At 40.6% G+C, this 72089-nt stretch overlaps 2 protein-coding genes across 2 annotated transcripts in view; one reads left to right on the forward strand and one right to left on the reverse strand.

Annotated features, from left to right (window-relative positions):
- csrnp3 (cysteine-serine-rich nuclear protein 3) overlaps positions 1-6553 on the reverse strand; it is a gene marked incomplete at its 3' end in the record, with an annotated part of 19407 nt that extends 12854 nt beyond the window's left edge. The window contains exon 1 of the mRNA XM_083682560.1: positions 6441-6553. The remainder of the gene's footprint in view (positions 1-6440) is intronic.
- A 22347-nt stretch (positions 6554-28900) lies between these two features.
- On the forward strand, positions 28901-43586 carry xirp2b (xin actin binding repeat containing 2b; the record flags this gene model as incomplete). Its single annotated transcript, XM_083682472.1, has 9 exons — positions 28901-28960; positions 29904-30032; positions 30880-30990; positions 31290-31347; positions 31508-31596; positions 32197-33687; positions 34087-41848; positions 42489-42619; positions 42866-43586. 8 exons carry the CDS (start codon positions 28901-28903, stop codon positions 42578-42580), a joined length of 9792 nt encoding a protein of 3263 aa, XP_083538598.1. The 3' UTR covers positions 42581-42619; positions 42866-43586.
- Between the last annotated feature and the right edge of the window lie 28503 nt (positions 43587-72089).

Raw genomic sequence — 72089 nt, forward strand, 5'->3', positions numbered from 1 at the left:
CATCCCAGCCTCCCTAGAGGAAATGTGGTCACAGAAGCCCCCACCCCCCCAAAACAAATCAATGTACAGGATGGTTTGAATTAAAGTGGTATGGATTAAAACTTTGCCACATCTGAATATCAAACAATTATTATGATTATTGAACAATAAAAATGTGCAGCTCAATGACGTATGGTGCCTTGAATGTATTCAGACCCTAATATTATAATATCACAAGAAATAGGTACAGACATTCTTTGGCATGTGCACAGTAGAAACTACAGTGCTGTAGTTCCATACAACATTCAGTTCCACACTAATATGGAATTCAAAGATGGCCTCTCTTCTCTTATCACTATAACCCTGCTGTGGGGGAGAAGAGACAGCCACATTCAAACCTCTATTTTCTTCAATTAGCCAACACACGACTATATGCTAGATATCTATGCAATATCAGGTCAGAGTCATGAAGGCTAATACTAATGCTTGGGCATCTTAGTGAGCATTCAAAAGTCACAAGCACAGGGAAAACATCCCGCAATTAAACACAAAGGAATCCATTTAAGGAAATGTAGTACATCTACAGACTTATGCAAATGAGGTTTCACATGCGCTCTGTACATTTGTTAACTTGCTGTTGCCTGAGGCTGCAGACAGCTCCGCAACACATGAAAGGAGAAAGGGAGGGAGGGAGGGAGGGAGGGAGGGAGGCAGCAGCCAGACCAGCCCACTGCTCAGCACTCAGCACACGAAGCTGCAGCCCCCTGCCTACTGCAGCCTGATGCCTGCTACAGCTAGCCTAGCCTAGCCTAGGGCTGGGCACCACTGATCTCCTCCTACTCACAGAACAATAGAGGACATGTTGCCTCTGTTATCAATACAGGCCCAGGGAGAATATCAGAGAGATGGTAATAACAAGGTAATATCATGGATCAGGATGTTAAGGTATCAAACTGTGCTGGTCCCCTGGTTTCATTCTAAAGTGGACATAATGACTGCTAATAACATGAGATGCAAAGTGGGTGTTGTGATTTATTGTACATTTATTTCACATTAACATGTGAAATAAAGGATCAAAACATGATACGTGCATACTATATGTTTTTTTGTGGGGTTTTTTGTGTTTTTTTAAAACCTGTTGGCACATTTCCTAAATAAGCAAGCAAGTCATCTAATTCTACACTTATCCTCTTTCCTAACATGTATTCACAACATCACTGCTGTCTGATACATTTATGTAAAACTGAAATTGTTTTGGTGTTGATTTGGTCAATAAATCTCTGATATCAATCTCAAAAAGATATATTAATCCCTGTTATCCCTGCTATAATTATTCAACAGCATACTATACAACAGATACAAACACAGATCATAACTTTCCAGCTCCACATTCAAACTTTGCCATGTTTTGGTGTAATTCAAGTCACGCACTGCAGAGGCATAATCAGGTATGTTCACCCCTTGTGTCAATCACAATGCTCCGCTGAATTATTCATGCCAGTATATTTTATTTAAGACTGAATTTTCCCATGCCACCTGAAAGTTCACAGAAGCCCGTACTCAGGCAGGAACAGAGCTGCCAAACCACCTCACAGACACAGAGATGCTTTCATCTCACACAGGCTGAGGGAGCTGGAGTGGGGGGGGGTTCACGTTCAGCAGACAGTCTTATTATTTATATATAGCTCGTATCTATTGAGATCTTGAAGCATTATCATATGTAAAACATTAGCTCTGATAACTGGGAAAATTCATGCAGCAGGTCAGGCGGTACATTTGTGTGTGTGGTCATAGTCATGATGCAAATAGAATGAATATGTAATCAGCCTATAATGAATTCAATTCTAAAAACGCATTCATTGATATACAAAACATCACAGTCAGGAACAGACCCCGGGTCCCCATGCCATGAGATCTAGATGAAGATTTAGATATTAGGTCATAGAAAGTGCAGAGATCCCAATAATTCTAACATACTGTAATAGTTTCTCCTATAATACTAAAACTAAATATATTTGCTTATGTTACATACAAACATATGTTGTTTATCTGAGGAATATTTTATTGACAATATTACAACTGTCTACGATCTGATGTTGCAAATGTTCTTTTGACTGAATGGAAATGGAAAACCTTTACCACAAAGGTAGTCATTTCACCAGAGCGTTCCTCACATTAAAACTGGTTGCCATAGTGATGATGGCAGGCATAGCGAGCACTGTATAAATGCATGATGGGAATCATTTGTTGAGAATTCATTCTAAGCTAAATTACATCCCGGCCTCTTAGGAATGAAAGCAAATGTGGTGCCCCTCATTTCCCTTGAAATCAAAACAAATAGTCGAGAAAAATACGATGGTCACGTCAAAATTAATGCCTACAGCCTGCTGTAAGTTAAAGGTGTGCTGCCTCTTATGAATGAGAATATCAACAAGGGTATATAGCATAGTTGAGATGCAGCATATATGTCATCGACTGCACAGTAATTATTATTGCAAGCTTGCTTTTATATGGCTTTGATATGGTAAAGGTCTCGTGTACAGTATACTGTTTCACAGGATTCCAGAGTATAGAATTTATGTGGGTTCCAGTTTCAGTTCATGTCAGCCATTTAAATGATATTTGATAAGAAACCTAATAATATGTTTGCTTTGCAAATGCAATTAAGAAGAAAAGCATTATACTTTGATGAAGTAAGACAGACAAAAAATATGGTTTCACTGCAAGAAATTAATTATTTGTTTTAATCAAGGGAGTGAATGGACAAGAGATAATTGTTTTACGCTGTAACTGCACTGTTTGACTGTTCATCCACCTAAGTAAAATAAATCAATATAACACATTTGAATCTAAAGCATGCCTGCTCTCTCAGTGACTGGATTCTGCCCTGCTGTTGGCCCAGTTTCATACGATTAATTACGACACATTTAGTGCTGATGCCTGATACCACTAAAAACTACAGTGCATATGGATTATAAATAGTCTGCTTTATATGAATCCAAACCACAGTTAAACGGAGCCAAACCAACTGTTTCATTTCTTTATGAAACTGTTAATCCAACATATTTTACTGGAAACGCAATGACAAATGCTTAATTACAAGTTGTTAATTAAAGTTGATTACATTCTGTCCATTTGTTTTTCAGTGATTTAAAATACAAAATTAAGACTACAGACAATCTCATCACAATCTCGCTAATCAAGCTTTAAGCTTTCTTTTACTATAATATGATGGAGTGTAGAACATTTCAAATAGGTGTCATGGCAACATCTCATGAGAACCAGATCCCAATCCCTGAAAAACTACCGGTACAGTCAAACAACAAGTCTGTATAGTCAGATCAAAAAGCCACATCACAAACATCTACTCAAGGTTCCTACTATAAGAGCAACAAAATGCTTCTGTTGAGCAAATGGTTGGCAGCTGATATCAGTGCTTTATTTTCTGCTTAATGCTAGAATACAATGCCTATTGACATGGTTTAAAGTAAAACATATTTGGCAATAAACTAAAAGTTAGTAAATGGAGAAGATCAGTACTGTATTATTCAATGCTTTAATACAAGGTCTTTGGATTGACATGGTTTACAACAAAATCTTTAGAAAATCAAGGTCAATATGTTTGTCTTTAAGATATTTAAAGAATATAATTGCAAACTGAAACGCTCAATTGTACAGAGAGTTCTTTGTTCACTAAATAAGAAACAGACACTACATATTTTGGTCCTCCTCAGGGCAAGTGCATTATGAGGCAGAACATTCCAACTGATCAAAAAGATATGTATCGTAATGTTAGTAGAGCATTACAGTAGCTATTGTACTCCTCCCCAAACCAATGTTACAGCCTGACCTTTTGGGACTGTTATACAAGTGAGTGTGAATGGAGCTACAGGTCCAGATTCAAGGCAAACATGAATCCCTGTCATTCCCACATAAAAGGAAGCCAAATTGATTTGGCTGTGAATGTGAACCTCTGTTTGAAGACTACTCACCCGCGCCAGAGTCATGCAGAGAGACTCTACTCTGTGCTGTTATCTTTAAAAGCTGTGCCACCTTTCCTGTGAATCTTTAATGGACCACATTCACTGCTACAGAGCTTGAGCCATCTGTGCTATAGTATGCAATACCAACGCATGGCAGATTCACTTATTCAAATGAAGCAGCTTAATGATCCAGCCCACACCCAAGTAAATACATTTAGTGAATGTTTCAATGTCCTTTAACTGTGTCACACATACTAATTAAATCATTTTCCCATGAGGACAGAGTGCTGATGGATTGCATAGCCAAACAGATGGATTGAGGAGGAATAAATACACAGCCACAATAAGAGGGGGAGCCCCTCTTGCCTAACAGATCTCAATCGCTTGGCTGTGTGTGTGTGTGTGTGTGTGTGTGTGTGTGTGTGTGTGTGTGTGTGTGTGTGTGTGTGTGTGTGAGTGTGCGTGTCTGTGTGTGTGTGTGTGTGTGTGTGTGTGTGTGTGTGTGTTTGTCTGTCTGTGTCTATGTGTGTTTGAGTGTGTGTGTGTGTGTGTGTGTGTGTGTGTGTGTGTGTGTGTGTGTGTGTGTGTGTGTGCTGCACAGAGAGCTGTCTCAGTGCCTCCTTCCTGTTTGACAAAAGAGACTGGTTCAGGAACAACAAAGAAGGCAGAGCTGGATAACGAGACACGTTGCCATATTCCAACCCACTGTCATCGCTTGACTGGCACAGCATGGGTCCACAGCTGCTGCCAACTGCTGACATCCAATTACATGACCTTTGCTATCTACCCCCTTTTGATAAGGCACAGAATAATCAGGTTAACAATTATATCTCCAATAAAAAACGACTGCGCACTAGGATATGTTTTGCTTTGCAAAATGGCACTCAACATATTGACTTGAAGGATAGGCATCTTGTTGTAATGGCTCAAGTGGTAGGGGCCCGCTGCATCCAAAACCATGATGCTTGCAGATCCATTATGCTTGGCTTGAGGGCCTCATGGACCATATACACTGAACATACACTGTTAACTGTAAGTCGTTAAGGACAAATGTGTTTGGTAAATGGCCATTCTGAATAGTTATCCATGAATGAGAGATGAGAACATAGAGTCATTTCTCAACATCCAGGTATGGTACAGTACAGTATGTATCCAAGTGCTACTGTAATGCATAGAGAAGGCTGACTCTTTTCTGGTGAAGAGAATAAATGCACACACACCATTGAGCACTGCCCTCTTTGTCCATTATAGACAATGTCTAATAAAAGCCATTGGGTGTTCCACAGCATTGATGGCCATTGAAAAGCTCCACAACCAAGCAGACCTCATTTTACTGCCTCGTATAAACAGCAAAGTATGTCTCTTATATAGATTCTGACTCACGGATGACTTAACAATAAAGAGCTGTTATATGTCTTATAATTTAAAAGACATATAGTTGTATTAATAAAAAATTGAGTGTTAAACTAGGTTTCTTCTATAGGAATAGGTCATGCTTGTCACATGACAATAGAAAGAAGATCAACGTTCCTATCAGTACTTGACTATATACTGTAGAAATTATTTATATGAATGCATCCTCCTCTACATTAAAACAGATACGATTCTGTCTATCTTTCAGCACTCCATTTTATTACAGGTGATATGTTTCGTACTCATCACTGTCTTTTATATCAGGCAGTGGGGTAGCCGTCCCTAAATAAACTCTCATGCTATCTTACTTCACATATTACGTGACGATCCAGCACTTATCAGATGCGGTCTCAAGTTTGGTTAGTCCTTGAGGTCCCACGTGTCTCCTCTGAGCTGGGGAGAACTGCCTTTAGTTACTGTGCTCCTAAGACATGGAATGATTTGCAGGATACACAGAGACTCAAAGCCTTAGTTTCACTGGGCCATTTAAGAAACTTGATATCTGAATTGTTGGTGGAGGATTGTTGTTGTTATGAATGATTGTTGTCTGTAAAAACTGTATAGATATAGATATAGATATAGATATAGATATAGATATAGATATAGATAGATAGATAGATAGATAGATAATTATAAATAATTATAATTATATATAAATAAAATATAAATAATAAAACACAATAAATACAATAAATAAATCCATAAACATGTATGCATTGTGTGTTTGTTTCAATTCATCTCTGAAATTAAAATCTGTACCTTGTCTACTCTCGGTCTTTTGGCTCTAATACTTCCATTATTAATGAGGTATGTGTTGCATTTCAAACATTCTCTATTGAGTAAAAACTAACCCAGTTGTCTGTCTGAATATCAACATCAAATCTTACCATAGCTTGTTATCATGAGAGCCTTTGTTGCAGCACTGCAACAGCTGTGCAAGCATTTAACAGAAAGCCATAAATTCAACCTCAGTCCATAGCAAAGGCAGTCGGCATCACATGTCTGTATTGCATGGCAGAACATGACATTTTTAGACAGTAGACAAGAAACAATAGACAGTCTTACCTTAAATAAAATATGTAGTTCTTCAGCACTGAATAGTCTCTATCCTATAGAAACAACAAACAGAAATATAAATTAGCAATAAAAGTGACTATAACATGTATACCTACAGTACAAATACTAGGCTTACAGTAATAGACAGTGCATTACAGTACATCATAATCTACTTCAACTTCCATACTTCCCATGGTCTGCAACATTTGAGCCATGTTGGAAAGCATATGTTTTCAACCAATACTCTTCTAATGAAAAGCAATCTTCACTGTTGCTGAAAATGACACATGTCCCATTTGACCTGCACGTTTTGGCATTATTACAATATCACAACAATGTATGTTGACCATGAAAACCATGGGAAGTGGTGATTGACGGTGGTCTTTCTGCAGTGAAGCTTAGAGAGGGAGAACTAGAGGAGGCAGGAGTAGGGTGCACTCTGCCTGACACAGCTGTGCTGTATGTTCACCAGGAGCTCTCTGCAGGGAACCAGCCTCTCCTCTCACACAGCTCTGCATGGGAGCCTTTTAGTCACTTGGGTTCACAATGCCAATGTACACACACACACACGCATACACGCACACACGCACATGTATACGCACACACACACACACACACACACACACACACACACACACACACAGACACACACGCACACACACACACACGCACAGACACACACACACACACACACACACACACACACACACACACACACACACACACATATTGCATACAAAGCAAACACATGCACACACACACACCCACACACACACACACCCACCCACACACACACACACACACACACACACACCCACGCACCCACCCACACACACACACACACACACACACACACACACACACACACACACACACACACACAGACACACACACACACACACACACAGACACACAGCAAAGTGTCAGAGAAGTACTTAATATTAAACAAATTAAACAGCCAACTTCATACTCGGTAAAGTGTTTTGGATATAACAAAGGAAACCTTTCCTGATCTTATTGTACAGAATAAAAATTATAATGGTGAACTAATTTGGGCTACATTACAGCATGATACAATAGCCTTATGCATAATGTATAACTCTGTATCAAGACAAGGTGCTAAGATATGCTTAGAAAATATCACGAGATGCAAGTAACCACATTATAGACTGACAAAGAAAATATCTATAAAATCGGCTAAATTCATTCTCTACAACACAAAGACAATCACGTCGTCAATGAAAAATGTTAACCTAAAAAACACACACTTGATTACTATAAGCCCCATAGATAAGAATGAATAATGATACTCAAGTTGCGATACTTACCATTCATTTCGTTAAATCATCAGCCTTTATAAATGCAATGACTGCTCGTTCAATGACGTCCCTTTTTCTGACTAATTAGGCACGCAAATTAAACGTTTTCTTCATTAAGCATGTCACTCATTACATTTCTCGACAGTCTCTAGTATTGTGTAGCAACACATCATTTGAGCGCACCGCAACCAAGATTTGCCTACACCCGGCACAGTTGTCGCATCTACAGTGCAGTTGCATTCGCATAGGCAGGTCTTCCGGCTGCTTGTGGAACAATGGTGCGGCATCGGTGTGACAGCTACATCCACAACGTGACTTCTCTCAACCAATCAGTTTACATGGTTCAAGGAATTAGGAATCGTCCGCTATAACCATTGTAGGCTGTACAATGTCCATGTGCGACAATGCTGGTAACATGTCGTCAAAGGTAATCATGACATTTCACTGTCTGTTGCAGAGGAGCTGTGTATGCTTTACTGATGCAACTTGGATGCAATTTATAGCAGAAACAAGTATGTCGGTGTGTATAATACTGACAATCAATGAAAATACCACACTGCTGTTCTGCTTCATCACTTTTATGTAAAGGTACAGTACCAGATATTCATGCCACAGAAAAAGGTCAAGTACAGTATGTGTCTTTGTGTATTGCCTATAAGTTTTTATATAACTAAGGACACATCTACGTATGCAACAAGCATAAAGATAAAAACATTTTTTTAATGCTTCATACTCTAGTTTGGGCGACTAGAAACAATGACAATATTTTAGCGACATCAATACTCGAATGGAGTGGTCCCCAACAATGCCTATGGCTACAGTATGATGTGTGTTATCACGACTGGCTTTATAGTAGCATATTACTACTGAGGTACACTGTCATCTAGTGGAGAGTGTATAAAGCTACACGTCATGCAACAGCACTGTACTGTGCACATCTTCCGCTATCAATTTCATATGAGAACAATAAGACTAATTTTCCTGAGCCCAAGACCTGAATAATACACCTGATGACAATAACTTCCCATGTAGCTCTGCTTTTTTTTTTTTTTGTCATGAAGGAGAAGTCAAAAGTTGGTTGCTCCATCTATGAACATGTAGCAGGAGGAAAACGCAGTGACTGAAATGACCAATCAATGTTAAAGATCGATTATCAGATTTGCAATCAGACTGAGGAGAATGTCAGTAGGGTGGGGACTGTCTGCGCTTCTCTGAAAGAACAGTAGATGGTGCTACTTGCTCACTTACAGCAGAAAAGGGTAAACTTATCTAGAACTTATGGTCCCTCCTTATTCATGGTGCAGTTTTTCTTTTTCATTTACTTTTTATCATCAATAATGTATGCATGCCTCAATATATGATCACATTATGAACCCTCATTATTGTTATAATAACTTAGAGTAGTGTAATTTAGTATTCATTTTGGACTTGAAAGCCTGTTGAATAGGGCTTTAGATTAACCCCACCAAGAAACTTGTACGTCTTGGGTATTTATGCAGGGTAGAAATTAATCTAAACGAGGCCTGAATGGAGACGACACTCATGTCTTAATTTAAATGACCAATTAACATTAATTGGTTTGGAGTATTTGTACATTTTGAACTGCATGTAAAATATATGCAAATCCTGTCTGTTTTTTCTAAGGACAGTTAAGTTAAATTGGGTGAATAGAAATGGCTCAAACAAGGAGAAGTCATTAAGGAATTATTGAAATGTCTGTCTCAATGCTGTCTTTACTGTCTCAGACTGCTTAAAATCTCTGAGCTTCAATGTGCCTATTATGCAGATGAAATGCGTGCAAGTGTCATTGAGGAGGGCAATATGTTACTGCGTGTATTTAGATTAGTAAAACTCATTTTACATAAATGTTACATCAAGGCAGTAGCGCATAACATTTGTCAGTCAATGTTGGATGAATATGTTAATTTCATTAGGTATCAGACATGAGAAAGCATTTACATTTATGTCTCATTGAACATTTTATGATAGAAGGGTTGATGTGCCGGCGATGAAGATGTCATTGTTGCTTAACATTACAGTTATGCTGACTTTGCATACATGAATGCTTATCGTTAGGCCTTCACATTTTAATCTTGTGTCTTCATTTTCCATCACAAATAAATTCCCAGGGGTAGTAAATTATCATGTTGTTTGATTTGCGGTCAAAATGACTCATACTAACCACGCTATGCTGTTGAAGATCTAATAAGTAATTTAGTGTTGCCCATTTCACTCCCACTGCACTCTACCATCACATTGTGATTCAGCTTCCGTACCTAATTTACCTGGGCAGTCAAGCGAGTGTTATTAACATTCATTTGATTGCTAAAAAAATCAATTCTGTGAGACACTGCTGTGCCTATAGTCTGAATCTTCTTGGTACTGGTATACTAATAACATGATTGTGGTAGTTCCCGTAAAGATGCTGTAGGACCTCAAATCAAAGTCTGCAATACATGATCACTCCCAATCATTTACATTTACATTTACATGTATGGCATTTACCAGACGCCTTTATCCAAAGCGACTTACAACAAATACATTTGTCTAAGTAAGTCAATCATCTATCCAACAGTCATCTGTCATCAGTCATCAATCCAAACATCTTTATATCTATTTCTCTTAAGTGACTAAACCCTGTCTGTAGTGTACTGTAATTCCTACCTTTTCCTTCACCTGCCTCCTCAGTACATTTAGTCCTACAGTATGCAAATCTGGGGTAACATATGTACATACATAATTTACAGCTTTAGGTTTTTTGGTGTCCACATCACCAAGGATCTAACATGGTCACACTACACCAGCACAGTCATCAAGTCAGCATGCCAACGTCTGTTCTTCCTCAGGCGGCTGAGGAAATTCGGCATGTCCCCCCAGACCTTCACAATCTTTTACAGGTGCACCATTGAGAGCATCCTGTCCGGCTGCATCACCGCCTGGTATGGCAGCTGCACTGCTCACGACCGCAAAGCCCTGCAGAGAGGTGAATACGTCCCAGTCCATCACGGGCCGTGACCTCCCCGCCATCCACGCCATCTACTCTGAGAGGTGCAAGAGGAAGACTGGGAAGATCATCAACAACAGCCATCCCAGTCACACTCCACTGACACTGCACTCTTGTGCTATACTGTACTTACTACACTTTACTTACTACACTTTACTTTATTACTTACTGCTGTTACAAAACCCTGTACATTCTAAATACTTTTACTTATTTACTGTTAACTTTGGATACAGTACTGTATGTCAGCTTGATCTCTCTGATGAGACATTTTGCCTTTTGTATTCCCTCATTCTTGTTTTATTCAGCGTGACTCTGTTTTGGCATCCCCATTAGCACTCCAAAAACAAATGCCTGTGTAGTGCTTTTTAATGTTGCCCTCGGCACATTGACAAATCATAATTATAACCGATTTGTTTATATTTGTTATGCTTCATGAATTTTAAGGGTAAGACAACAAGAGCTCTCCAATTCTAATCAATGTTTGTAAAAACACTTTTTTTGCCAGGTAAAGACATGTGTTTTGTTTGTATAGACCCTAATGGTCATTGGTCCATCTAACCCCCTGGATGTGTAACCTGAGTGTTGTGAGTAGATATCCATCTCTGTGTCCCTGTCGGCTCTGGCCTATGCTGAATTATGCATACCTCTCAGGTGAACCGAGGATATCTAGTGTCCTTCTGTCAGCGCTCTACACTGGATACATCTATCATGCCTGAGCATTAAGGTGATACCTCTCTCTCCACTCACAGCAGGCAGTCAATGACTTCTCTACAGGACCGCTGAAAGGAAAAGGTAAGATTTTGATGTGATGCTGAAAAACTGTTACAATATGGTCTAGTCTGATGACCGTGACATAGTTCAACAATGCTGAACATGATCAAACTTCCTGAACATATGTTTTCTGTTGAAATTGTTTGCTAGACTAGTCTATCCCTTTCATTACAAGAGTTTCTATCTATTCATTATTGACTTACCGTAATGTTCTGTCTGGCCATCTAAAGTCACTGATGTGTATACTGTATCAATCACAAAGAGAAAATATCTGGTATTTAGATGGTAAAGTTGCAGCGGTTATAATACTGTATCATCCATTTCCTTTTTTTATTGTTCTACAATATTGTTATCTGGGCACCTGTGTAGTGGATTGGGTTCCCATTTACCTCTACTGTGACACATTTTGTGTGTGTGTGTGTGTGTGTGTGTGTGTGTGTGTGTGTGCGCGCGCTCGTGCGTGGTGCCTGCATGTGTGTGTGTGTGTGTGTGTGTGTGTGTGTGTGAGGATGAGATAGCTTTAAAGATCTTTTGTTCAAAGCTAGCCTGTTTCCCTATCTGTTGATAGGGCCTCTCAGACTTCATAGAAAGTGGAAGAATGTCAAGTGTACTGACCTGTGTCCCCCACCACAACTCCCCCCCCCCCCCCTCCATGTAGTCAGCGTACCTGGAGTAGGGTGATACAGTTCCCCGACAATGGAAATTCAATCAAGAAATGGAGCTGTGTAAGTAAGTGGAGAACCAACCACAGCTGCTCTCATCTCTCTTCACCAGCCAAGTGAGTTCCACCAGCCATGGATCGGTTGAAGAGGAACTCCAAGCCAGCAAGAAGATAAGGAAGGTTCAATATTCCAGAAGTAAGATTATGAACAAACCAGTACAACAAACTGTGAGTTTTGTAAGCCTTTTTTATTCAAATTTTTTGTTATTTGTATGTGTGTGCATTGGTCATCTGGACAGCTTTATTCAACTTGAAGTATGCTGTATGGCTGAAGTATGTCTATTACCAGAAGGTGTAATTGAAATGCATTGAAAGTCACCCCAATAGAGACAAAGTGGAGTTACGAATATTTTGTTTCAATATCAGTGCAGCAGCACTTACTGCAACACTATAAACATTTATGGAAATGTGTTATTTATATGCAGGGGAGCAGGCGGATGGCTCCTACTGTGCAGTACAGCAGAGTTATTACTTGTCTTTGCACCATGTACATCAACAAACATGATTTCTCACTTTCATCGTTCACCTTTGGAAGAGTTGAGAACCTTTAGACACTCGTAAAAGCATCAGGGAGCGTTCTGACACCTGAGGCAGAGGTGAGATTAAGCTCTGTAAAACACAGAGGACAGCACCATTCACACAGTAATTATGGAAACTTCAGAGTACATGAGCACTGCATTAATGTTTAACACCGATACAGTACAACCTTCATTCAACATTCAAGGATCATCTCCCCTGTGCCACAAATACAATTTTACAATGTTACAGCACTGAAAATATGAATTTCACATTGGTTTGGCTGAGTAAGATTTCAATCTGGGAGAAATTAAACATAAGGTTATTGATGAGAATGATGACAGTTTTGACAGAACATGATCTGAACCTTTCCTGTCGGTGAGCAATTAAGATTCTACTTGAGTTTTGAAAGATTTCTCAGTCTACTCATTGGCAGATTGTTTCTCTGGTTTACTTATTTAAGTAAAAAATTATGTACACTCCTATGAGAATCATGTGCTTTCCATGATGTTGCATGTAGCTCAAACAATCTGATATCCTTGGGTGCTACTCTGAAGATATCAAAATATCAATAAATATTGATTTCTAGAACCCACACTAGAAATGCATAGCTTTAGGTTTCTGCCCTCCCCTGTAATGCATACAGCTACCAAGAGTTAATTCACATTCAAAGAAACGGATTTGCAATTATTGCATGATGTCCAACGATTCACACCCAGTAATACTTATAATACTTGGCAATACTTGATAACTACATAGTAATACAATCTTCATTGCTATAGAGCCATAGGGTGCATCTACTGTAGGTGATTCACCTCGCTGGTATTTCAGTATAAAGTATGACCTTTTACAAACATTCAACATGCCTTTGTGTGACCCTCTCCTCTCACTAATTACACTGCCTGTGCATTTATTTATACACACTTTCTGTCAAGTAGGCATCCATTTTGTATGTCGGGAAAGTATTTTTGCAACTTTTGTGTCTTAATTAGCTTAAGTAATATGTTCTAAGCTTCCCTCATTTTATCAAAATAAGAGTCAATGAATTCTGCCTTCTTGTCTTTCTCTTCATAGTCATGGTTCTTTTTTCTCTCCTCCTCTCCATCGTGTAAATCACTTTTATCTTGGAATCAGATTATTGTTGTCTCTGTCTTCTCCTGCAAGGTGAACTGATATGAATAATGAGCAGGTCTGGCACGGATGGTAATTATACAGGAGCAAATACTGGCATTGAGAAGGAATCCATGACACTGCAATCTGTAGATTAAGTGGATTCAAAAGCCAATCATAGTGACAGCAAGCTTCTGATCATAGTCATCTCCGTACCTTGTCCCTGTCAAAGACATGACATGACTTTGTAAATGTAACGTAGTGCTGTTATCAAAACTCAAGACAATAGGCTACAACAGATTACATTACATGGTACAAGGAATGTTCCAAATCTAAGTCTTTCTACATGATTAGTTAGATGACATGATGGGAGGAACAATTAATGGTTTAAATTAATATCATAGATTTTTCTTGGGAAAGGCAGTTGAAAAATAAGACATGCGTGATCATTCGCTAATTGAAAACAATCTTGTCACTTGTCAGACTTCTACAACTGACAACTGACTAGCTCATGAGTTAGAATAAAAGTATGTGAATGATGACTGTCATCCATGAATGTCTCTCTGTTATCTGTATGTTTTATTTTCTTTCCTTTGACGAATGACTATCTGCAGTTTTGGTTTAGATTGAATACTGCCCTGATAGCGACTATCAAAGTTATGTGGTATGTGAGTTATATGAGAGCACATCATTTTCACCATCAATTAATCATCACAATCAGTTCTGCATAATAGGGATGACTGAGGACAGTGTAATGACTTATCTCTGCCACAGGGTGACAGTCAAGTGTCTGGGAGACTATAGATTTAAGGGGAGACACCACCAATGTCTCAACAATTAGTATTTGTTTGTACAAGGGTCTGGCGTTCAATAATCGGGACAGTTTAGAACACACACAATCTATGTTAGCAATTACAAATGAATAATCTGAAGGACTGATCATCAACATCCAATGTTAATTTACACAGTCCTGCTTGTAGCATCACAAATAAAGTTTAAATACACAATTGTTTAATACACAACTAAATCACATACACATAGTCTTTGATAAGGGTGTATGTTCTTAGGTTTGCTTTGTGCCATTATACACACAAACATACCTGTAAACCTGGAAAACATGAAGCAGATGAGCAATATTGCACTTAATGTGTTTATGTCATCAATGTTTTCAATCTTTATTATATATGTCATTGTGTCTCATTATTTCTGTCTAGAATTGTCACATGCCAGCATTGTGAGTCTCCTCTGACTGCACCATTGGGTTTTGTTGTACTGTAGGACTAGTTTCATACTCTAGATATCATAATAATGCCCATGCCATTATAGACCCCTGAGAACATGCTGTTTCTTTTAACATTACATAAGAACTAGTCTCAAGCTACACTCTTCCAATGAATGAGAAATATAGCCTTGGAATCCGAGGTAAGTGGTTTCATTGGTCTCGGATCCATGCAACAGCCTGACATAAACAATTCTGAGGTAGATATAATGTATGGATATTGTAATTGGCCATTGGCATGACATATACCAAAAAATAATGAACTGTGGTGAATGTGGGTCACCCTCTCTTCATTCTCGTCATTGCACTGGTGTCACTTGAGACCGTTATTTTTAGATTCTTTTTTGAGTTTCCGTGGTGGCTTTGGGGTCCTGAGATTGGGTGTCAGGCGTGACTGTCTCATAGGACAAGCAGAGGCTAAATATACGTGCTGTTGCCATGAACGTGGGTGTTGTGCTCATCTCTACATGTTGAGTCTGGGAGGCATATTTCACACATGATATTTTCCTTCATTTCCTTCATTGGGATTTGACAGACTTGTCAGTTCTGTTCTTCTTCCTGGGACCAACGTTATCTAAATGCTAGCACCCAGGCTTGTCGACTACACTGAAGTAAAAGTAAAAAACCTGAAGGAGATGAGGGTAAAGTCTCAGGATCGTTTGACAGAGACCTGACACTGGTAATGACAGACAGCCGCGTGTGGGGGCAGTCGGAAGCCATCTATCTGTCCCCGCTCCACATAATGATTATAGGAAAGACCCACCTGACATTCCATTCGAATGATGTATCCAGTGTGAACTTCTGTGCAGACGTCTATGTATTAGACATGATATCAATTCTTTCAGAGAAATGTCTCCCTAATGGGAATTGATCATACTGTGGTGTGGTGTATTCGAGTTGGAGCAGCACAAGAAGGAGAACTTAGCTTGACTCACAAAGCAATGAGTCATTTTGGATGTGTAATTTTAATCATTCTAAGTAGTAATCCTCCAAAGAAATCAGCCCATTTAATTGTTAATGCTTTATAATCCATTTTTTGGAATGGCCTCAGATCTAATTAAGGTGAGAAATGTTCCTGGTCCTCTCTCTCTAGTATGCTGAATTCCTGCTGCGGTGTGATGGTTTCCATAAAGAATAGAGAGAGATAGCGAGAGATAGAGAGAGAGAGAGAGAGAGAGAGAGAGAGAGAGAGAGAGAGAGAGAGAGATAGAGAGATAGATAGGTAGACCAAGTAAGTGCTCCACCCTTCACCACTGACCCCCCCCTCCCCCAATTCCCCCTCCATAGCACCCAGCCGGGAAGCCCCAGTCTGAATTAAACATTCAGCCCATACATAATTCCAGCCTTTGCTGCATGTCTGTGTGAATCCAAATTGGTCATTCCTCACAATGTCAAACTGCCATTTGGTTCTTTCCAGTGAGAAGATTTCAATGCCTCCACTAAGCTTCACACAAATTAGAATGTTTAATCCACCCACACTGTCTTGAGGCCCAGGCAAACTTGGTGAGAGGAAGCAATATGCTCTCTGCCTCGCGATTAATTATTCCAAACAAAAGTTGTATCTTCCTGCACACACCATTGCAGACCTCTTTTCTGAATATAATATGGGATTTTAACTAAGTACTGTACGTTGTGGTGCATTGTTTACTCTGCAAAACACATGTATTCTCTGTGCACTTCACCCCTCCACCCACTCTAGATACCTATATACTTAATGTCATATTGTTTATTCCCTGACATTAGCAAGCTAGCTTGTATAATGAAGAAACTGTTTCAAATGAAAAACTGTATAGTGTGAGAAAATAAAAGCCGTCATGTTGACATGGATTCTATTGAGACCCATTGATTCAGAATTAAATTGTTCAGGTGGTGAAGGGGCTTTTTAACGGATTATGGTTTATCACACACAGGTGTATTACTGTAAGCATTCTCTCAAAGTAAAGTAAAGAGACCCGTTCAGAAAGGGGGCCTGTCTTGTTGCCATGGCAAACTGAGATGAGAAGGTGTTGAAAATTCCCTGAAAAATAAGTGGTTGTAATGAGAACTGTGAAGGTCATTTTGGCTGTATGCAGCATAATGTGTGCAGCACATATACTGGGACAGGAGGCAAGCATAATTAGATACTCAGGTGCTTCTTTTTTTCTTCATTCACTAATTAGTATTCTGCCATAATATTACCAGGCATTTCCAATATAGCAACAAAATGTGTGTGTTTTAATTTACAGTTACTGGAGTGTTGTAAATGTTGGGGAGTTTTTCACATCAAGGGACTCAAGTGATTTATGCATTCGTCCAGAGTATGACGAAAGAGCCTAAGTTGTGATTTGCATGCATTACACAGAACCACACTGAGAGGAAGGGCAGAAGTCTTAGTTTGGTGGCTCTCATTGTATTCTAGCACACCAAACAGTTTTATATCAATCTAGAAACATGTATTACATTTGACCATTTAGATGTCATCAAGGTAGCTATCAACCTTGTTATAGCAGTGAATGCTGCTTTTTTTCATTGTTTTAAAAAACATTTTATTTTTTTAAAACAGTCCTTTTGGACATTCAGACTACCAGTACTCTATATCTGACAATCTCATAAGTCCACCCACTCCCATGCTTGAATGGTGGAAAAGCCCCAGGAGCCAGCTCAAGGCAGCGTTCAGGCTGTGTGTGTGTGTGTGTGTGTGTGTGTGTGTGTGTGTGTGTGTGTGTGTGTGTGTGTGTGTGTGTGTGTGTGTGTGTGTGTGTGTGTGCGTGTGTGTGTGTGTGCGAGTGTGTGTTAGAGCAGTCTGAATCTCCGGGACTGGTGTTTGTGGCCAGCCTCCTCACAAAGCCTCCTCTGTGCTGCCTACTCCTCACTCCAGTCATGAGGACAGACCGACTGCACAGCTGGACCAGAGTGTGCCTGCAATTACTATCACACACACACACACACACACACACACACACACACACACACACACACACACGTGCGCACGCACACGCGCGCACACACACACACACACACGTGCGCACGCACGCGCGCACACACACACACACACACACACACAGTGCCTGGAGAAGAAACGCAGGCCCCATCCACGGCACACCGCCATCCCACTCCTCTCACTCTCACATCAGACACAAAGCACTGCCTTTGTCTCTCTCTCTCTCTCTCTCTCTCTCTCTCTCTCTCTCTCTCTCTCTCTCTCTCTCTCTCTCTCTCTCACATTGCTAGGGAGGGTAGTTGTCAGGACTCAGTGGCTGAGTCCTGACAGGCGGGCGTACCGGCGTGGGCAGGTTGCTCCAGAATGAGCAGGTGATTTGTTCCAAAGGACACATCCCCCTGTGCTTTAAAGGCTTAAAGCCTCGGTGAAAGTATATTCTGCAGAAAATAATGATTGTACAGACGTCATTGGTAGGCTAAGGTATCCTAGTGGTGCTGTATTACGAATGTCACAGACTTATATTCCTCTGATGTTAATGCAAAAAGAGGGAGTTGATACAGCTCCGGCACAGATATGATATAGACAGTGCAGAGGGGTTAAACTAGATGAATGTGCACTTGATGCATGTTATCATCAGCTCAGAGTAGATATCCTTAAGACATGTATTTTCGGTCCATATTGTACTGTTATAAACTGATTCTGCAATTTAAAATATGTTCGTCTTCTCCTTAGGCTGAATGATAGAAAGAGACTTTTACAGCAGATCACAACAGAAAGCCTCAATCCAAAAAGCAATCATGCGACGCAGTTATGCACAAAACGACGAACCCGGGAGAGACAAGATGAGACAGACCTGGAATATGAATGGGATGGGACAATCCTAACCAGCAGAGGGAGTCACACTTGAGCTGCCTCTGTCCATCAAGCCTCCCCAATGAGGCTCCTCCTAAAGGCCAGACTCTGCTAAGCTGGGAGGGAGAGATAGAGCCTCCTACACAAATCTCTCTGCTTTCTGTCATCTGTTGTACTCAGACATCCACCGTATGCCGCACCTTTTACATTTCAATCTGCCTTCCTGATCTGGGTAATGACAATTGGAAATCTGTTGGCACACGTACTAACAAGTGACAGTCAAATATACCCTGTTTATTGCATGGTGGGAATGTTTTCCCCCAGGACTGTCTTGACAGCATCGGCTGTGTGAATAGTGGAATGGATGCAGCATGAGTTTGGAATGATAAACAAATATTTGGGTTGTTTTCATTGGTTCAGATAGGTAAAGTACAGTATGTCTGCCTATTTCCAGTTATATAACAGTACATGTAATTACACCACCTGATTTCATTTGATTCAAGAGCCAATTGTATGTTTTCCTCAGCTGCATCTGCAATTGCTATATGTGTTAAGGTTTTTGAACATTTGCATTTTGTCCTTTTTAAGCATGCTATCCTTGGCCAGATAAGGTGTTCATGTTGGAAAGCACCTTTCTACGGTAGCCAGTGACTGACCCAACACCAGTCTAAATATATCAGAGACAAACATAGAGATGGGCATGTTCCTGAAAGCCGGACTCCAAACTCCCTTTGAATAACTGTAAACTTACTCCTGCCTTAAAATGTAGCACACATCCATACAGTACACATGCGAGGCTGATGGAGGCAGAAAGGGGAGGACGGGCTCACTGTAATGCAAGGAAGTTGTAAGTCATTCCATTGCATACATTACAATGAGCCAGTCCTCCGATTTCTACCCTCACCAGCCTCTATGCACACTGGCATTGATATGTCAGTACAAACAATAAAAGTCTGACAGTTTTCTCCTTAGTACATAACGATTTTTCTTTACCCTTGCCTTGAGAAACAACAAAACACAATAAATGGAAAAACTGTGTTATTTTATAGGAGCTGGTACAGTATGGGGGTGTAAAAGATCACAGTTTGAAGGCAGTCAGGCAGGCAATAATTGATCCAGAGGGAGACTCCTCCTGTTTTTGTTCTCTGCTCTGACTGTTTAGCATTGCTGATCTTGCAGGTCTTGGATTCCAGCGTACAAAGCTGTGAGTGTGAGGTTTGACTGTGTGTGCTGGTTGTTAGAGAGGTTTGGCTCTGCTCTGCTATGCCTCACTCTTTGCCTTGCTCTCCCTAATCCCCCAGAGAGCCTGTTGGGGAAGAAGCGCCGTCAAGGACGTATTTGATTTGCAAACATTTCTCCCCCCCAAAAAAATAGAGGTATTTCTGGATCCTGTAGTGCTGATTAGCAGCTAGGAATTGAGTATATCCCATTCACAACTGTAGTTCTCCAGTCCTGCCTGAGAGCTTTTATAGAAAAAAAGTAGGCATATTCTATCTGTGATGTCACTTATCTTAACTTCTATGGCAATTAGGATGTGGCTACCTCCGATCTGTAGCTGACGTTGTTTTCCCCTGTTGGGACAGTTAGGAAACACAACTTGATGCCATACACATTTTTTTTTGTTTGAGTTTTGAATTTGAACCACTATGTATGCTGAGGCACATTTCTAAACAGGATTAGATGATGATGATTTAGGGTGTTCTATTATGTAGAGGAGCAGAAATAGCACCATCATCACTTCTTTGTTGTTCTCAGTCGGGACATAACTGTAGGTCTGAAAATTGCAAAATGATTGTCTTTCTGGGGAGACAGCACGACCCAGTAGAACCAGCATCTGTGGGTCAAAGTAACCAGCCGTCACACTCTGAGAGACGGTAGGCATGGGCAACCAAGAATTTCAGCCATGTAATAGGTCTCCAAATTAAAAAGAAAATGTAGAAAACATTCCATTTATTTTCCTTGTGGCACTAACGAGATACATGCTGTATTTTAGAGAAAGTAAACGATTCAGAATATTTCAGTCTCTTTGCTCTTATTTATAACCTCCAACCAAGGGAAATTAGCTTTTGCAGAAGATGAGCTGAGATGAAAGTGTGTCAGGAAAGCAAAACAGGGAACTGTGGGTATTCAGTAGCATGGGATTGATTAAAAATGAATGACAACAGATTTTCTTATTGATGTCATGCGATGAATATGCATGTTATGTGTTTTTCTCCACTCTAAGCAGATACGATAGCACAATCTTCACCTTTTTATGCTTGTAAATGTTTCATCCTGTCATGGTCATATGAAATATTTAGCTACAGGCTCTATAATTATGCTTTCTATTTTGTGTATAATATATTTATAAACAGAAGATTGTGCCATTACTGAACTTTTTCACCGGGACAAAGTTTGCATAACAGAAGACTAAGCTGAGAGCATGTCTTTATTTAGACTTCTCTATACAATCCCCCTCACATCTTGTTTTACCTTGTGTTCAAGCTTTGTCGTTGTATTCCTCAAGGAAATAACACTGCCAAACTCTGTGCAAATGCTCAGTAGCCTAAATCTAGCCCTGTATATCTTATTTTTGGAGATATCCTCTTGGTCACCTTGACCCTGTGGTGAGTGTATGTGAGTAAAGGTTGACTCCTCAACGTTGTGGGATTTGGGAGTGATGAATACGCAGTGTGCCAGTGAGACGGTTTTCACACAGCTGAGCCTGAGGTATGCAGAGTGCAGAGAGATCCTTCACCCATCCTCACCCAGAGCTTACTGCAGTTACCCCCATCAGTCTCAGGCAGCTGACTGGTGCTTAGACACTGTACCAGCCGAGGGATCACAGGCATGAAGCATATGAGGTGTTGGGTAACCTGATGCATTAGAGACAGTGACACTCTGTTGCACTATATTGCATTTTTGCAAATGTACACGTTTATTAGTGATACCATTGTGTCAATTACAAGAGTACTGCACAATGTGTGGAGCATGGGGAAACTCAAACTCACTTCTTTTGATTACATTGTATTTCATAAGAACAATTCTTGTGTGGCTGGTGGGGTTGATAAACATTGAACATTGTACTGTAACGTTGAATGATGCAAGAGTGTGGAGAAATGTAAAGAAGACATCTTGTGATTTATTGTCTCATATCTAATAGCATCTGGTGGTGATGTAGCTCATTGTTATGCACCCCATGGTGGTATGAGCCTCTGTTCTGCCTGCGGTGCCTAGTGAACTGAACAGTCACGCCAGGCACAGTGAAGCCAGCTACTCTATACTAGGGGGCAGATTCAAACCAGTTATATTATATAGCAGCAGCAATATACTATATACTGTAGATGTTCTAGTCTGGGAGAAGGGCCAAGACTGGACCCTGAAATCTCTTTGAAGTGTTGTGTGTAGGTACCCTACACAAGGCTGAAGTGGTAGGTGAGGAGCATGTTGATTTCTGACATGGGTGGGGGCAGTTGTAGACCACCAGATGGTGTTTAATTGTGAAACCCTAGAATTGAAATGCACATCTAATTACCCGCCCAGACATTATCGGCTGCGTGCGCTTCACATAAACCAGGAACAGCAAGCATTGACATTCAGGTATTATAACAAGCTATTACTGTTGGAGTTGAAATGAGTGTCGCTGTAGTCATTTAATACATCTCATGGTAAGGCTATTAATTAGCAATGGCAACATTTTGTGTGATTCTGAGAAGATTAAACTGTCTCGTAAAAGCACTGCAGGGAACATTCCCATTGCCATTTTAGAATGCCAGGAGAACATTAACTTTCGATATAAAACAACAATTATTTGTAAACATACATTGAACGAACAAATGTGTTTTTGTTAGCTAGAATCTAATTATGTTTCAGTGCCATAATAAAACGATTACATTGAAAAATGGTTTTCCTAAATGGCTGTCCTCTCACTATGCGAAGAGGACAGGCTATCAAATTATGTAGATTATGTTTCCCAGTGGTATTGTAATTGCACAGGTGCACACACAAAGAACTATATAAGTAGATGCATGCACAGACATTAACATCTTATTGTATTTTTTTTGTATTTTGGTAGAAACAGTCTATTTGATAACTGACAGTAGGACTTTAATTTCCATAAAGAATACATTACATAAGGGACAGATATAAAGTACTTCCCTCAGGCAAAGGGGAATGCACCAGAAAGGCATTAGACAAAGGTACAGTATTTGATAGTCTATGCAATGTGTTTTTAACATCTATCTGATCCTTCTCTAAACTCTGTCCGTATAAGATAACATGTGAAGTAATGGAGTCTCTTCAGAAATATAGCTTGAAGATATGTTCAACTATCCTCTGTTGAAAGTTAGTCATTATTTGTATGTACTGTAGTTCTTTGCAGGGATACAGCACAGCTTTCCTTTCCCCCTTTTAAAGTTTCTGTCACATTACTGTACAAAACTGCCACTTAGCTCCTCATGTAACATCTACATCTTCTGCATTTTGGAGCTGTGTCTACTTTCGGAGTAGACACTTACAAAGTCAGCAGACATTGTATAAGAGTGAAAATGTTAACGATTATCTTTGACGCTAATGGCCATTTGGCAAGATGCATGTGTATTAGTTCAAGGGCTGTTGCATGACCTCACTTTGCAATCAATACAGCCCAATCCTGAGGATGCAAAGAAGAGTTTCACTTGAAAACCACTTTGTCTTGCATACAATAATTGCAGCTCATTGTTACTTGCAATATGTACTGTACCTGAGGGTCTGAACCCACAGTATTGTTTAATAAGCAGTCTTCAGAGAAACACAAATTCATTGTGGCACCTAGCAAGGGACAATATTGAAAATGGCATAGTTGTTCTGTAGTGGAGCCAAGATGGCTAGGGGGGAAGATGCTGTCTCTGAAATAGTTAACTCATTATTCCTCCTGGGATGTAGCTGGTCGGTCTCTTTCCTGGCAAACATGGCATGTGTTCAGTGATATGTAAAGTGTCTAAAGGAAATCACTTCTTATTCCTCTTGCGAGGAAAGTGGCCCATCTGGCATGCTCTGCTGGTGGTGGTGGTGGTGGTGGTGGTGGTGGTGGTGGTGGTGGTGGTGGTGGTGGTGGTGGGATTGGGGTGACAGGCTGCATCTGAAGCAGTCCCTCCTCCACTGCTCTGCATGATTTACCCCTCTGTTATGTATCACAGAAGACTAAAGCTCCAAGCTGAATAAAGCAGGGCCGCTATGAAAATAACATGAGGCTTAATAAATTCACTGACAGTCCCAATGTATTCACTTACTGTATACAGTTGCTTTTCACAGGGTGAGATTTAAATGGGAAAATACAAGATCGTACAACCACCTCTCTGCAACAGTACTCATACTAGTTGTTTGGATGTTTACTCCAGTCATGGGTAGGGCCCTGTATCAAATTCATTTAGATATTTGTAACTGTCTGCTGTGATCAGGAGACGTTAGAGAGTGTTGCTTTCACAGGATCTTCTTGCGTTTCGGTGTTCTGTGTAGAGTGGTGGCGGCAGGAATGCGACGGTGTCATCCTATAAGGAAGGTGACATATAGAGAGGCAGGTGTGGGTTACATGCAGGGTAGACAGCGCTGCATTGATGCATGGCTGCCACGTCTGGCCTCCCACGCATTGGCCCTGGACTGCAGGAGGATACCAGAGTCAGCCTGGCGCCGCTGCTCTCCAGCTGGGTCAAACAGGACCACAGATAGGCCACCTTGCTCTGCTCTGCTCTGCTCTGCTCTCCGAGCCTCAGGTGTCTCCTGCCATGTCTGCATCCACCCCTCCCTCCCTCCCTCCCTCCCTCCCTCCCTCCCTCCCTCCCCAACCCCACCCCCACCACCCTCCTCAACCCATACCATTACATCACTGCTGACCCCATTTCAAACCCCCCGGTCACATCACATGGGGGGGCCATTTACTCACATTAACTGTCACTCTGATGAGCACTTTGCTGTCAGCCACTTCACGCTGTGAGGGGTATTTTAAGACCATTTGACAGTGAAAGGTCCTTAAAGCATTTGTCATAAACTACTAAATGTGTATGATTTGGCATAGAATGACAGGCCATGACAGCTGCAGAGTGTTCAGTAAGGTATGGTGTCATCTGTGATGATGAAACTGGGATGATTTATTGTTAAGAGGGGCCTGTGAAGACTGCAAGATAGTTTGGGCTACAGGAAGTATTTGCATGTAGATTTCTTGGACTTATTTCTTGGTACGAAGGCCTCACCACCTAAAAAAAGCACCTCTGACCCATGTTTTTAGAAGTGGGCGGGGGGGGGGGGGGGTGTCTAAAATAAAATCAGCTGTCACTGTGTGCTCGTTGGACAGAGGTGAATACGTACTGCTGGAGCTGGTCTCCAACGCCCAGTGGGATTTTTCTTTGTGGCGAGGAAAGAGACCCTGCAGGCCAGGGGTTTCAGTGGCCTTCCTTCCTGTGGGATTCTACCTACTGAGTCTTAGTTTTCTACCCCTCACAGACCTGGTGAGTGGCTAACAAATGTGTTGTGGTGGTCTATGATTTGGTATTAAATTAAGCCCGTCAAAAAGGGATTCATTGACACACATACTCTAATTGGCTCCATTTATTCCCCCTGTATACAATAGACCTTAGCATTTAGTATATGGAGACGTGCAGTAACTAGTGTGAATAGTGTGACGATGATAAACGCAACAGCCTATTTTTTATAAATGTCAGAAAACAAAACTGATGAATCCTTATTTGTAGTGGGAAAATAACTTTTCTAAGTGCTCTTTTCTAAATGGTTACATTAGTTTGTCAGTATCTAATATAGTTATTAAATGTATAGACATAATCAGCGCTGTTGTGTGGGAGAACAGAGGGGAAATGTTTTGTACTTGTGGAGGTGTTGTTATTGTCCTCACCACACAGACATTGTTATGGACATCCGTGCTCAGACAGTAGGCCAAGCTATTCTTAAGAGCCAGGACTGTAATTGAACATTTTTGGGATGGTACAGAAAGCTAACCTTGGGTTAAAAAGGCATTTTGCTCTGGGCAATACTGTGTTTGCTTCAGCAGCCTCATTGAGTAAGTGGATGGAGTGTCATGTCCCATTACTTGTCTTGTTAGCCCATGTAGCAGTATCTGATGATGTCATAAACCACAGTTAAGTTTAATATAGCTGCTGAACTCCAAAAGCAATGCCCCTTTCAGTCTAATTTACTGTATGCTGTACTTTTCCTCAGACGGTTATTGCCACTGTAGACTACTAAGAGTATTGGAAGTATTGTTAGGAGATGAATGGTAAAGAGAATTATAGTATACTTGGTTAGATGGTTGTAAGAACATTGTTGCATAATTTCCAACCTCTTTTGGTGCATTCACTATTAGTAGCTAAAAACAGGGCTGTATAATGTTACCAAAGAGGTTTCTGGAAATGGGTTTTCACATCTAAACCTAAAGGAAAACCTTGCTCTCACAGTTATCTCCAGCTCTCGCTCTCTCTCTCTCTCTCTGAGAAATATGATTCTGCCGGGCACCGAAGTTTAAAATAGGATTGATTTATTTTTGCAGGTTAGTGGCGCCTAGATTACTTCACTTTCTTGTTATGTGAGCTCTCAAACCGACATAACATGTCATAAGATACCCATAGACTGTTGACAATTTTTTTGACATCACATTTTCAGTCTTTCATAATGAACACTATCTGCATGCCTCCAGAGGCAAAAGGCAATGATAGAAATCAACTTTCTCCTGTGTGTGATGAAAGAGCATACCATTTCCTATGGCATCAGGTATGTTGAACATACGTTGATTAATGGCTTTAGTAGGTGAAACCCACCTTATTTTGGGGAGTTGGCTATGCTTGTTCCTCATCCGTCTTGACAGGCTGATAGGTTTACACTAACATACCAAGCATTCCCAAGGGGCTAAAATAGACGGTTGAAAGGAGCTTTGCTCCAGACTTGTCCATATGATCACATGATGTACTCATCACCAGCATAACTGTGTGTGCTTTTCACCAGTTTTTCAATGTCATTGTGAGAGGTGAAATTACACTGCATAGATTTGTACCTTACCAAATCTTTCATTAGAAAAAGCTCAAAGAAATTTGACAGATCCGTTCACTATTGAATCTGAAATATTCTCTGTGTTAGCAACTGTTTTATCTGTAGCTCAAAGCAGTATCTTTTAGATAAGAAATACTCTCTTGAGCGCTTTGATCTGACTTTACATGTTTCCATTGATTGAGAACTTCATTGCATTTTGAACCTATGAAAGATAATATAAAGTGATTAAATCTGAGCTTTGCTGTCATAAATCATATTATGTAAGTAAAATATAATGTCCTTCCTGACTGCTCTTTTGCTGCGGTGTACCACATTTTAATTCAGTTTCCTGCTGTCCAAAAAACACAATTTGTCAATGATGCATGTTAAATCTGTTTTTTATTAGATTAATGCCAATTATGCTCCAGACATCCTGACAATTAAACAGCAGTTATTATATTTCCTGTACAGTGAGGCACTTACTTTTCATCACTGTCCCCTGTGTGATTCCAAAGCAATAGTGTTCCACAAACACAAAAGTCATTGGTAACACCATATCCTACAGTCCAGTGTCTGCTGTTTTTGTAGATTATGTGCTAACAATAACTACTTTTATTAATTATAAATGTAATTATTATTTAAACACAATTGGTTGCTACCTGGTAGCAACAGTACCCTTCAGTGCTTGTTTAAATGTGTACCAAAGAAAGAAAACAGTTATTATTAATAGTAATGGATATTTGGTAATTACGCAATTATCACATAGTTACCATTTTACCTGTATTGTAAATAACAGGTAAATAATGGACTCTCTCCATCTATAGCACAGCATGAAATATTGTGACATACCCTCCTACTGTGCAGTTGAGATGTGTGCACAAATACTCCAGGGAAGGCTGGTGGAGGTAGAAATCGGAGGACAGGCTCATTGTAATGCATGGAATGGAATGGTTATACCATTCCTCATTCTGTTCGATGCATTACAATGAACCTGTCCTCTGCTTGCTACCTCCACACTGATGTCATGAGGTGACAGTGCTGTGTCAGCATCCAGGCTAATGTCCTCTCTATGGGTGTGTTAACAGTCTGAGGTGTCAGAGCTTCATTATATTAACAATGGTTTACAGCACAGAGACACACATATACATCTATATCCTCCTCCCTATAATTGGCTATCCACGGGGATGTGTGTAATTAATTTGAATGATGCTCCTGTGTTGGAGAGGGACTGTCTCATTCAGTTCATGAGAGTCTGCAATAACCCTTGTGGCAATATCCCTTCGAATACTCTGTCTGCTATTAATAGTAACTATATGGTTGATATACTGTATAGAATGGCCTCATCTACTAACAATACCAGGAATCATGTTTGATTAATGGTGTGCTGTCAATGTTAATTTAAAGCTTTAGAATTATTTTAAAACTGAGTTGCCATGCCAGGGATGTAAAGGGGATGTTGTTGTACCCCTACTTTTGCACCAATGCCTGTTAACAGGACAGGTAAAGTGAACATCCACCTACGTTTTCTAAGAATACATTGTAACCTCCTTGTAAGGTCTTTGGCTATATTTAAAGAAATTCTCCATCCTATGCACTTATGCAATGTATGTTTGGAGTGGACAGAGAGTCATGTGATTGTACAGTCACATTATACATTTACTCTGTAGATGCAAAATAGATCTGCTTGTCAACAAACTGCATACTGTAAAGCATAACTGTAAAGGTCTGTGTACAGACACTAGACAACACCAGCTATGTAAGTTGCCACCTGGTGGTAGCCAAATCTTGATCTAACATACAGCTGACTAGTGTTTTCTATTCTGTGGACAATACTGTAATGTCTTCCATAAGAGTAACCATTATGTCTGTGGTTCCCTCTAGCTGCAGGCAGTGCAGGTGTAACCAGGGCGGGACTTCCTGAGAAAGCTGTGAACCAGAGGAACAGGATTCTCTCTGAAGACTCCGAGGACCATCCCCTGACGTATCCCATGGCCATGTACCAGCAGGCAGCTGTCTCCACGCAGGAGGACAACACCTTCTCTAGCGGGGTATGGTGATACACACCATAGGCCTACTGCATAGATAAACTCACACATGATACTCCATGGATATATTCAAAACAATTTTATGGATGTATTCTAGCCAGTAGTAACCAGTCTATGTTCATACAAACAGACTGCAAACCTTTAAAAGGTGACATTGACTAATTTATTCAGCTACCGACTGTCATGTGTTTCATCATGGCTACACTGCCTTCCCTGTCTGACAGTATAGTCATTGAAGCCATTTATTGCACATTATAATGAGGTTGTATAACCCCAGATGTATTGCTCACTAGAGTGTCATGTCCGAGATGCTGTCATGACCAAGTGTAGCTGCTGTCATGCGTAGAGTGTGTGGTGTCAGTGTTGTGATAGCTGCTGATGGCTTTGTCACGCTGTATGAGTAGGAGGTGATGACAGCTGACCAGTAGGAGAGTTCAGTGGCCCTGTAGACACAGGGATACATGACTCCCACTCCCTGGGCAGGGACTGAGGAGAGTGGCAAATAACACAATGGGCTATTAATGCCCCCTGCAGGATAACTCTGGCTGGCCATTACTCATGTTTTAGACTGCAGACCTGTCAACTGAACTCTGCAGTGTTGGCAAAAGCAGTACAATATCTGGCTGGACATCATGCTGTCTTGCAGCTCTCTAAAAAGCAACCAACCAAAAATATTGCTCTGCCACTGTGTAAACAAAGTGTCACCCGCATTTAAATTGGTGAGTGTGTGTGTGTGTGTGTGTGTGTGTGTGTGTGTGTGTGTGTGTGTCAGTGCGCATGCGTGCATGCGTGCTTGGTTGTTTGTGCACAGTTTGTGCGCCAGTATTTCTATGAACATTCAGGGGGCTGTGGGAAAAGGCTGAGCACAATGGACCTATTAGGCATCAGCCTAATTCCAGACCATGTAAAAGTGAAAGCAGCTAATGATATTTCCCTGCTTCATTAGGTCATGGAGGAGTCTGAGGTCTGCTCCTTGCCTGGGGGGCTTGCCAGTGTGAGGAAACAATTTGAAACCCAGGAAACTGCAACATCGCACAACGTAACCCAGTTTAATTTCCACCACAGAAATGTGCAGGTAATTAATGTACGTTAATGTCAGGCCTGCATGGGAGAGACAGAGAGTGCTGGCAGCGAGAGAGAGAGACATGCAAATGTAGTCTGACCTGAGCTGGTTTAATTCAAGCCTCCCATTCAGTCAGCCGTCCATCCATCCGTACCAGTGTGTTCCTTCTTACATTAGATCTCCGACAGAGTGGAAGTCAGTCACTCAGGGAGCAAGCACAAATCTGGGTGAATATTGAATGATTGAAGAGGTTGGGGAGGTTCCCTTCTAATACATATTTTTTTCACTGCACCAACACTGCAGCAGGGCTTAAGTTACACCGTTACATTTCATTTGATGCATTGCTATTGTTAACAATGCCCAACATGGGCAACAATGGAGAACATATCCCAGTGGACCTTGTGTCTGTCAAAGCCCGGAGGCTTTCCATACATCCTGGTTCTGTTTTAATTGGCCCAGTTCTACAGTTTCGAATCCTCTGCCAAAGGGACACAAAGCGTCATTGAAACAAATGGCGTTTTCGTGCCTCCATGGCGACAGCTACAGTGAGTGATTAAGGTGTAACCACACAGAATCATCCCATCTCTGTCATCAGGCCTCTGTATGCGATTAGTGTAATTTGAGATTGCAGTAAGCTATCTAATTATCAAGACCCAATCCTGTATTGTTCTCAGTGATGCATGCTTTATTTGCAGTTGTTTGAGCATTAATTAAACCTGCTGTTGCCGACAGTACTGCCAATGAGAAGGAGCCATTCCCTGCTGTGTGCGTGCGTGTGTGCGTGTGTGTGTGTGTGTGTGTGTGTGTGTGTGTCTGTGTGCTTTGGGTGTGGGTGTGTTTTGAACTGTGTGTGTGACTGCCAATGTCATCCATCTCACAGGAAGTGTCAAACTCAGAGGTGACAGTGAGGAGCAGTGCCAGGGAAGTAATCCCAGCCAGTCAGCAGTTGATTTTTTACCAGGATGAGCAGGTAAAGTTAGATTGGTGTCTTGTTATTCTGTTTTACAATATAGGACAGTGAGGCTGTGCCCCTAAGTCATGTTTTGTACCTGATTGCCTTAAAATATGTTAGCAACTGTAAAATGTGTTATAAAAATATACATATATACAGTACAAGCTCTCTATGACCAGTGTATCAGGACTAGATTTAACGGCTCATTAAAAAGACAGCTCTGACAGAGCAGTGCTGTACAGCGTTATCTTCTACCTGGTTTGACAGTAGGAGCATAGATAGATTTTTCATAACAAAGATATGTCATTCTGATTCAGGTCACACACGATGAAAGCAACATGGCCTCCAGTTATGAAAACCATTATGATGAAACAGGTTAGAAGTCTCTATATGCTCATTTTATGTTTTACACTGCTCACCTTCCTTTAGGTCAATTATATTGTTCAAATGATTTATCCTAGAATTATTAATGGTATTTTTTTCTATTTATTGTTCCTCCGTTTAACTATTTTTTCTTCCTCTTTTTAACTTTTAGAAGAGGACTTGCCAAGACTTACCACCAAAGAACTTAGGGATCGCTTTGAAAGAACCATTGAAGAAGCTGCTCCAAGCAAGCATGTTAAGGTAATGCATGATTAACATCCTTGCTCTTAAAATAACATTTCCCTTTAAGATTGGTGGGAAAAATTATATGATTTTACAATGGTTGCTGTTCTAAAATGTTCTATTCTCTTTTATGCTGATTTGATGACATTGAATATGGCCCTACTTCATATTAAGTGTCCTTGAAATGCTATCTACATGGTAATTACATAGGCACAGTCAGAGGAGCTACTCTGAACAACATAGTCTCCAACGGAATACGTTCTGGGGGATCATTTCTGCCGACCAAAGAATACATTCTGACAGTATACAGTTGCTAGATAATACGTTGACACAGAACGTATTCTTTGGTCTGCAGAAACGATCCCCAAGAACGTATTTATTTGGAGATTGGGTTGCTCTGAAACAGCACTATGTTATAGAGCAGTAACATATGAGTGAATTCATCCTTGGTTTTACAATTATATGAGTTCTTGTATTGAACTGTAATAGGTACCAATCTCTTAGTGCTAAACAAAGAGTTGGGTTACTGTATAGTTTATTCTATTCTATTCTGCTTCTATAAACATGTTGGAGACTTATAATTCATCATCATCATCATTATTTTTCTCTCCAAACAAGATTGGACATGACTTCAGTCGGTCTAAGTGGTCCTCAAATGTGTCACAAAAAGTCTCAGCGAGTGAGATATATGCGTCTGCCACTGAAGCAATAGAGGAGGACACCTCTGCTTCTGCCATTGATTATGAAGACTCTGAATACTTCCCTCCTCCACCTCCTGAAGATTCAGAGTATTTCCCACCTCCACCTCCAGACTTACTACAGGTCCCATCAGACAGTCCAGATATTCCAGAGTGCTGCTATTCACCTGAGCCTGAGCCGGAACCAACTTACCCTTCTAAATATCCAATCAACAAAGAGGAGTACTCCAAGCAGAGAAACCTCTATGAGTTGAAACGCCTTTACAAACACATCCATCCTGAGGTTCGGAAGAACATTGAGAGAGAATACAACAGTGATGTGACTGAGATTGAGAACACACAAATAGAGAGCCAGGAAGATGCTAGATATGTATTTGAGGATGATGGTAGCAGTCCCTATAACACAAGCATCAGCCCAGACCAAGAATACCTGGAATGGGATGAAATCCTCAGAGGGGAGGTACAATCTATGCGCTGGATGTTTGAAAACAAACCCCTTGATGCCATCAAAGATGAAATTCCAGATGAGGACGACGATGACAAGAAAATAGCTCAACAGGAGATCATAGTGGGAAAAGATGTACGACGCACAGCTTGGATGTTTGAGACCAAGCCAATGGATGCGTTGGGCTCAAACAACACTGACTCAACTGAATACAGGAATAAATTCAACAAATTGGATAAAGGGGATGTCCGTGCTGCAGCCTGGTTGTTTGAAACCCAGGCTATGGAAACCCTAAACAAAATGCATGGGGAAGAAGAGCTAACAAAAGAGATTGTGTTTACTAAAGACGATAGCAACTCTACCATCTACATGGTTGAAACTCAGTACATGGAAACTCTAGGTCATACTGAGACCATTGATGAGAGTCACCTCCTGAGTCTGAGGTCAGTGCTAGAGGAAATAAAAGGAGAAGTGAAGACCATCACAACCACATTTGAGACATTGTTCCTATGCGTCCTCATGGGACAATCAGGCAAGATGCTGGAGATCACATCTGTACGCAAAGTGGAGATTCAGACGGAGGGCAGTCAGACATCACGCTGGCTTTTTGATACCCAACCCCTGGACACGACTAATAGAGACCCTGTCCCAGTAAAGCTTGTGTGTAGCCTATCCATGGAGGATAGCTACAAAGGTGATGTTAACCGGGGTAGGTTTTTGTTTGAGACAAAGACCTTGGATTCCTTTCACGAGGAATGGGAAAGCTCAAAGCTACAAAAGGAGGACATCATCGGAGCTGACGTTCGTAAACATTGCTTAGTGTTTGAAACTCAGCCAATGGATTCACTGAAAGACGATTCAAATGCTAGGCCCCAGACTATAGAAGACATTATTGGAGGTAATGTTAGATCTGCTAGACACTTTTTTGAGACTAGTCCACCGGCTGTTCTGAAGGACAGCCCTGAGGTAGGGAAGCTTAAAAAGGCAGTGGCAAATGAAGAAGAGAAAGGAGATGTAAGACATCAAAAGTGGCTTTTTGAGACTCAGTCATTGGAGCACATAAGAGATGAGAAAAAGGAGGTAATTCGAACTGTGAACCTCGAAGAAGACCTCACTCAAGAGGATGGTACAAGCTGCAAGGCAGATGTCCGTAAGAACTGCTGGGTATTTGAGACACAGCCAATGGATACTTTGAAAGATGATTCAAATGCCAGACCCACGTGTAAAGAGGAAATTATAGCAGGTAATGTCAGGTCAGCAAGACATTATTTTGAAACAACTCCAGCTGATGATTTAAAAGACCTTCCTGAGGTGGGGAAACTGCAAAAAAAGGTGACAGCTGACGATTTAAAAGACCTTTGTGAGGTGGGGAAACTACAAAAAAGGGTGACACTTGATGAAGAGAAAGGAGATGTCAGACACCAGAAGTGGGTTTTTGAAAGTCAGCCCCTGGAGCACATTAGAGATGAGAAGAAAGAGGTCACTCGAACAGTAAACCTAGAGGAAATTGATAAAGGCGATGTCTCAAACTACACACAAATATTTGAAACCACAGACTTAAGCACATGTGATGAATCACAAAAGATTCTTGTGGAGGGTGTAACCTTTGGCTCAGTAAGATCTAATAAAAACATCTTTGAGTCGACACCAACATATGCCATGCAGGACAGCTATGGGCACTACCATGAGGTAAAAACGGTGCGTCGGGAAGAGGTTGTCAAGGGAGATGTAACTCGCTGCAAATGGATGTTTGAAACACGTCCCATTGACCAGTTTGATGAAAGCATTAGTAAGTTCCAAATTATAAAAGGAATATCAAAACAAGAGATTGAGTCTGGTGATGTAAAAACTGCCAAGTGGTTATTTGAAACACAGCCTCTTGATGGAATTAAATACTTCAGCAATATGGAAGATGAGGAGACTGTTGGAACTAGGGAAAGTGTTGACATTGTGAAAGGTGATGTGAAGACCTGCAAGTGGTTATTTGAGACTAAACCCATGGATGTCCTGTATGAGAAAGTTGAGTTGAAGAGTGACAATGAGACTGAGGAGATACACAAAGGAGACGTAAAAACCTGCACATGGCTATTTGAGACACAAGCTCTTGATACTATCCGAGATGAGACAGAGAATGTTCTGAAAACATACACTGTAAACCAGGATGAGGTTCATGGCAAAGATGTGAGAATGGCTCGCTTCATCTTTGAGACAGAGAATCTGGACAACCTCACAGGGGAGGAAAGTGACTCTTTTAAGAGGGTCACAGAGATAAACATTCAGTCTGGAGATGTGTCTAGGATGAAGTATATCTTTGAGAACCAATCCTCAGATATCATGACCTCGACATCTGAGGAGATCATGCAGAAGCTTAAAAATGTGCAAACAGAGGACATACAGAAAGGAAATGTGGTTAACTGCAAATGGCTGTTTGAGAACCAGTCCATAGATACCATACGTGATAGCGAAGAGGCATCTATTGGCACCCGCACTGTGAATGATGTACAAGGAGGAAATGTTGACAAAGGCCGTTTCATTTTTGAAACCTACACCTTGGACAAAATTCAAGAGGTGTCCTCTGAGACAGAGACAGACATAACAAATATGCAGAAAATCATCCGTGAGGATGAAGAGAGGGGGGATGTGAAAAACTACACCATGATGTTTGAAACTCAGCCTCTTTATGCCATTCAAGACAAAGAGGGCCATTACCATGAGGTCACCACTGTAACTAGCGAGGAGGTAATGCGGGGAGATGTGGTCGGGTCCCGCTGGTTGTTTGAAACCAAGCCTCTTGATGCTATTAGGGATACAGATGAAGTCTATATTATCAAATCTGTCACACAGGAGGATGTTCAGAAAGGAGACGTCACCTCAGCCAAGTGGAGATTTGAAACACAGCCTCTCGATAGAATTGCAGAGGACAGCAAGGTTTTGATTAAGACTGTTGAGGATATTCAAGGTGGAGATGTAAAAACCAATAAACATCGTTTTGAGACTGATGCGTTGTCACAGCAGTCTGTTCGAACAGTTAATGTGAGTGAAATTCAAAAGGGTGATGTCAGGTCAGCAAAATGGAGGTTTGAAACTCAAACAATTGACAAAATACGGAGCATGAGCTCTGAAAATTTAATTGAAACTGTCCTGAAGGAGGAGATGGTAAAGGGAGATGTTAAGCAATCGGTGTGGCTCTTTGAGAAAAATCCCCTTGACCACATAAAAGAGGTAGATGAGGATGGTATTGTTGTTACTCGGGAGGAAATTCCCAAGGCAGATGTGAAGACAGCAACATGGCTGTTTGAAACTACTCCGTTCCATGACTTTAATGAGAGCAGTACGGAGAAGACTGAAATCCTGGGTAAGAGTATCAAAGGAACCCTTGAGGAACTTTATAGCCAGCAAATGGTTAATTCAAAGGGAATACTCATTGAAGCAGATGAAATTGGGGATGTAAGAATGGCAAAATACCAGCTAATGAATAAGCAGGCTCCAGAGATCCAAAGAGAAGAAATCATCAGGGGGGATCTGAACAACATTATGATGACTCTTTTGAATAGACGGGAAACAAAGGAAAGGGGGATTGTAATAGATTCAGAGGAGAAGGGTAACATCAGTACAACAGTACACCAACTGTTCAACCAAGAGAGAGGCCTCAATGTGGAAAAGGAGGAAATATTAAGAGGTGATATTCAGGAAGCTGTAAACAACCTTCTGAAAGAGGGAGGATCCGCCAAACGTGGTATTCTCATTCAAGAAGATGAGATGGGTGATGTGCGAATGACTATATATTCACTTCTAAATAAAGAAGAGGACATGAGTCTTGAAAAAGAAGACATCATCAAAGGCAATATAAAGAGTGCGCTCCAGAGATTGTCTAACCCAGAGAACCCAGACCAGATGATGAAGATAAAATTGGAGGACACAGAGAAGGGAAATGTCAACTTTTACTCCACATGCATTGAATCTGGGGCACTTGACTATCTCAAACAACTTCATGTAGAGTCAGATGAGACTCTACCTGAAAGAGTGGAGAAAGAGGAGATTGTTGGTGGTGACATAAAAGGGACAAAACTCATCCTTGGTCGTAATCGATCACAAATTGAGCGTACAGTGGTTGAAGAGGACATTGTGCACGGAGATGTTCACAACACAGTCAAGGCTTTCATGACCGAGCCCATGATTTCACTAGATGGCCTACAGAAAGAGGAAATTGTAAGAGGCGATTTAAGAGCAACTATGAATTCATTGTCACAGTCTGTGAATCAGATGTCGGTTGTAGAGAAGGAGGAAGTGGTGAAAGGCAACATACCCAAAGCTCTGCGGTGCCTGGAGAGGGCCCAAAATTGGTCTAAGGAGGCGGAGAAGCCAGACATTGTCAAAGGCAACATCAAAGGGGCACTGAGGTCCCTGGAGAAATCCTCAACTGCCAAAGTTGACATTGTCATCGAAGATTTAGTTGCTGGAGACATCAAAGGTACCTTGAAATCCCTGGAGCAGGCAAAGCAAATGGTGAAGGAGGTTGAGAAGGAAGAGATTGTGAAGGGTAACATTCATACAGCAAAGCAGTGTTTGCAAGATGCTTCTAATGAGAAGAGAGCATGCCAGCAGGAAATAGACGTTCAGGGAGATGTGAGAGGTACTATTCAGCTCTTATTGGAATCACCAGCTTCACCTAGAATGCAACGGAGAGGTAGCACAGAGGGTGATGTGAGGATGTCCATAAAGTCACTATATGACAATCAGGAGCAAAATCAGTTTGAGAAAGAGGAGGTGATAAAGGGCGATGTGAAAGGCACAATAAAATCATTGCTGGAAACAGCAGAGCGTGCAGCTCCTAAAATCAGAGTAGGAGCGAGACGGGTCAAAGTGTCTAGAAAGAGTGAGACAATTAAACAGGCCCCCACTGTTCAAAATCAAACGGAAGCACAAAGAAATATACAAAAGATAAAAACTGCAAATGCAGTCAAAATTGAGAATTTAACACAGGAAAATCATACCATCTCAACACAGGAAAATCATACCATCTCAACACAGGAAAATCATACCCTCTCAACGCAATCCATTGTCAATACAACAGAATCGCATAGTGCTCAGCAATCAACAACAATGGAACACAAAACCATTACTCAAAAGCATGGAATTAAAACTTTGAATACAGAGTTCCGTAATCTCAATTCAAGTCGAAAGGGTTTAATCAAATTAGATAAAACCAAAGTTATTAAAAGAGATGTTTATATTCCAAAACCCCCATCATCAGAGTCTGAACTCCCTCTCCCTCCCCCACCTCAACCAATGGCTGAATGTGATTATCAATCATATCCAACTCCTCCTCCACCTGTCAATAGGCTTGACAGTGACCTTCCTCCTCCTCCAACTCCTCCACCTCCCCCGCTATTGGTTGACTCTGAGCTTGATCATTTCCCTCCTCCTCCTCCTCCACCCAATGCCGGTGAACATGATTTCCTCCCACCCCCTCCCTCTCAACAAGAGCTGGACTCTATGCCATCCCAGACACCTCATCCATCACTAGCAAAGGCCACAAAAATGACTGTCAAGAAGGTGAAAGCTCCTACATTGCACAAAGTCCCTACGCTTGAGCCATCAGTTCACCAGCAAACTCAAAAGGTAACATCAGAAACATGTACAACCACAGCCAGCAAGTCTGTGGTTGAAATTAGCAAAACTCAAACTGAATCAGCATCAACGTCAAAAACATCAGAAATTCCATTTCCACCTGAATCACCACGGCCATTAAAGAAAGTTTACATCTCTCCTGTCAGATTTACACCCCCACCCTCACCCCCTCCTAACATGAAATCTAGATTCAACACTCCATTAATAAAGGCAGAGAAAAAGTATAGAAAATTGGAAGATGAGAATACACCCCCCTCTACTCCAGGTCCCATTTATATACATGACTCAGTCACAGCCGCACTTGAAATGCTTTCCTCTAAGGACACAGGTATGGATCAATCAAAGAAGAACATAACATTTGATTTCACCCAAGAGAGGGCTGAGACTGTGACTAAAGTACAATCAGACACACAATCATCTGATTTATCCAAGCATATCCAAATCTCTGATACTCCCTCAAGCAAGACTTTGATCACTGCTGTAAATGAGAAAAATCTCCCTGATTCTACCGTTATTTCTTCAGCTAAACAGCATATTATCTCTAATAAGACCTCCAAAGTCTCCTCTGTTCAACAGACCACATCCATTTCCTCCACAACACAACAGATGGTTACTGCCACCAAACAGCAGGTGGTTTCAGCCTCATCAAAACAGTCTCAGTCAGCTATCACTAACAAAGTCCAGATATCATCCAGTGATGCAAAAAAGCCAGAAAATCCAAAAACTGACACAAAGAAGAATGTCAAAAATCTAAAAACTAAAGGCTCCAATAAATCTGAGGACAAAAAGAAAAATGAGAATTCTGTTACACCTGAGAAGGTTCCTACAAAAACAGAAAAAGTAACCCCAGAAAAAAATGCCAAAGCAGGTAAATCACCACAATCTGAGAACAAAAAGAAAAATGGCAATTCTGTATCACAAGGACCTGAGGAGGTTCCCAATGAGCCACCCAAAACAAATACTGTCGCCCCAGAAGCTAATGTAAAAGCAGCTAAATCAACACAAAAGACCAAGAAGGGAAATAAGCAAGAAAAGGAAGTAGACATACAAGAAACAAAACAGCAAGATGAAACTTTGAAGGAAAACATTTCAAAGGAACAGGATGTAAAGATGGAGGTGAATGCAGCCACTAAGGTAAAAGTGAGCAGTGAACAAAAACGTGCAGAGACCAAGGTCAAGGAAGAGACTGAGGTCAAGGAAAAGACAGAGATCAAGGAAGAGACTCAAAAAGCTCCTGATGCTTTAGACAACCAACCAGCAACTCCAACTCCCGCAAGAAAGAAAAAGAAGAAGAGGAGTAAAGGTGGGGCACAGTCAGCCCAAAGTAAAGATGCTGCCACCCCTACTGAATCAAATACTGAATCAAATACATCTGTTTCTGAAAGGTCCATTGAGAACCACGGGGCCATCACTGTAGTGCAGACACATAAAGCCCTGCAGGAGGAGCACATTCAGGTCAATAAAGAAGTCATCATCACTGAAAACAAAGTGAATCAAAGTTTCCAGCAACAAGAAACAGTTAAAGTCCAAAAACAGGTAAAGGCATCCCAAAAGAAGAAAGAGGCAACAGGCAACCAGCAGATTAAAGAGAAATCAAAGGAAGAACAGAGAAATGTTCCAGTGAAAGTGACAGGCAAGTCAGCACAAAGTGAACCTGTAAAGCCCTCAACAGAGAGCAGTGAGGATTCCATAAGACGAGAAGAAGTCCATCAATTAATTTCACACATAACAGAGTTACAAGGAGCTTCAGGAAAAATTGATTCTAAATCTGTGAAAACTTTGCTGAATACAATTCCAGTGTGGCTCATAGGCACAGAGGAAAAGAGGGAGTTGGAGGGGGATGCAGGTGACCATAGCATCCAAAATCTTACAGAAATTGTTTTATATGTGAAAAAACTAGCACAAGCAAAACTAATATATTTAGAGGGAGACTACAACACTGTGGAAAAGCATGAAAGTGAACCAATTTCTGAAAAGATTATTTTTGGTGGGGCAACACCGAAAATATCTAAGATAAGCATCGGCTCAGCGAAAGTTGAAAGCCAAAAGAAAGTTGTGGAGAAGAAAAAAACTTCACATGAAAGTGGAAAGCAAGAGATGAGTATGTCTACTGACCTCAGAGCACCGTCACCTTTACTAAGGATGCGTTCACCCTCACCCACCTTTATTACCATTGAGTCCACAAGGAGAACTGACTCACCTCAGAGAGTAATCCCATCACCTACCCCAATGCACAGATCAGCCACCCCTCCAACCCCGCCCCCTCGCAGGTCTGACACCCCTACATCACGCATCAACAGGATCACACCCTCTCCCACTTTCGATAGAGCAGAGAATTTGGCCCGACTGAAAGACACCACAGCCAAGCTTTCCCGTGGAGTAACCCCACCACCAATTTCTGTTATCCAGCAAGTCACAGAGAAGAAATCTGAGATAGTGGAATCCCCGGCATCATTCCATCGGCAACTCAAAATCGAGGCACAAGTTGTAGAAACATCAGAAAAAAAAAGCACACCTGAGCAGGTCACAGAAAACAAAGCTGAAATAGTGGGAGATACAGAGTCATTCCATCACTCTGATACAGACATCATGGAAGCTGCAGATATGTCAGACTCGTCAATGGTGACTACATCAGTGCGAGACAAGAGAGAGTTTTACGAAGAGGCTCAAAAAGCAAAAAAGAATAAGACCTATGTGAGAAAGGATCCCATTGATATACCAGAGCGTTTGGGCCCAGACATGGAGGACCCTGAAATAGAAAAAGAGAAGGAGCACCTCCCCAGGGTTGACTTGTCAGGGCTAGTCAACAAATTTGAATCACAAGAGGAAATGTCCTATGTCAGAAAGGAGCCTATAGTAATTGCAGAAAGACTTGGTAATGAGAGCGAAATCACAGAGACTGACATAGAAAAGACAGAAACTCTAGAGGAGGAAATGCAGGCTTTTGACATCCAGGCTATTAAAAATATTTTTGAATTGGGTGAGCAAAGTCCCTCGTTCAAAGAGGAGAAAAACAAACAGGAGGTGCTGGCATCAAGCCTGAGTGAAACAACAACAGACAGTTCAAAGCAGGAGACTCCCCAGGAGACACAGAGGAGCTCCCGCCAGAGCTCTCCCCTGCCTCCCCAGGAAGATGTGGTGCAGAAGAAACCAACAGGGTTCTCTGAAACTAAGTCAGTCACAGAGCACTTCTCAAATGTTGATGAATTCGGCAACAAGACAATTGGATCACACACAACCATTTCCCAGCACTCTGAGAAGGTATTAACAGGTCCAGTCCCTTTCTCATATGCAGACGCGGTTAAGAAAAAATCTCTAGAGGTGAAGCCGACGGTAACCTCTGAAACCTCTGAGGAGACATCCACTGAGGAATTGCTGAGGAATTTCCAGAAAACATGGATGGAAAGTGAGAGTGTTTTTAAAAGTCTCGGCTACAGTGTGTCAGAAGAAGGAACGTCACAAGTTGTGTCACACCAGACGAAGACTGTTGTAACTGGTAAAGAGAGTTGTGCTGCACGATGGGACTTGAAACTAACAGGAACTAATGGCATGTAAAAAGCCTGCTCTGATATTCACTGTGACCTAACATGAATGAAACATAGCACAAGAACTGCTCAACAAGCATGATATACAGTATGATAACATGGAGAAAATCATAGAATATACTGTGTTGTTGTGATCGTATTTGAACACAAGCTTTACCCTTTGTTGTTCACTATTATGTGTGTGATTGCACCCCTGATTAAAGGGATAGTTCACCCAAATGACACAATGACAAAATTACATTATTGTTAGATTACCTTGACTGCTTTTAAGGGTAAGGAAACAAATAAGTGATTTCAGAATTTGGGGGAACTATCCATTTAATGCGTTTAGGAGATGGTACAGTACTGTATGTACAGTGTCTTTTAAGATACTTCACATTTTAATCATTATTATCGAATAGCTTTATTAGTGAGAGTCTAATATTAGTTGAAGTTGCTCTATATCTGTTTTATAACACTATAATTACTCTAGTGATATCAATAGAACACTGGTAGCAGAGTAATTACAGTGTTACTACAGTACACACGTATAAAACTATTACCATGTGGAATGAATTAAAGGATATAATGTTCTTCACTTTTCTCCATCAGGTTCGAGTTCCGAAGTCGGAGCTTTGCACTGTATGTCAGAGGAGGGTTTATCCGATGGATGCTCTGATAGTGGACAGAAAAAAGTTCCATAAATCCTGTTTCTGCTGCGAACACTGCAGAAGTAAATTAAGGTAAGGCAAATAACACCCGAGGACAGGTAGCAATATAACCTCTTTTAACAGCAGAGGTTGAATGGTTTATCACAGTGCATTGCCACATGTAGGATGTCATTTCGGCTCAGATAATCACAGTCAATTATGAAAGGTTAGGTATTTTTGCAGATTTTTGCTATTTCAATATAACTTTATTGAAATATCTGAATTCAGAATCCCTTTGCATCATTGTTTTCAATAATATTCTATTTTTGTCTTCTCCAGCCTTGGCAACTACGTCTCTCTCCATGGACATTTGTACTGTCTACCACATTACAAACAACTCCTCAAGTCCAAAGGGAACCACGATAATGGACTTGGACAGAAACTGCTCACAGAAAGTGGCAGACTAATACCCTCACCAGAGCAACTTGATTGGAGATATTCAATTTCACAGAGCAGCATAGGCTCAGCAGACAATCTCGAAAAAGAATTTTTGAAATCAATTGATGAGACCAAAATAAATACCAATAAGATATCTGTTGTGTGGCCTCCACAAGCCCACCCCGCAAAGAAAGCCTTTAAAGTGGAGGAGGACATAAAGCTGACTAAGCCACAATGGCCTCCTCAGGACAATTCCCCTAAGTCACCCAAACACCAACATAGAAAAGCTGTTCCCAGGAGCCTTCTTTGAGAGACAGCAATCACCATGTCAGGTAGACATGATAGTACTATATATGTCAAGTAGAACAGAATAGGCTTCAAGTAGTTCATGGTAAGGAAACCTATGACGCAAAGAACTGAGAACTGTGAATTGAGGAAAGTCTGAGACAAAAAGACAAGTGTAGAGGATAAACAGTGAGATGAAAGGCAGTGAAAGGCAGAAATACAGTGGACATGAAAAAAAGAGTGTAGGGAATTGTGTACATACAGTAAATGGTGTGTGAGAGTGGAAAAGCAGATGGAAAGGAAAGTGCTGAGGGTCAGAGTAAAAGTAGATGGTGAAATAAGAGTGGATGTAAGTATGAGGTGTTATGCTTTGAAAAGAAACTCCTCAGGAAAGCCTATACTTCATTGGTTTAAAGATTTGAAGACTTCAGATTTCACATGGTCTTCACTCACATAATGTAATTATTCTGTTCTTTGAATACAATGGAGACCACACCAGTCAGCCACACACAGTATTCAAAGTATTCAAATTTGTAATTTGATGTTGTGTTTGCTAGGTTTCTTACGGAAATAACTTCATGCTATTATTACCAAAATTCTGATTTAATAAATGAATCCAGTTCTTTAGAGGGGAATGCGTGGGATGTACATCATGACATACATATTTGCCCGATATATTTAGAGAAATGCTTCAATTCATACAGTACATTGATTTTGTTCATTTGTCAATTAGACCATGGAGAGAGTACCGTAACAATTTGAATTCAAACACACTGTCACTGTTTTACTGTATTTTGTCTTGGCTTTTTCTTTCAACATATCAACATTTTTACATTTGCCTTTTTCTAGCACCTGGTGTGCAACCTAGTAAAAATGATCTTGGAAATATTTTCTTTATAATATATACAGTATATACTATCCTATTAATTGGTATTAATCATGTTTGTTTTGGACATTTGTATCCTTTTTAAACAGCAAATATTTTGCAATGCACATTTTATTTTGTAGATTAGCCTACCTTGCTTTGTACAAGAGTATTCCTGATTCTCTCATCCTGTCAGGCTGGTTTACTTTCTAATGTATTGCTGATCCAAGGGCAATAAAAACATTGAATTGAAAAGTCTATATTGTCTTCTCTCACATTCATTTTAAACACCTTCATTGTTCTAATCACTCAAACTATAGAAACATAACATATGCTTTTATAGAACACAGATACATTTGTTTGTATGTGGTTTATCATAATGAGTGAACCCTGCAAACACTTAATTAATTCACAGAGAGCCTGAATATTGAAGGCAAAGATTGGCTTGGAAATGTAAACTGGATACAATTTAAAGAAAGATCACGTTGCAAAAGACAGTTCAAAATAAAGGTATGGAGATTTCTTTGTCACCGAATTTAATCCAAACATAATCCATTTGGGCTGCAATGCATGCTAACTCCGTGATTAAATAGATTCTGCGCTCAATCCTCAAGTGGGCCAGCAACATGTTCGTGTAGTATGCTACTGTAATGGCCAGTTTCAATAAGAACGCTTCATGTGAGAAAAAATGTAATCAAGCAGTGGCAAGCAGTGATCTATGTATCGCAGCTTATAATACAGGTACATACAGTAAGCAACAGCCATTTCTTTAAAATATATCCATGCGCGGGTTGCAACTACCGGTTTAAAATAGGCTTATGACCAAATGTGGCTAGTCATCCTCTTACTGCTCCCCTACCTCTCTTGGCAAAGTTCCAATGCAGACTCCCCGCCCTGCTGAGCCGTTCCGTTCCACTTTATGCGTAATCCGTTTCTGACTTTAAGGTCTATACATCGGCGCACCTGCACCTGCTTCGGTTATACCAACACATGTACTGTACGTATCGCATCTCCTTCTGTTGCTTGCTATCTCTGACAGGTATTCACTTCAATACTCTTTGAATGACTATGTCATTTTATGGTATTTCTCACATTAAAAGAGTGTGAGTTGTGTGAGGCGTGCAGTACAGTAGGTAGGCTTGTTGTGACCTATTGAAATTACAATATGCATGTGGACTACTTTATTGTTTAGCCATTTGTCAAGACCACCTACTCATCCATTCTAGCTCAGGGTAGCTTGTTAAGAACAAATTTTTTTCAGTGTGCATTTATGTGTCATTTATGTAATCCTGTCTCGGATGAGACCAGTGTGTGAGGAGGTTTTATGCAGGCTGTCACCCTGAAAAATATGTAATATATTTATGTTAATCAAGTGATTTACTTAAATTAAGGTAATCAGTAGCCTATTTTTTTAACGGTATTGGTTTTATTATTTATTTTCGCAGCAACATATTTCAGCTTCTTAACTGCACATTCAACGGATTGGGTCACTAATTCTGCAAATAAATATGTCTAACAATTTCAAGAGTTTACTAGAAATTATCTCAAACGTCAATCTACCTTGATACAGTATGTAAAAGAGTCCTTCTTTCTTTAAAGTGGATTGGCTGCGAGTCCATCGAATTACACTCTGATTGGACAGGTCTCTTGTCGGGTTATGATCCAACTCAAGGCTCCACCATCAAGTTTCTTGGAGACAAATAGCTGCTCGGGATGCTGAACAAGGCACAGCTGTAGCATCAGGATCAGAAGTCTGAATGGGATGGAGACGATAGAAAAGGTAGGATTTGCGTGCTTGTTTTTGACATGTGTTATAGACATTTTGACATAATGTGTTTTATAATTTAGCGTAACCTATGTCGGAGATTTCACTCTCTCATCTGAAAAAAATCCACGTTAACGAGTTTTCTGTAATGCATTTACACGGTTGCTTTTCGACCAATTCTATGCTCCCATCCGGTCGTTCTTATTCGGTTTCAAGGTATTTCGTTCGTTGACTGTAGTATATGTACTGTAGCCTACTTGTGTGGCTCTAGCATCTCGCGTCCCCGTTCCCCTCTGCATGCCAGCGCTGTCTGATGGAAATGACTGAAGTCCTTTGATTACATTGTGCAGCAGTGCATCTTGTGATATAATGGAGTTATATTGTTCGTTCTTAAGAACCTCTTTTATTAATTTTCAGTGCTTCAAATACTGTACAATCAAATGCACAAATACTTTGGATGGTTAGTGTGCAAACTGTGCCCGTATCAGTCGGCTTTTGCTTGTCAGAAATATCTGGACTATAAACTTGGCGTGACGAAATATGTAGCCTTTTTTTTTTTTTTACAACTTTTTGGCAATAACCTGATAATCAGAAAACATGTATTTCAGATGCCAGGACATAATCCACAGTCATTGATATCAAAACATTGTAGTCTTTATACATCCAGCAGGGTTTACACCTCTAGTTCTCATCTTGGTCAACAACAGAGCTATTTAATATGTCTCATTCAACTTTAAACCATGTATTTTTTAATCGATGTATCCATCTTGATTTTATTCATTTTCAAAGATTTTTCTTTAATCATTCTTCTGAGGTTTTTCTACTTGAAATAATCTGATGGTACAGTAAGGTCAAGATGTAGGAGCAGACTTCTCAGACTGAACAATATTTTCTCTCTCCTGTGAGAAAGCTTAGATCATTATCTGGTTGAACATGAAATGCTAATCCTCTGTCTTTCTGACCACATTATGTTTTCAATTACTGTCCATGTTCAGCTGGTTACCTGCTCTGAGCTCTGTTCTCGGCAAGGCAGTTTGTGTGCCGTTTCATTTCTCTGTATAGTTTCTCTCAATATCTCTAACTTTGACTTTATTCCTGGCTTTAAACTGGAGGTTTTTCATCTCATACCATCCTTGCTATTACAGTCTACGTACAGTACAGTATCTCCCCCTCTAAAACATTCACAGAACCCACAGGATCTGCCCTTCTCCCTTCGAGGTTTGATTGAATCATGTTAAAAGCATAACCATGATTTGAAACATAATTAGCATGTAGGCAGCATATAAACTCAGAATATCTTCCGTTTGCTTTCAGTTTCAATAAGTTTGGGCATGAAGATTTGAAGCCTGTTGTTTCTTTGTGCGTGACAGTCGATGATATCAATCTGTTATTATCAATTTTTTTCACATGTTTTGTGCACAGTGATTAGAGGAGGAACATATCAGCTTTAATGCAGTTTTGTACTTTCAAAGAGTTGTCTTCCCTTGCAAGTTGAGAAGCCCGTGGGTTTCTCTTCAATGCCGGGACTGCTTCCTTTCAACAGAACCTCACATGAACATATTCGGCTGAATCTTTAGTTTTTGCCATTGTGTCCTCAAAACCTGTGGGACAGTTGTTTGGCAAAAACTGTCTGTTCTTTTACAAGGTTCCTCTTGAAGTCTGCACTAGAGGGGACTGCATCGTTCAAAAGAGTTATTTCACCCACCTGGGTTTCACTGGGGTATCGCTGTCAGTCATAGGTTCTGCTTTAAAACCTTGATGTGGAGTATAATGTCCAATTGCGCTCAGAAAATGGCTTAGTTTGATATCTAACAAACGCTATTGTGCACCAGCACCTCATCCATCTTCATCTGAGCTTAGCTGTAATAATATCTGCCATTGCCATTGCACTTCATTGGATTGCATATAACCCCTTTAGCCATGACATTGACACAAGTCAAAGGTCTTGCTTGTACAGGCCACACATGCACTCACAGACATGAGCATTCCCAGAAAGATACAGACATACAGTAGGTTTGTATGTAAGAACAAATTCCAGCTTGTAAACACATTTGACTATATTGTATTCCGTTTTTGTCTCTTTATGGGGGTCACACCTTTAATTAGTGCTTTGAATCCAGTTCCTTGACATTGATGTATTGATCACAGCTTCAATAACAGCTGGAGTTAATTGATTTCTCTGTTTAAATTGACTCACAGTGACATTTGCTGCACCAGGTGGGGTGCAGCAAATGTCCAAATGGGGAACCACAGGAGCATGACTGTGAATGTGACATGTGAAATTTATTTCACGCTTGGCAATCAATGATTTTTAATGTTTAGTCTCATTGGGCACAGATATAGAACAACCGAATGTAAAGTGTTACTCAGTATATCTAATGAAAAATGAAAATAAGCCTAGTTAAGGAAATTGTTTGCTTTTATTTTCTAATACCTTTTAGAACAAATTCATCTTTGTTATTACCAACACATGAATCCCTCTCAGAAGATATTACTAGATATTATTTTCCTCCAAACACAAGTTCTTCATTCGTATGCAATAAAAGATCGGATGCTCAGAATGGGTCGTACGTTCAGAATGTAATTTGATTTTTTGCTGAGCTTAAGCAGAGCCTCAGGAGTTGCCTTCCCATGTTCTCCCTGGGTGGTGCGGTGTATATTTAAAGGCCATTCCTGAAGAGGCACTGAAGCTATAATTGGGTTGCTCTGAGGGGATTTGCCGGCTCTCAAGGCCGACTGGCCTGGTCAATGTGCAGTTCCATGTTTCACAGCTCCTGGTCAAGTGTGGATCATAGAATCATTGTTATAATATAATTACAACCCCACAAGGCAATTTCAACCCCACAAGGCTCCTCTCAGGCTTATTCAGAGTTGAGCACCTCAACATGTTCATACTGTTCTGCTGGGACACACTGACATTTGTCTTTACTGAGCGAAATGTTGGTTACACTTCTGTGCTTTCATCATGAAATAAACTCATAAGGACATACTTAAGGTGGTAACCACTTAATTAGAAACCTAATAGATCAGATAATTCAGGGTACATGATCTTATATTTGCCCCATGTTCACTAGTAGCCTACTCATTATCCCTGGTCTCAGTGGAAACACTTAATCATAGTTTACTTAGAATTTTTTTTCTGTGTCCCAATTGATAACATAATCTGATATGCACAGATCTTCGTCAGAATGTGAGGTATTATTTTGTAGTACTCAATTATTATGCTATGATTTCCTGGGCACGTAATTTTAGTTTAATGGAATCAAAGATAAGCCTTGTGTGACATATTGTTTGACGCGTAACAATTATGCTGTCAAACTTTGGCCCATTCTTACATGATTCAGCATTGCTCTGTGGAGGATGTCTGTCAAATCGTATTACAATTATGTGATTTTGACTTTCATATTGTACTGTATACTGTACAACAAGGGCACCTTCAGAAGATTGACAATGTACTGCATACTATATGAATTTGAATTTCAAAGCAGTAGACAGATTTCCGGAAAAGATTAGTGGAAAAAACACAAATGATTGACTGTTCCAGTATATCAATCTAGACAGTTTGCAAACATACATTGAAAGTAATTTGCTTGGATTTGTAGGTCTAGTGTCTTTCCATTGTTTTATTTCATCGACAGTACTTATTTATCCCTTTCGATGCCCCCAATATCTCACCACAGGAAGAGTGCAATCAATGTTGTTAGAGAAGAGTATGGTGCTTAAGAAATGGAAAACAACCCCTCTGCCAGGTTTTCTCTCCATCTATAACACCTCCCTGCTACAATATTGGGACACTGCAATTTATTGGGACTGAGAGCTGGAGTGGTCTTAAAATCAAAGCAATAACTCTGTGCACAGGAATCGGAATACTTCCCTGCCTCTAAACATCTTGGCTGTTTACGTTGCATCCTGGTTTTATGCTCACACCTGTTTTATCATTCCTATCCTCCCGTACAGGTCTCATTACATCTGTCTTTAAACGGAAGGTCTCTGAAGGAAACATTAGCAATCAAATGAAACTCTGGGGCACAGTCGCTCCCCCTGCACGCAGGTGCTCCTCTCATTGCATGCTGATGAGCAGTTAACTGTCTGAAACATCGAACACTTATACTGCAATTCAAGAAGGCACAGACAGAGTCATGAGAGTCTCGTCATTCCTAGCGACATTTGGCTTGTTTTTTAGAGCAGTACTTAAACTAAATAAACATGTAGCTAGGAGCTTCAGCATAAGTAACAGTGCAATGGTAGCCTGTCTGATAAAAATGCTACTGTTTTACTGTTACTGTTTTAAGAGACTTCCCAATCATTGATTATTAATTATCTTGCTTTGATATCCTTTAATTTGAGTGATTCACAATGATGATTGACAACTTGAATTTATAATTGGAACAGATTCGCAATAAAACCACTGGTGGCACATTCAATTAATCACAAATTTGTACATAATTAAGCATAGTGCATTTCCCTCTGTCTCATATGAATATGCTAAATTATATTTGGGATGTGATCAAAAAAATACATTTCATGTAGACAAATATGGGAAAGGAGCACTTAAAGGAGTAGAATATTGGTCTCTCCCTGCACCAGCTGCCATATGGGAGATGAATGGGTCTGAATACTCGCGAGGATTCACTTAATTTCCCTTGTGACCAGAACAAAATGTTTTTAGTGCTCTCATAAATGCTTCCCAGCTGAACCCATGACCTTGAAATTACTACACAAAGTCTAATACAATCAATGAAAATACTTCAGGTGTTGCCACTGAAAAGAATTAGGTTTAGCGAATCATGTCAAAAAGGCTTTCTGTCTACCAAGCAAGGCACAGCAAGTGAGGGAGTATTATAGTCATACTGTTACAGGGGATGTTGAGGAAGACACTCGCGTTATTATTTAGGTTTTGTTCTTTCTTGTGACATTTTAGACATGGTGCTGGAACCTTGTGTGTGGAATAATAGGCCTGTGAAAGACAGGATTTGCCTTTGCAGTGCAGTGCACACATATTCATGTAAATCTCTGTCCGTTGCTTGTTGTCTTGTTGTTTCGGATTAAGCTGACAATCCAATGGGAGAAGTTTATGACTTTTCAGGCTTCTAAATTAAGCCAATGGGGAAACTTCTCATTGATCTACTTGTAATAGCCCAGCTAGAACTTACTCTGTACTGCAATTCAATGATAATAAACTATGAATTACCAGGTCTTTACAAATGGAGTTGAATTCTTTGAAATACTGAAGGTACCAGAAAGTACCCATTGTTACCATGTATTTCCTAGGTAATAGCTTGCTGGGAAAATACCAGTGAAATTCGTACTATGAATAGTTACTGTACCATACAGTCCACCTACTGTAACACAGTCTAGTATCTTGGTCAGATACAGAACTGTGATCGAGCATTGGCATCCAAATGTTTTGTACAGTATGCCTGTAGTTCTCTATTCTATTTTGCTACTTCAATCAAAAGTAAATATTTGTCCATATTCTGGTGGTACTGTAATCCTCTAGTCTCTACTTTCTCAAGCTGACATATTCTTGTGGTCCGATACTGTATGGGATAAAACAGCTTTTATTGTTTGTTTATTTGAACACATCTGAAGTGAGCAGCTGTCTCATTCACAATGGAGCCAGGAATAGATGTGGGCTGTCACTGAGGGATCCCAGCAGAGAAGATAGGATTGAAACGGAAATTATCTAAATTAAATTTGACAGAAATCAATAGAGATGTTGATCTCCAAAAATAGTTACTGACACTATTAGGATCGTTTTTGATAAGTGCTTTTGAAAATGATTAACGTCACTGATTTATTGTTTGAAAATAGATTTAAAATACATGTTAGACAACCAACTAATCCCACAACAGCATGTTGAATATTGTATGCAGAAAGCTTTGTTTATCATTCCGAGAGCTGAACATTCAAAGTATTCATGTTAGATGACTATAACTACTGTCATATAACCCCAGGTGTCACTGCTTTATGTTTCATGCCTTCACAATTGATTACGACAAGAATAAAATTATAACTACTGTACTGCACCAATGGTGGTTTCACCAATTACTGTAAAGGTCAATAGTTTAATTATGTAATTATGTGACTTTATTCTGTGACTGATTGGTTGGTAAGGCAATGATGAGTATCTTTCTTTCCTCTTGATAAGCTGCTGGCCATGTTTATAAGAATCTGCATATGGATTTTGTTGATACGGCTATTCAGTGTCCCTCCAGCCTAACATAACAGAGACTTGTTGGACTGTAATCCTCTAGTCTCTACTTTCTCAAGCTGACAATCAGTCTCACTCAGATGGGCAACTTCCCAGCCCTCACTGTCTCAAAGATGACTTGAAATCAGATTTATATTCTCCTCCCAGTGCTTCCATTTTTGAATGCCTCAAAAGTCAATTTACCAAAACCTCACTCGACAACTTTAATAGAAGAAAGATAATTTTTTGCTCCCCTCTCAACAACCAAATAAAAGGTGATTTTTCTACACTTGAAAAAAAAATTATATCATAGAATTGCAAGATGAGTTTTTGAAAATAACTGTTTAGTGTTTTGCCAAAACAGTGAATAATGTTAATAATTTAAAATGGTCTCTTATTTCTCTTTTCCAGGGGTTGGGATTGGATGGGAAGACCACCAATATAGCTCAGCTTGTTATTGCATTTTACCTCATCATTAATACTAAATAATGCTGTAGGCAGGCATCTGCACAAACAACGCCTCTGTACAAGTAACTGTTCATTTTGATCTTTTGTTGCATAATTGTGCAAAATAAAAGACAATAACAGTCGGGGACTAGGTTGACATTTAGCAAGTGGCACTGTAGTTATAGCTGTCCAACATCCCAGTTCTGTACAGAAAGAACTTTAGTAGAGATGGCTCTCATTGGTGCAGTGTACAATATCACTGTAACGTCTCATAATAACGACTTCACACCTGCCTTCATCTTTTAACCTCTGCTAGGAAACTATTCATTCTGTTCCCGCTTAGATGATTTTAATTGATTTGTTTCCTCATATCTACTGTAAGGGTTGACAAGCTTTAGCCCTCTATGGAAACAACTTTTTCATCCACTTTGTTATCATCTCCTTTCACAAAACCAACCAGACTTGAGTCACGCTTTTAATGTAATTTACAAAGTCTAAATGAAGTATTCATATTGCTCTCATATAAGTCCTGCGTAATGTATAGTAGACTGATATCCTTTCAATATGTTCTTGAACCCACTGTCCCATGATACACTAACCCCATTATGCACATAAATCCGGTCGATCCCCATTACAGGATAAAGCCCTAAAAGTCAATACTCCCCCTGCTTATAAATGTTAATCAAGGTACATTCATATTCAATGTAAATTCTGTAAATCCTGACTTAAAGACTATATGTCTCTCAGTAATGCCCCTGCCTCCTTCTGTCTGCCACCTCACCACGTCATTGAACTAGGCTAGAGTCATGTGTATGTTTAGAAACTAAACATGCATAATTAAGCTGGCATCAGTTTAGAGAAGCAAAATGTAATCTAATGCAGTAGGGCAATTTGTGAAGTCATGGAGTAAATTAGCTCTCTATCTGTGAGGAAGGGGCATCCCACTGGAATACGGTCCTCTCATTTAAACTGCCACTAAAGTTCCAGTGGAGAAGAGGGTCTGAGGACCCACACAGAGCTCAGCTAAATATTTAATATGGCATGCCTCAGTAGCCAAGTCACCCAGTGAACATCTTCACTCATTAAACACCATCCCATCGAGGCTCATTTAGAGTGCTTTTTGTTCAGTCTTGCGCAGCTCTTGGTGTATCAAATGTAGTCTGCATGGAGATTTATTGATCTTTTCATAACTATTTAAAGACTCTGTCCTTCCTATAGCATAATGCTTGGTAACGTTTTACATTGAGTTGCCTCCGTGTTATAACACTGTAATAACTGTAAAACACAAAGATATTAGAGCAACTGAATATAAAATGTCACCCACATCTTTGACGGTATTTCGTCTTCTCATCTCCTGGCATGAAACTTCTATTCTATGTTCTTCTTTGTGCGATTAGGGCACCACCTTCATTCATAGACTGTACACTTTCATTTAAACCATTTGGTTCCAAAATGGGACGTAGAACCAAAAGGGTTTCTCCTTCAGGGACAAGCAGAAAAACCCATTTTGGCTCTAGGTACAGAAGAACCTTTTTTTCTGACTGTTTTGTTGTGCTAAATGCTCTGGAGGGACTGAAGAGGCAGCTGAGATGTGATCAGTCCTCCCGAGGAAATGGCAACTTCAAGAGCCGTCTGCTACTTGAAGAATGGGGCTCAGTGTGGCTCTGTAGAACACACTTTTACTGTATACACATTGAAAAAAAATCAAGTGTATCGGATATGTAGAGACAAATGTTGACGTTTTTACGAACTTGAGAGAACGACTCGGCTTGAGTTGGCATACTGTTGTTATTGTTATGTTTCCTATTCTCCAGAATGTGTGAGATTAAACACATAGTGTAATTCTCTGCATTCTGTTGATCGTGATGAAGCACAGTTTGCTGCACAATGATTCATTCATTTAGACTTTAGCATTTTGAATTGAAGTATTCCCATGGTCCTCTCCCACTCACCCTGCCCCACGCCCTTTTCAAAAGGCAACACAAACAAAAGACAATATTTACCCATTCCCACTTAGCAACCTGTCAGATCACGTTTTGCATCATATATCTCTGTGTAAGTATGAGTAACCCTGTCCAGAACCATGGGATGAGATGAGACACGAGGCAACACAGAGAAGACAGGATGTGCACACATAGGATGTGCACAGTTTTGATGCAATTTTCTCAATTTTCTCTTGGAGATTTTATCATGTATTCTCTCTATTTATCTATGATTGAGAGTGTATATCTTTGCTGACTCATTTTGGAGACTGACATGGCAATGTGATTGTATTTGTATGTACTGTATGGCTGGCTACTTTGTGTATAGTTTCACACTTTTGAAATATTTATCTAACCAGTGACAATTTCAACTAAGAGTTGCCGACGGGCTTTGCATAAGAAGGGATATCTTCAAAGTAAGACGAATCCTCTCATAGGGAGCAGCGCTTGAATGATTAAGGCTTAAGGCATTTGGCTTTGTTTGAAAGTTCTGAAAACAGACATCTGGCCTCTGCTCAGGTGCAAACAGCAAGTTTGAGGGTGCTACAGACATTGTTGGTTTCTCAAGCTTTGTGTTTGCAGCGGCACCACAACAAGACATAAAAAAGAGAGATATTCAATAGACAACATTGGCCATCAGAAAATAGAGCCACTGAGAGAATGTAATCAAGTTCTGAAATAGCATTAAAAAAGGTCTTTGCAATAATAGGTTTGCTGTTTGTGTACTTTATTTCCCATTTCAATGGTTTGTTTGTTCTCATGGTGCAATATCCAATATCCACCTTTATTGTTAATATCCACCAACCAAGCTGTTCGTGTGTACTCTCTCTGAAGGGAAATCTAAGACATTTTGCCAATTTCCATCATTTCATAAAAGGCAGTGATCACACATAGCACGATCAGCTGGCTCTGTGCCCAACTCCATCACTCTTACTCTGGAGCACAGAGGAAAGGAGCTGAGCCTGTGAAGGTGACACTGTACCAGAGACCTGCACAGAGCACGGCAGAATTTCTCTGTCATTGATATTCCAAATGATTTCCAGCGAGTTGCCGATACAGAGGCTGGTGGCTGACTTTGCAGAAAATGTACTTGGCATGGCTCAGAACCTGATGACAAGGGCTTTGGTTGGGTGACATATGGTGCTGTGCTTAAAGCTCAACATCTCAACATCTCAGACTTTCTCTTTGTTGTTCAAGTGGTTACCGGTATAAGATGTATATCCTAAAGCATGGCAGCTGTCACAGTCAAGGCTGTTGGAAAAATATTTTTATCTTCAGGCATGAGTGAAGGAATCTCATCGCTGCCATTGGAGCCAGTGGGAGTGTTTCTCAAAAAACGGTCTCCCTGGCTACACCGCATGATCACTCCCCTCAAGCATTCCTCAAGCATTTCTTTTCCACTTTTCATCTATAACTTGACATGTTTTGTGAGGAGACTTTGTGAATCCCCATAGTAACATTGAAATTGAGATGATGATTGCTTCTATGTGTTTACACAAAGTGGCATCATGAGTCTTGTTAAATGCTGCGTACGTTATTTAGCCAGCTTTCACTTAAGGAAAGCCACTAAGTGATGTCCTCAGAACTAGTGTGATGATAACACCACAACTCACCACTCTGGAGACAATTTCTTCCAGGAGAGGCGAAAACTCAGCTCCTCAGCACCTTTTTAGTGTGTGTTCAATGATGAGTGTCTGGCTAGATCACAGACAAAGACCGCTATCAGTTCTGTCATGCTGCAAGAGTAAATGGTTCTCCAGTTAGACCAGTGTAATGAGAAAACTTGATTGAAATCAGCTGGGTCTTGGAGTTGGTATTGATTCGTTTGAGGGACACTGTAGACCTGAAGTCAGAGGGATGTAGCTAGGCATGAAAAATGGTGTGTCCTTTCAGATCTGTCCACAGAAAAGCTTAGCTCAAAGCTTGGATGTACTGGATTGTACACCCAAAGACACCCAAGATCTTTGTCACTGATCTTTGTTACCCAAGGATCAGAAAGCCACGATGCAGTCATTAGAGGTAAACAGGCTGTGTTTGTTGTTTCTCTGCTCTACTGGTGTTGTGTGTTTATACCTCATCATAGTAAAGTGTTATTTTAGCCATACTCTAATGGCAGACCAATAATTGCATCAATTAGCGGTAATAAAGAAACAACAACTACTGAAGCAACCCTTAATGATAGATAATAGAGGCATTTTCCAAGAAGGAGATAAATGCACTGGGTCTTCCGGCTCCATTAACACTGATCTCAACCCAAGATTAAACAGCTCCTCGTGGAGGGTCTTGATGGCCGAACAGAGTAGTATTGGTCAGGGGTGGATGAAAGAAGCAGAGGGAGAGAGAGAGAGAGAGAGAGAGAGAGAGAGATAAAGAAAGAAAGCAAGGCAGCTCTGCGGTAGTGGAAAGTGATGAAGATTGAACAGCCTGCAGTTGGGCGAATGGGCCGCTCCACAGGCCAGTCAAATAGGCAGAAGGAGAACAGACTTGCTTTGGGGATATCAAAGGAGTTTTCATCAAGGGAGGAATTGTCTTTTGTTCCTAACTATGATAAGGTACGGTGCTAATGGACGAGGAAGCAGGGTCGTGTAGACACAAGCAGCAGGAGGGTGAGTAGGGTGTGGATGTATTGATGTAAGATGGTGAATATTTATCTCCCTGGTCTCCACCTTAGATCTACCATTAGTCAGAGGGACTCAAGTCAGCCAACAGGCTGTTATTCCTATAGTCACACTGTGTATGCATGCAGCGTTCCAATTGGAAGAAGAATTGTGGCAATAAAATAATTTTGTAGAGTTTCTTTTGTAGAGTTTCTTTTGTAGAGTTTCTTTTGTAGAGTTTCTTTGGTTAAATGCAGGGAGTTTTCTTCAGAAGTTCAAACGCACAAAGTCATCGGGTGTCCCCTGCCAGGTTCCTAGAGGTATGGGTAGTAGCCTACTGGGTACATAATTAAATGGTTTGATATAACCTAAAGCCCTCTGCAGGATAGTTCATCAGACAATGTACTGTATCCAGGACAGTATCTGGGAATTAGGATGATGTTAGGAATGTATCATCAAAGTGAAGACCAAAGATTTGATTTGATTAAAGATTTGTTTTGTTGAAGGCGTTGTTGAAGGCATTCTTGTGCTGAATGGTAAGTGTCTCATACTGAACCTTTTCTATTTTCTATTGATTAGAATCATGAATGAGAAATACATTACCACTACTTAGCCTAGGCCTATGTCATAACATGACAATGAGAAAATTACTGTCGTTTTTTCACAAATAAGCCTGTCATCGACTCATTCTTCTGTATCTTTCATAGCTAATTGTCTGGGAAAAGCAATTCAAGTGTAATGATGATGGAGACTCACAAGAGGCACCAGTTCCTCTTGAAACCACAGAGATATGTCCTCAGCATCTAATCACACACGCAGACTGTAATTCACATTTGAGTAATCCCATTCAGCGTTCGGCTGTGAGCAGAGAGGACACATTGATGTGCTTCTGCACATCTGAGCTCAGTGTCTCATGCAATCATAGTACTCAATGGACTGTCTTGTTAGATGAACACAAAAGTATGGACTACAGAGATTTACAGTATTCACACACTGGTCTCTGTGTGCTATGCCCAGCCTCTGCCACTTCTGTAGTAACCAATGCCTGTGGGCTTTTACTTTGTAGGTTTCCATGGAGGGATTTTTTTATGGTGGCAGGGTATCTCTTTAAGTACTTATAGGTTAATAGTTGACTCTCAATCAATGAGAAATGTTCTGTCATGAGGAATTATAATAGTAGGGCTATAGATCACAGAGAAATTTCAGATCGCATCTGGTGGTCTGTAGGGAAGAGGCCCTTTTTCATTTCATAGTCGATGTTGAGGTGTATCATGCTCATAACTCGCTCCAGTGCACTGCAGGGGAGATTTAGAGGGGGAGGTGGGACGCTTTAATCACAGTATTCTCTGTCACTTCACACCAGGCCACCTGGAACCCAGGGCCTTTGTTGATCCATCGCTTCACACACAGTACTTGAAATGTGTGTGTGCGTGTGTGTGTGCGTGTGCGTCTGTGTGTGTCTGTGTGTGTTTGTGTGTGTGTGTGTGTGTGTGCGTGTGTGCGTGCGTGCTTGCATGCATGCTTATGTGCATGTGTGTGCGTGCGTGTGCGTCTGTGTGTGTCTGTGTGTGTTTGTGTGTGTGTGTGTGTGTGTGTGTGCGTGTGTGCGTGCGTGCTTGCATGCATGCTTATGTGCATGTGTGTGCGTGCGTGTGTGTGTGTGTGTGACTGTATGAATGTGTGTAGGTGTTTATGTTCTTTGACCAGGCTGAATAAGGTTTTGCCTGAAGCTGTGCTCTCTCAGTCCATCTCTAATGAGCACTCAGAGAGACTGGTCTGTGGGAGTGTGGAGCATTGCCTCAGTACTCATGTGCTGCTGCTCTCTCATTAGTACTGGCAATGTCCTCTATGCTCTAGAGAGACAAGAGACAAGAGAGACAAGAGACAAGAGAGACAAGATCATACATGTTCACAGAGGGGTCACTGGAGGTCACAGGAGGTCACTAAGAGCTGAGAGACGAGGGGTGTTGAGAAGAAGTGATCTGATATTCTCCCTCAAGTAAAGTGACCAAACACTGAATGTCAGCTTTGCCCAAGTGCAATTAATAGTGTCTTAAATTGCGTCCTCCATCACCCTCAGGGGACCTAAATCAAAATGGTCTGAAGCCACTTCAGTAACTCATTTTGTAACAATGCCTTCAGGGACAAGTTACATTATGAGAGCTAACCTTGACTCTATGACCTTGGGTATTTGGGTACAAGCAATTGCATAGGAATGATGTGTATGTGTATATTTATACCAGTAAATTATGTTTTTCCTATTCCACTTGTGTAGCCTTATTACTATGCAGTTTACTATGTAACAACATGTTAATACAATGCTGTTTCCAGAGTTATTACAGTGTTACTACACAGGTATATGAGAAAGTGTTACCTACTCGCGAACCGTAGTTATTTTTCCCTGCACAAACGCCATACCCATAGTTCTTAGACAAACACAATTCCTGGAATGTAGCAGATCATAACCATATTGAATTGCAAGGTTAACCTTTGTGACAGAATGAAGAGAATATAGCCTACGTACACGATGTCCCTAGTTGTTTCATGTCACCCGTTCTTGAGAGCGTTTTTGCGCTAATGATGTCTGACAGGCTTGTGTGGGGACATTTAGAAGCTGAAGGTTAATCACTATGTATCCCAGTGCTCCAAACAGGACCTGGCGGTATCCTCTTCTGCTGCGCTGCTCTTTGAATTCCAAAACGGTAGCTGCTGTAACCTGACTGTTTCCCTCTGTAATTCGGGTCTGGGAGGCTTACGTTTCAGGACAACTTTGAGATAAAGGATCTTGTCCAATGCTTCTCATGGTTTCCGTTGCAAAGTCATTTGATTACATGGTGGCTGACTCATTTTTGAAGAGGAAGACGTTGTTCGAATTTTAGCCGTGTTAAAATAAGATGTCTTGCAGTTCCAAAAGTGTTTAGTGAAGTGACAAGTTTATCGTTCAAGCAAAATAGTATTGTACGGTACACAGAGTATACTGGGTAATGAAAGGCAGTTCAAATACAACTTCACATTCTTTATAAGAGAGCCCAAAGGTGTGGTGACCTGAAAGTGGGGGTGGTTAACAATAGCCCTCCTGTCCACCATTCAAGTGGCACATTCATTGTTGTATTCATTGTTCCCATATGGTGACTAGACAGATCTGTATGATAGCATTATAATTGATAAAATGTCTTTACAACATGTTTGGCTTTTATATGATGGACCTGGAGAAGTGTAAAGGCTTGTGTGTGGATGTGTGCACACATCATCTGTAAGTCATTTGAAAATCTTGTTTGGTAACCCCCTTTTTACATTTACATTTTTTACATTTATGGCATTTAGCAGACGCCTTTATCCAAAGCGACTTACAACAAATACATTTGTTTAAGTAAGTGAATCATCTATCCATCAGTCATCATAAGAAAAAGTAATCTATGGTAGGACCAGGGGCTATTGGCAGTCACAATGCTAGAAGAAGGAAGATTTTATTTATTTATTTACCTTTTTAGTTTACAGTGTACTTCGTGTCAGTCAAGAAGTGCAGTAACACTGAAAAGATCTGACAATTTGACTATTCAAAGTGCCTAAAGAACACGCCACTTTTTTTCTATTTAAACCTTCATGTCCAGAAGTCTTTCTGTGGAAGGGAGTGTTCCGTGGACGAGAGTACCTTCTTCACCAGTGAGACGAGCAGTGGGGTACAGTACAGGATGCTCACTGCCAGCAGCCCTCCTAATGTGATCCATCACTTACATGTCACAGTGACTGTGAACACTAGTGAAATATGTCTTATGCAATCCTTTAAAACAGTCTTACAGTATTAAGTGTTGTCATGTCATGCCTCGACATTGATACTACGGTGTAAATGCAGGTTTACAGACAATGTCTTGTTATTGAGATAGAGGAGATGCCCTCAGGTGCCATTGTAATGTTCTTCAGAGTAATTTAAATGCCGCAATTGTATTGTTATTCCTTGCCCATTCGTATGTCACAGAGTTATTAGGTATGAGTATTCAAACATAGTTTTCATTCACTCTAATGGACACAGAGAGGCCTGGTAACCTGGTACCTGTTTACCTGGTTACACTTGTGGTTGGTGCACATGTTACATTTACATTACATTTATGGCATTTAGCAGACGCCTTTTTCCAAAGTGACTTACAACAAATACATTTGTTTAAGTAAGTGAATCATCTATCCATCAGTCATCATAAGAAAAAGTAATCGATGGTAGGACCAGGGGCTATTGGCAGTCACAATGCTAGAAGAAGGAAGAATTTTTACAGGAGAGAAACTTATACAGGGGGGTAGTGGGGATGAAGAAGTCTTTAGGAGGGACAGTTAAGATGTAGCCTGAAGAGATGGGTCTTCAATCTACGGCGCAAGTTAGAACCTCTGCCTCACCACTGATATATTATGGAGTCTTAATCTCAAATGTAAGAACCTCTGCCTCACCACTTATATACTGAATTATATAGTCACTCTCTCAAATTGTTCAGGGTGCATAACCATTATTGGTTAATTTGCCCCTGACCTAGGGCACACAGGATATATGGCTATTAGCCACCTGTCACCAGTGTGTGTGTGTGTGTGTGTGTGTGTGTGTCTGTGTGTGTGTGTGTGTGTGTGTGCGTGCGTGCGTGCGTGCGTGCGTGCGTGCGTGCGTGCGTGCGTGCGTGCGTGTGTGTGTCTGTGTGACAGGCCACCTAAGGCTATGGACCCTTTGATTGCTATTAGCCTTTTGGGGATTTGTGAATCAGACACTGTCAGCTATTTTACCAGGGCCAACAGGGGTTGTGATTGAGCTGGGCTCAGACTGATTACGCTCTGCTGCCTTTACATGTGAACAGAGGAATTCCTCTCAGTATTAATGCAGACATTATCTTTCTACAGATGTTCTCTTGGTAGTGACAAGGCTCAGCTGCCTTACCAAAAGCGTACTCTCTTTTTCTCTCTCTCTCTCCCTCTCTCTCTCTCTCTCTCTCTCTCTCTCTCTCTCTCTCCCTCTCTCTCTCTCTCCCTCTCTCTCTCTCCCTCTCTCTCTCTCTCTCTCTCTCTCTCTCTCTCTCTCTCTCTCTCTCTCCCCCTCTCTCTCTCTCTCTCTCTCTCTCTCTCTCTCTCTCTCTCCATCTCCCTCTCTCTCCTCTCACTCTGACAGAATGGTTCTAGGGCTCTGTGGCCACTCAAGGGCACTCTCCTACTGCTGTTAGGTCTCCCCAATAAGCCCACCCCTCTGCTCTGGCATGTCCTTGAGAGGAGATTGTGTAAACACCCACCTTGCTGAATTATAGCTGCATGGACTTTATCTATAGTACTGCACTCTGTGTCTTTTCATTGTCACTCTGGGAGACATGGTGGGAGAACTGCTTCTGTAAGGTTCGAGTAAACCAGTAATACACCAGGGCTCTGGTCTTAAGAGAATGCACACACAGCCCCAAATGAATGCTAAAAGTGCTATCAGATTGTATGTAATGGCCTTGTACTGTATGTCAGCAGTTCATTGGTTACCCATTTACCAACTGTAATTTATTTTCCTATTATGCAGGGAAATGTGCCTCACATAATAACCCCAATGCTGATTGAATAGAGATGTATACTCTATTTGATTCGTGTGGCTGGATATCTGTGACCCCTAGCACGTTCTGCAGTCAGAGATTAAGGGGGAAGCTTAGTCTCAGTTGGACTCATCTCAGAATCACAGTCACGTCACTCCGAAACATGTGCGGACATTAACTATGATAAATCTCCCACGATAATCACTCTGCGGTTCAATTTTCAGTAGTCTATGTATATTAAGTCTATTAATATCTGTATAATAAGTCATCCTTTTTGACGAAGAAATGTGGCCTCCTGCAGTATGGTCAAAGCTCTTTGACCATAACAGAGTTGTGAGGATATGCTTTCATAAAGTGTCCATATGCTGCAACAATCAGATGACCAAAAACTGCAGGAATACATTACAATACATTACAAAAGTGAAAACATTTTTCATGAAATCATTTATGATGACATCTGATGATTGACATCTGAATTACCATAAGGAAACATGTCAGTCCTGATGAGTTAAATAATAAACACATTGCCTTTGACAGTTTCATTTTGTTCTTATGAGCTTCATTTATCACATCCACTCAGTGATGAAAATCACTAGACTATATGTCACTTCTGTCAACCATGTAGTACACAGTATATACTGTGTGTGTGTGTGTATTACCAGGCACACTTTGGACCCGTGAATACCAATCAGTCATTGCTTGAATGCCACAGCCTATTTGAGTATTGTTGCTGACCATGTGCATCCCTTCATGGCCTCAATTTACCCATTTTCTAATGGCTACTTCCAGCATGTGTACCATGTCACAAAGCAAAAGACGCCTCAAACTGGTTTCATGAAGTGTTCTTCAGTGGCCTTCTCAGTCACCGGATGTGAATTCCAATAGAACTGCGTGATGCAATCATGTCATCATGGACCAAAATCTCAAAGGAATGTTTCCAACATCCTGTGGAATCAATGCCACGAAAAATTGTTTTTTTGTTCCTAATAAAGTGTTTGGTGAGTGTATATACAGTATATGTGTATGAATCAGTTTGAAAACACGGTTTCATTAGAGAAAAGTCCATGTGACCTTTTCTGCAAAAGGGGGTTTTGAACGTTAATAACCCTTAGACAAGCATTTACATTTACATTTATGGCATTAGCAGACGCCTTTAAACAAATACCATTGTTTAAGTAAGTGAATCATCTACCCATCAGTCATCATAAGATAAAGTAATCAATGCTCGGACAAGCATGCATCAATAAGTTAAAATTGTACATTGGTTGAAGAAAAGTGACATTCTGGGGGTCAGACACTGTTACCTCTTTTAAATCTACCACCTTGCAATATGATGTATAATCACCTGATTAATGTTTATTGAAGGGGCCAAGATCTTATGCTCATGCAGAGTTCACCTTTAAAGTGTGTTTTTGTTGACTCAGTGTAACAAGGTGGTAACAGTTGTGCTGTGTGTAAAATGATGTATTACTCCCACTTCTTTTTTGAATTCAGTGGAATGACCATAAGGCACCGAACAGACCTGCTCCCAGTACACACAATAATAGGTTCTCAGCTTGAATGCATTCTTATTATTCAGTTATCTCATTAGCATTTTCCACTAATGTTTTTAAGATGCCTTAAAAGGCCTAATGGTCTTTCAAATGTTGCATTAATACGGTAGTCCTGGTTTGAATGCTAATGAATGAGTCTGCTAATTTATGTACTCACAGTATTCTATGGTTAAGCCCCAGGGTTTGTGACAATGACTTAGTGACCATTTTTCAATTAAGTGATAGCACATAGATTTTTATTCTTTGAAAAAAAATATTATTCAATTATCGTTGTCTGGGTTTGCGGTGAAGAGTCTGGCTGTGGGGGAATGAGCATGGCCTGGTAATTCTCAGAAGTGTGTGTCATGCATAAAAATTATGCTTGAGGAGCATGTTGGAGTTTGATCTCTGTTTGATATAGGGAGCTAGTATTCATCATAGCATCAACGCCATTTTACCATGCGATCTATACTAGCTGCAGTGAACTCTGGATTTGCCCGTTTCAGAAAGTAGCTCTTTAGTACTCTCCAAAAGCCAGATTGATTCACATACATTTTCAACAAGGAATTTTGAAGACATGTCTCCTTGAAGAGATGGTAAGCACATTTTAGTTTGACTGCTCACTGACAGCTCTATTTGTTCAGAGACTGATGGATATGCTGTCAGGGCTCTGATCAACGAGCCACAAGTAAATGTGTTGTTTACATTTGACGTAAAATGATACACTAATATTTACAATTCAAATGGTTGTCACTTAGTCATTTTAGAAAAAGGGGAATAAGCAGTTTTTCCCAGAAGCCTGTTTGGTAGTCGCAATATAATTTGAACTCGCTTAGTGTGTCACTCAAGCCTGGCGATGAAACTCTGATGAATTGGTCTGACCTTAAGGAATGAATATGTTAATACAGTATAATCAATCTTGCCTAGAGAGGATGAGAAAGGTCAGGATGGCCACAAGTGTATCATAGATAAACACAGGGATTTTCACGAATATTCAAAGTGGTATTCATGTGTAATTCAAGTGCAAAGTGTCTCTTACATGATTACTGTCATTAAGTAAGCGTTTCTTCTAAAATAACGATGATTATCCACATTATAGTTGGCACCAGACATTTGGATTTTGCAGTGAGACCACAGCACCTCTCCTCTCCTCTCCTCTCCTCTCCTCTCCTCTCCACAATTGTAATATGTGTGTACTGTCAGGGCTGGATCCTAATTTGAAACAGGCACATGTAAACAACATGAATGTATGATTGAAATCGCCTGAGGAAATCTGAAGTTAGGATTATGTTCCATGTAAATACTGAATAGCCATGTTCCCTCTGCACCTGTACCCTGAAGTACTAAGGTTCAGGTGGTGGTGATTCTACTCAAGCCTTAGTAAACCTCAGCTAAAGGAGGTTAATTAATGATCTTTTTACCACCAGGCCCTCCTCATTTTAACTAATTAATCAATATCAAGGATCAATTGAGCTTGAATTATAAGGGGGTAATTAAGAAGATGCACCATGAACAGAAGCCTCTGAGACTAGACGTGTGTAGCCAAAGGGAGACAAAGGTTTGTTGTTTGCGAATGTGTCCTTAGCCTAAGACTACCAAAACTACCTCAGTTCTAGGGTTCATTAGTGAGATTTACCGTGTTGAATGATGACGTGACCTGGCCGAATTGAGTCTGGCTGTGTCCTTACACACCACTTTTGCAGAGTCACTGCCCTTGAAGTCGGATTTCATTAAATAGTTTCTGAGAAAAATACAGACGACAGCATTTTATAATCATCAGTTGAATGCACCATAAATAATGCACCATACAGTATGCAAGCTCTCACAGGCACAGTGTCTCCAGAGTATTCTAAATTATCAGGCCTCTCAGTCCTCGTGCCTCTTGGCAGTAGCTGGACAGGCTGTGGTTTCTAGTTGAGAGTTAGCAAAGAAAAACAAACATCATGCCCTATGTTTAACCCTGTACAGTAAGTGGGAAGAAGCTCCTTTTAAGAGGCAGCACCTTTTAAGGATCTGTATGGAACATTTTTCACCCTGATATGCCTGTACCAAGCAAAGAGCAAACATCAAGTGCCTCCTGAAATCACTGAGGTATAACGTTTACTGTGGGCAAAAAGTCTGGGACAATGGTAAGCTTAACACATTACAGCAACCCCGTAAAATGGTAGTGTATCAAAAAGCTACTTGTTTTTTTTGTTAACAATATCATTGTGCTAGTATGTATCTGGCCAAAAATATATGTATTTTACCAATCAATATCTAAATAGAGGTAAAAAAATGTATTGACTTATTTGCAAAGGGACCACTGTGATAGTCAATGTGGGAAAAACCTGATAGCAGGCGCTAAATGACGTAAATACAATGATAAAATGTAACGTAAATGTAAGCTGTGATAAAAGAGTGTTTTTATAGCTCACACAAGTCAACTGGGGGTCAAGCCCATTGATTAATGGTTGTCCAGAAAGTAATGAATAGCAAAAAGAGTGTGAGCGTGTTGGATGACGTACGCTAATGCTAATAGTACCTGTGAATCAGTGGAGGCTGGTGGAGGTAGAAATCAGAGGACGGGCTCATTGTAATGCATGGATCGGAATGAGGAATTGTATCCAACACATGTGTTTGTGTGGCATTACAGTAGTTGAAGATAGAGCACACTACTTTCTTGCTGTCTTTCTTACTGAGGGAATTGCTGCAGAAGAACAGCAGAAAGACAATATAGAATATGGCAAGATTCATGTATTGTATTAAAGCGTAGGTCTGTTGAACACCTCAGGTGCACTGCAACCCTGACAAGGCAGGAGGCCCCCTGAGCCTCCTTGGGCCCAAACCCGGTACCAAATAATCACCTACAGTCTATTGCAAATGCGATTAAATCCGGTAATATTGAAGCTACCCTCATGCGCGCATGTCCTTGCTCTCTGTGTCACCGAGGAGATTCATCCGAGATGCAGCATTTACCATGTTCTCCTTCACTTCTCCTGTCATTCATCATCTCCGAGCGTGGGTCCATTGAACTGAATATGAAGAAAATACAAAGCGTTAGACGTTATGAGCTCTCTGCGACACAGTCAACATAAATCACTGTTTGTTGTACTGCCACACGGAATAAAGACGGTATTGATTTAACAGTAAAAAATGTCGCTCTTAGTGTTTCACTCTGTGAATGGAAGTGACTAGCTTTAAATAGATATCTGATGCTCAATGACAAAAGTCTAGAACCTCTGGTTCTAAAGGAGTAGTTTGAGTGTTGGAAGGAAGCAGTCCTTCTCCCATCCCTGGGGCGTTGCCTCAACACACAGCCCTTATGCTGAAGTACATGTCTCTACCACAGGCCTTCGAGGAGAGTCGCAGCCCTGGTGTGATGGTGTAGCCATCTGCTCATTAAGAAGGCCAATATCAATCAAGAACAGCGAAAGAACATTTTTCTGTATCTTTTTACAGTACTTTGCAAGTGTGGTATGTGCAGATAGTCTTACATTTGGGAAATGCCATATTGTAATTTGTGTGTCGATTCACATACGAGTTCATGCATTCATTCACAGTACTGTATGCAGTGCTGTTTGGATCATGCACACGACCTTACATCACCTCCATGCAGCACAAACTTTGCTGTATCTCAGATTTCTCCAGAGAGAGAGTTGTCCTCTGCCAGCATCCTGCGATCTGACAGTGAGCAACAGCCTCAGAGCAGCACTCTCACATTGCTCTACCCTCCTCCCCAGCCTGCAGCCCCTCTGGCTCTCTCTCAAATGACTCTGCTGGGGCTCTGCTCATCACACACACACACACACACACACACACACACACACACTACCACTGATCCATCACTGCTCTGACATCACACACACACACAAACACACATACACACACACACACACACACACACACACACACACACACACACACACACACTCGTTTATATTATAAACAACTGAAACAATTTGAAAAAATTGAAAAGTAACAAATAATGTAAGATGATTATAAAAGATACCAGAGGAAAATAAACCTTTAATGAAAGGGCACAATTTGAGAGGGGAGTGGGAAGGGGGGGGGGGGGGGGGGGTATGGGGGGGCCTGGGACACATCTTAAAAGTGTCCCATCTTCACAGTCTGATGATTAATGGAGACAAAAGGTCTGCGCGGGTGACAGACTGACTCATGGTGGCCCGCTGTAATTGTGTTTGCCTCACAGCTTTGGCTCCAATCATAAATTATAGAAGAAACGCTGTACGCATGAAAAGGGGTAGGGGAAAATAAAGCAGGTCGGACCACATGGGATTGATAGAAGAAGAAGGCTGTTTCCTTAGTTTCGTTTTTGAACCTGAGGTCTTAACGTATTGAATGTGAATGCATATTTCATCACAGCACTTTGGGAGAGAGAGAGAAAGTAGCAGTGGTAAAGGGCATACTTTTAGAGTTTAGAAGACACACAGATATAACAAGGGTGTAAAGTCAGCAGAGCGCTAATCATGGGGTTTACTTTGTGTGTGTGTGTGTGTGTGTGTGTGTGTGTGTGTGTGTGTGCGTGTGCGTGTGCGTGCGTGCGTGTGCATGCAAGGCGAGATGTAGCCTACAGTATATTTGATCTTCAAAAGCTTTATCACTCATTTACACATCACTCACACTATAGCGATATAGTGAAAGATTGAAGTAGCATTTTGAAGATGCATATCTACCTATTCCATCTAGCTGTCATGAAACACCCAATTTATTTGAGAGAGATGATCAACTCGCATACTAATGCCTATTGGTGGCCATTAGTATGCGAGTTGATCATCTCTCTCAAATAAATTGTAAATGCTCCTTTTAGATTGGAGCGTGTCATAGTTTTAATAAATGACGCCCAGGGAGCTAAGTGTGCAAGCCTTTATTGAATGTTAGCAGGGTAATACCTAATATATTCAACTCTGTTTTGAAATACACCTCCAGTCCATGTTTGTATGCAGGTATGTACTCCAATCGCTTGTTGCCTGGGGGTAGGCTCTGTGCTGTTGTATAATGACCCTATTTCCATAAACTATTCAAAAGTACCATATCCTGTGAGAACGCAAGCATTTATCACATACCCAGAGGAAATATGTTTTCCAAAAATATTGATCTGATGACAGATAAGAGCTGAATAGGATTATGCCTCTTAATTATGATTGTGTATGAATGTTTGTCACATATTCTTTATGAGAAGGGATCTTGATATATGGATTATGAGTGATAACCATGAAGTAAAAAAAGCTACAACTTATCCAACATTTCACCACAGTTTGGTCCTTGAGCATGCACAGTAGACCTACCTCTCAGGAATGTTTCAGCTACTGTCTGTTAATGCCTGTGCTGTGTTTCCTGTGGACAGATGCCAAAGGCAGATGACATTTCTTGTGCCACAGGGCTGAAGGGGAGGGGTAATCTTACTCCTGACAGAGGTTCCCCAAGGTTGACAGGAGAGCTGCGAAACTGTCAGATAATGAGATGAAAATGACGGACCCTCCTGCATAATGATGCGCCATTAATGCTGATGGTATCACTGAGGGGAGGGAGGAAGGACGGTGACAGCAGAACCATGCTTGGCTGTTTACATTGACTGGGCCTGTGCATTTAGAGCCTACAAGGGAGGATCTTGTAAGCCTTTAACGGTGCACAGAGATGAGGAACTCTGGGTAATGGAACCCTAATTACTTCCCCTCCCATCTCCCAGGTCACACGGCTGCTCGTATTCTGCCGATGCATCAGCGCCCGGCTTCATAAACTGTTTTTCAAAGTGCACATTAGGCGGACCCCCGCTGAACTGTTCATGAGGTGCTCATTAGTGTGTTTGGATTACTGAATATGTACAATCACATCAATAGATCTACTACAAGCTTATTTTATAGTAGTAACATTTTTTCGTTGTGAGCGAATACTGTACATGCTCCTAATAAGGAGAACAGCTTTGATTGTGTGATGATTGCCATTACTTTGCAATAACAAAGCATATACAGTACATACTGTAGTAGAGTTGCACCCTTACTACTACTCAGTGGAGATTGATATGTCTGTGGGCCTAATCCATTGCGCTGGGTCACTTCATTTGCAGGCTATTGATGTTGTGCCCTGAGGTGGACAAACTGGACATCCCCCTACTCTTGGTTCAGGTTGTAACATGTTGCAAATGGTCTGCTTTGGCACCGGAGCCCAAGCCGGGCCACTGAGGCCATGTAGGTTGGTCAGCAGTTTGGAGACCATCTGGCCCACACACCCGTGAAATATGACAGCAGTTATGAGGAAGAGGAAATACTTGGGCCTGAGCCACCGCGTGTAAATGTAGCCCCCAGCTACAACGGCCTGATAATGAAGAATGGATAATGTCAAGCCATATGTTCCCAAAAAAACCATCTTCACCAAACCAGGTCACTTAAAAGCAATCATTCAAGCTTCACTTGTTATGGCATAGAATCTCTTCTCATAAGACATTCTATGCAAGGTACATTCTTGCACTTGCTCTGTTTGTTTGTCACTGTGTTTTTCATTAGTACGGTCAACTGTCAGATGAATATTATCACCAGGGCCAAGATTGTTTGAAGGTAAAGTGACAGCTGCAGAGCAACATGATGTGCCTTTGGTGACATGTTTTAATTCACACAGAAATAATGTTGTGGCATACTGCATCAACATTCACTTTGAAGACATGGTGGCTACATGCCTTGATGACATACCTGTCATCTTCATGTTCCAGTTTGTTCTCCCCTCATAAATATTCCCTTTGATGTTGCTGTTGTGAGAAATAGTCAAACAAGAGCCTTTTCTGCTGATGAGAAAGTGTTTATCAGTATCCCAAACCTTTGCCTTTTGTTTAAGTCACCACTTATTAGTGTTTCTGGGTGTTGTAATTGTTGGTCTCCGTTCACCTTTCAGGCTCACATGTTTTAGAGAGGACAATATCAAATGTGTTTTCTGAAAAAGCTTAATTTAAAGAGAGCAAATACAACTTATATACAGAACATTCATCTGTAATGGTTCCTCTGGGTTTAATCATGTCTGCAGTGGTTATTACAGAGGGGAGGAAATTCATCTTGTCTCTCCTGTAGATCTTTTCTAAAATAACTTATTTCAAGTCCTTTCTAAAATAAATTATTTCAAGTAATCTCATGGTAAATGTTTTTCTGTTGCTTAAACCCAGTTTAATCGGCCCGTAAATGCCCAGTGTGGTGAAGTCAGACTATTGTTTTCGCTGTGTGCAGCCACCCAATCCTAAATTGTTCCTTTTCAGTTTTCAGCATGATCTTCACTCAAGACACAGTAACGATGTCCATGAAATGTGTTTGAGGTTTTTGACTCATTTATTAAAGCTGTTATGATTGCAACGGCTGAGGGAATTGAATGTGATGCCCTTGTCAAGCCAAGATTCCTCACATAACTCTTTGTGTTGTTTTTAAGCTATACTTAAAGAGCTAAATGGATACCTGGAGCTCAGTGAATGTAAGCCATCTGTACAAGAAACCATCTGTTCTTATCAATGTAATAGACAGATTCTTAGGTAATGCCTCTCAGTGCTGTATCCTAGATCTGCGATCATAAATCAGCCCTGCTTGGAGACAGAATAGAGTTGCTTAAGTCATTTTAATGCAGGGTAATGCTCAAGAGAAGTAAGAACAATGAAAAGCAGAACCATGTTGCAAACCAATTAAGTTGTAGCACTAATGTAGACATTTCCTTTATATCTGTTTAACATGTATTATATTATTTGTCAATATATTGTCATGACATAATACACATAACATAATCACATAATAGCATGTTCCAAAACCAATGGATTGTAAAGAACGTTTTTCTATCATTGCCTGAATCTGACTTAGGTAATAGAAATGGATTTCCTGTACTGTACCTGTACTTATTATAATTATCATTGGACATATACAATTACAGATAAAACAGCTTTGGCCAACTGCTGA

The sequence above is a fragment of the Argentina silus genome, assembly GCF_951799395.1.
Source record: "Argentina silus genome assembly, chromosome: 12".
NCBI lineage: Eukaryota > Metazoa > Chordata > Actinopteri > Argentiniformes > Argentinidae > Argentina > Argentina silus.